Source organism: Populus trichocarpa, chromosome 2 (assembly GCF_000002775.5).
Source record: "Populus trichocarpa isolate Nisqually-1 chromosome 2, P.trichocarpa_v4.1, whole genome shotgun sequence".
Lineage (NCBI taxonomy): Eukaryota > Viridiplantae > Streptophyta > Magnoliopsida > Malpighiales > Salicaceae > Populus > Populus trichocarpa.
The window spans coordinates 21,825,516-21,897,604 of NC_037286.2; the positions used below are offsets into that span (position 1 = coordinate 21,825,516).

The 72,089-nt window shown below is 31.0% G+C and overlaps 4 protein-coding genes across 5 annotated transcripts in view; 1 reads left to right on the forward strand and 3 right to left on the reverse strand.

Moving 5' to 3' along the window:
* LOC7489898 (transcription factor MYB101) overlaps positions 1–1,947 on the forward strand; it is a 2,736-nt gene extending 789 nt beyond the window's left edge. The window contains exons 2-3 of the mRNA XM_002301584.4: positions 54–903; positions 1,339–1,947. Coding sequence (XP_002301620.2) covers positions 54–903; positions 1,339–1,637 — 1,149 coding nt within the window. The 3' untranslated portion in view covers positions 1,638–1,947. The remainder of the gene's footprint in view (positions 1–53; positions 904–1,338) is intronic.
* A 21,044-nt stretch (positions 1,948–22,991) lies between these two features.
* Positions 22,992–25,511, reverse strand: LOC112326565 (uncharacterized). The gene is made up of 3 exons (XM_024595035.1): positions 25,469–25,511; positions 23,971–24,858; positions 22,992–23,860 (listed from the first exon to the last, which is right to left on the reverse strand). The coding sequence occupies exons 1-3, from the start codon at positions 25,509–25,511 to the stop codon at positions 22,992–22,994; spliced, it is 1,800 nt and encodes a 599-aa protein (XP_024450803.1).
* Positions 25,512–35,352: 9,841 nt separating this feature from the next.
* Positions 35,353–37,098, reverse strand: LOC7489899 (autophagy-related protein 8C-like). Its single transcript, XM_002302839.4, has 6 exons — positions 36,935–37,098; positions 36,786–36,831; positions 36,570–36,625; positions 36,422–36,474; positions 35,726–35,844; positions 35,353–35,630 (listed from the first exon to the last, which is right to left on the reverse strand). Exons 2-6 carry the CDS (start codon positions 36,826–36,828, stop codon positions 35,536–35,538), a joined length of 366 nt encoding a protein of 121 aa, XP_002302875.1. The 5' UTR covers positions 36,829–36,831; positions 36,935–37,098; the 3' UTR covers positions 35,353–35,535.
* A 7,597-nt stretch (positions 37,099–44,695) lies between these two features.
* Positions 44,696–50,427, reverse strand: LOC7458303 (probable beta-1,3-galactosyltransferase 2). Of its 2 annotated transcripts, none has more exons than XM_002302840.4 (11): positions 49,867–50,427; positions 48,637–48,733; positions 48,411–48,475; positions 48,090–48,301; positions 47,921–47,984; positions 46,969–47,041; positions 46,712–46,832; positions 46,324–46,411; positions 46,111–46,236; positions 45,881–45,990; positions 44,696–45,210 (listed from the first exon to the last, which is right to left on the reverse strand). In XM_002302840.4, exons 1-11 carry the CDS (start codon positions 49,977–49,979, stop codon positions 45,062–45,064), a joined length of 1,218 nt encoding a protein of 405 aa, XP_002302876.1. In that variant the 5' UTR covers positions 49,980–50,427; the 3' UTR covers positions 44,696–45,061. The 2 variants fall into 2 exon arrangements, with proteins under 2 accessions (XP_002302876.1, XP_024451565.1); XM_024595797.2 differs by having other exon boundaries at positions 48,411–48,484.
* Positions 50,428–72,089: the final 21,662 nt, after the last annotated feature.

Below are 72,089 nucleotides of genomic sequence, written 5' to 3' on the forward strand. Positions count from 1 at the left end.
TACTTTGTACCTTTCTGCTTCTGATATATTATGTCTTTTCTCTATTATGGCAGTTACCCGGTAGAACTGATAATGAAATCAAGAACTATTGGAATACCAGAATGAAAAGACATCAAAGAGCTGGTCTGCCTATATACCCCCAAGATTTCCAAGCGAAAACAGCTGCGGTTCGCTTTCACCACCAGGAAGGCCGACGAACACAACCCAACTCTACCTCACTCTCCTCATCTCCTTACAATCTCTGTTTTCCACCCCTTGATCCCATCAATAGTTTCGCAACTCCCTTGAACCCTTTGCAGAATCATCTTAGTCCACTTGCATTCTACTCCAATCCGAGCCATCAGTTAAAACTGTTTGCTAATACCAACAGTAACGATGGCTGTTTACCTCTGTCTTTGCCTCCTGTTTCGTCGTATCAGCAATCACCTCTTTCTACAAATCTATTCAGTCAAAACCCCACTAGGCAAGCAGCCCCGATAAATACACCACCATCAGTACTGTTCTACAATGATGCCGATATGGAAAGCAATATGAGTTTTACTTCACTTATAATGGGGGGTCAAGTTCAGCCAATTGGCTTTATTCCTTCAGGCCAAACACCACCAGGGCCGACAACTTCTTGGGGTGGTGGTGCTTGTTTCGAGGAGGCATCCAACAAAAGCAACAACAATGGCTACAGTAACAGTGAAACTAGCCAACAAGGAATGGCAGGCAATATGAACAATAGCGGTTTGTTGGATGCTTTGCTGCAGGAGGCTAAGACTATATCTTTCAAAGGGAAATCAAATAGTGATGACTTGCTGCCGGCATCTAACGAAGGGAAACGTGCGATGGATAGTACTGTAAAGGAGGAAGGTGAAAAACTGTGGGATGATTTGAGCTCGTCTCAATCCTCAAATATATGTAAGTTTTTATTTTTATTTTTAATTTTTCACTATTAATCCAGGATTTCTTTTGTTTACTGTTAAATACTCTGTATCATAGCAGTAATTATGATGGTTATCTTTGGTTAGTTGGTGACTGAATTGTCTCGTGGTATTTCACCCAATTTGCATGAGTAGCTCTCTGTAGCATTAATTAGCTAGCTATTCTTTCACTTTTTAGAGAAGGTTATTAATTAGTAATTTATTTATTTTGATACTATATAAAGCCTTGAATAATTGAATCTATTCTTGAAATTTTTTATTATCAAGCACAAAATCTTCGGATGGGATATTTCTTTTATTTTTTTAATTTTTAAAACTATTTTAAGAGTTTATTTAAGTGTTAAGCCTTTATGTTCATTTTTACTATTAATGATTATACATACGAAAATGTAATTGCTTTTGCATTACTCAGGGACAAAACCAAGCGAGGAAGCAGCTGACCAGGAGTTGAATTCCATGGATGATGACTTCATCAGCCTGCTTAATAACTTCCCATCGTCGGAGCCACTCCCAGAGTGGTATCGTCAAAGCAGAAATGAACGCAATTCCAATAGAATGCCATACAGTGGGCTTAATATTGTTGATGACAACAGAGACCCCGACGTTAAGGAAGATGCTTCACTCACTCGTGCTTCCAACACAGAAGCAGTTCCAAACCGTGGAAGGGCCCTGGTTTCCTGCCATTGGAACAACATGCCTGGCATCTGTTAATTACAACTGTTTCTGCACCAAAAATCGCATGTTCTTACGAGAAAGAAAGCTTCAAATAGAGAGCATTCACGAGGAAAATGATAGATTGATTTTGTTGGAGCTTTTTATTGTAGTTAGAGCTTGTCTCTGGGGTACCTTACAAATCGATGGAGGCCTAGGTAGGAAGAACAAAAAAGAATAAAGTACTATATAATTAGGGTTGATGTGGTCTGCATATGGATCATGACTATATAAGATGGTTTATTTTGCGTATAATTAGTTAATTTTTCATATAATTAAATTAATTAGCTTCAATTGGTAATATAACCAAGTTGGCAGTGTCTTTCCTTTCTTTCTTCCAATTCTTTCTTTTTTTACGTACATTCCTTTTCTTAATTACAATATTCGAGGTTTTTTTTTTTTTTTTCTTATTGATTGATTGAATAATGCTGGGAGTAATTAAATCTTTCACAAAAGCTTCCTTATGGGCCGGGTAATTAGTTAATGTGGCATTTCTTTTAAATATTTTTTTTTAAATCATGAAATGTAAATAAATAATAAATTATTTAAACACAATCTATACTATTATTTAGTAAAAAAAAATTATCAAGTTGTAATTATTATTATTAAGCTTATTGTAAATGAAATAATCATCGTAGATATATATATAGAGAGAAATTAACTATTATCATAGGTATTAAATTTAGTTTGGTATAATAACTCGATGTAATAATATATTAATTTAAATTTTTGTTTAAATTAAGTTTTATTTCAAAGTATTTTAAAGATTAATTTGAAGTAACTTATCTAACTTAATTAATCTAATCAAACCTGAGTGAGATGAACTAATTAATTTCAAAATAAAATTTAATTTTTATTTAAAAAATAAAAAAAAATATTATTTTAAATTATCCCAATAAATCAGCGAATGACTATGAAAAATTGAAAATGCATCGCAAGCATTTCGTACAAGTTGTCTGTTTTTCATGCATTCTATCGAGCCAAATTCAGGATAAGCACAAGTGCATGACAGCCCACTGCCGCCTTACAAACCAAATCACAAAAGGTAGGAATGCAAACATGGCCAGATATGCAGCTAATGTTGTTAAAAGCGCTCCTCAGGCATGGCCCAGGCTTTAAGCAGGGTTTTAGATCAAAGCATTTTAATTTAGTAGCGCCTTGGAAATTTGACTTGCATGCCTGATTTTGAATTCCATACAACAAGATTTAAGCTTTAAAATGGGAGGGTTATTTTCAATTTTGTATATTATCGAGAGTTAATGGAAATAAAAGAGACATGTCTTTTTATTTTTTGTTTTTTTTTAAAGTATAAAAATTCTCTCTAAAATTCTCTCAAAGCAAATTTATTTTATTTTTTCAACTAAATATTTTTTTATCTCTTTTGTATGCGTTCCTTTTATCATGGAATATTAATGAAATATTTATTTATTAATATTTTAAATTGAAATAAATAACAAAAACTAAAAAAAAAGGGAGATTTCAATAGTGCCAAAATATTATAGCTCTAGACTTCTGAACAACAACAATGAAATTAATTTTTTTTTCTTTCTAACAAAACTTTTCCTTGAATGTAGGGATAATAGGGCCTTTTCATACTTTTTTGCATAGTTAAATGAACACGTTGCTCTTGGAAGCAAGCTCTAGACTCATAGACAGTGTTTTAAAACTCGGACCGGCCCGACAGGTCGACCCGGGCCTGGGACCGGTCTGGATGGAGGAAAAAACCCGCTCAAGAGTTGGCCCGGTGAAACCCGGTCGACCCAGCGGGTCGACCCGAGACCCGGGCCACCCGGTCAAACCCAACTGAGACCCGGTCTATTTTTTTTATATTGGTAGGTGTTAAACGACGAAGAACAATGAAGCAGAATTGGGCATATTGATCACAGAGCAAACCTAATTAATAAAAAGATCAATTTCAATCAATGAGGAGCTGTGGAGCAGAGGAGAGCAGAAGACGTCTTGATCATTGTTGTTTCACTGCGAAAAAGGTTAGACTCTTGTTTCTGTTCACGAATCTTCTTCTTTCACTCTCTTTTTTCTTTATTCTTGGCCGTGTTTTGAACTTGCAGTTATGGCATCATTTTGCTGTTCGTTGATTCAGTCGCATTGATTCATTCGCAACCCAGTCATCTCAACCTCAGGTATGTTTCTCTGTTCTTTTCTTTTCTGCAGCGTAATAAATCCTCTGCTATTAGGAAGTGTCGAAAATGGATGAGGAAACTAGTTTTGTTCGATGCATTTGCTTCTGGAACTGTTATAGCCAGAGATTGAAACTATTTTGTTCTAAGAACTATTATAGCCAGAGATTGAAACTGTTGTAAGAATTATTGATTATGGTTAAAATATTTCGGCTAGTAATGTTTGTTTGGTTTTACAGTTGACTGTAAATTTAAGCAAACATAAGTTGTAGAGATTTTGATATGCTGGCCTGCAAGTTGGTGTGTTTGTTCTGCTTTTGCTTCTGTAAATTTTTGCTGGAGTTACTGTGGCATTGATTCTTCCCTGGATTTTTATTTAAGCTGGTTGTGTTTAGTTAACTGTGTTTCATGGAGTTATTGTGACATTGATTAGTTAGTTGATATTATCAACTTTTGCTAGAGTTACTGTGGCATCAGACTTTCCTTTCTCAATGCTTTCTCATGTTGACTGCTGGCTGATTTTCCACATCTTGTTGCTTTTTATTAGTTCAGGATAAGAAAATAGCTTTGACAAAATTTACTGGAAAGCATAATCTTTTTCTGTTATGTGTGATTGATGGGGCTGTCATTGTTAATCTAATTAATGGATTGCAAAGTGATTTGGCTTGAAATTATATTCCCTCTTATAAATTATGTTAGGTCTTTAAAATGTCTTCACATGATGGTTGTACTCCAAGTAGTGATCCTTCAATGACCCAATCATCTCAACCTGCAATTTCCATGTCAAGTAGTAGTAGAGGAAGAACAGATTTGGCATGGGGTCATTGTAGAGAAGCTCCTAAACTTAGTGTTGGGTGTAAAAAAACTAAATTAGTTTGTATATATTGTGCTAAAGTATTTGCGGGTGGTGGTATTAATCGATTTAAGCAATATTTAGCTGGAGCTAAAGGAGAAGTTGAACAATGTCGCAAATGTCCTCCTAATGTTCGACATCAAATGGTTTTGAATCTTAAAGGAAATGCTGATACAAAAAAAAATAGAGTTAGAGAAATGCAAGCAAAATTCAATCCATTTAATGCATAACAAAGGGAGCATGAAGAGATGATGATTAGGCACTTAGAAGATGATGATGATGGTGATGATGAGGATGATGAGGATGTTAGTACTAAAAAACATATGTTACCACCGAAGGTTACAAAAAAGAAAAAGATTCAAAGCACCAGCACTGTAAAACAATCGACTACAAGTTGTGGAAAGTAGAAGAAATCTGCAACATTAGGGACATATTTCATGCAGAGAACAACTCCTGGTGCTCAAAAGTCTCTTCAGAATTGTTGGCAAAGGAAGGAAGCAGTTGAACGGTGTGATCTTGCTTTAGCGAAGTGGATGATTGATGCATGTGTGCCATTTAATGTTGTTAATTTTGTGTATTATCAGCATGCCATAGATGTTGTAACAGCCATGGGTCCTGGTTATAAAGGACCAAACTTGCATGTTATTCATGGTTATTACTTGGCAAAAACGGTTGATGAAGTCAAGATTTATGTTGAAACTTATTGAGAGATTTGGAAGAAGACTGGTTGTACATTAATGGCTGATGGATGGACAGATCAGAAGAGGAGGACTTTAATTAACTTCTTAGTATATTGTCCTAAAGGAACAGTTTTTTTGAAAATCGTGGATGTATCAGATATCTCAAAGACTGTTAGATTGTTGTATCAGTTGTTTAGAGAGGTTGTTTTGTATGTTGGGGTAGAAAAAATTGTGCATATGGTGACTGATAATGCTGTAAATTATGTTGTTGCTGGCAAGTTACTGATGGAAGAATTTCCTTCAATATTTTGCTCTCCTTGTGCTGCTCATTGCATCAACCTCATACTCTAGGACATTGGTAAATTGCAGTCGGTTTGTTGTGTTGTTGAGCATGCTTCTAGTATCACAACGTACATTTATAGTCATTGTTATCCATTGTATTTGATGAGGAAGTTCACTGGAGGAAAAGAAATACTTCGTCCATCTCCTACTCGTTTTGCTATCAATTTCATTGCATTGCAAAGCATTTTAGCTCATAAAGATGAGTTGAGAGCTATGGTGACATCTAGGGAATAGATCTCATCTGCTTATGCTGAAGATAGCAAAGGAAAATTTTTTGTTGAGAGTGTGCTAGACTCTCTGTTTTGGGAAGAATGTGCAATAATTGTGCGAATGAGTGAGCCTTTAATTCGAGTTCTACGAATGGTTGATGGTGATGATAGACCTTCGATGAGATATTTGTATGATGCTATTCATCATGCAAAAGAAGAAATGATGAGGAGATTTCAAAAGAGAAAGGCTAGAGTGAAACCTTTCATAAACATTATCAATAATCGGTGGGATGGACAATTTTATAGAAATCTTTATGCAGCGGCATTTTGGTTGAATCCTCGATTTCAATATGATGCAAATATAATGGATAAACATATGAGCATCATTTCTGGACTTTTAGATGTTCTTGAGAAGTATGCACATGGAAATCTACCATTGCAAAGTAAGATTACAAGTGAGATGAAGTTATTTAGGAATGCTGAACATGACTTTGATCGAGTGTCCGCAATAAATAATCACACCCTTATGCCTCCAGGTATATAATTTTTATATTTAAAAATATTATTTGACATAATCTCCTTTTACTTATTATTTTTTTGTATAGATGAATGGTGGATGACATATGGAACCAGCGCTCCAAATCTACAACAGTTGGCTATACGAGTGTTAAGTCAAACTTGTTGTTCTTCGGGATGTGAGAGAAATTGGAGTATGTTTGAACATATTCATTCCAAGAAGAGAAATAGATTGGAGCACCAAAGGCTTAATGACCTTGTTTACGTCCACTGCAATCTAAGATTGAAATAAAAGTATTTTTCTTTTCTCTAATTCCTTAAATATTATTTTATCTTGTTTAGTAACATTATTAATACTTATATTGTGTTTATCTTCACTTTTAATATATATGAATTATTGGAAAGGATGAAATTATGATCCAATTAATGTTGAGATAATTTGTGACATTGAAAATTGGGTAGTAGAGGATGACCCGTCAATTTTGACAACTGAAGAAGCAGAGTGTTTTCACCAAGCTCTATCAACTATGACCATACAAGATACTTTAGATGATGGTAATTAATGATTGATTAGTTAGTGATAAATATTATTTAAAATAAAGTTTTGTTGAACACATAATATTTATTTATTAATTGTGTTTGAAATGTAGATGTCATAAATGTTAATGATATGGAAGATGATTGTGACGATGAAGTTTCAAAGAAGCATGCTGATGATTTATTAGGTGTTGACGAGATTGGCTCAATTCCATCGACATTTGATCCAAATTTTGCTCCCATGGACACAGAAGAACTTAATGTGTTCATTCAACAAAAGTGAATGTGTTGTTGATTTAGAATTTATGTTGTTGGATGTTTTGTTTTAAATATTTTAGAATTTATATTTGGTTTGTGTTTTGGATATTAAATTAAATTTATGTTGTTGGTTTATAATTTAAATTTGGTTTATGTAAGTGTTGCATTGTAATTAGTTATGTGTTTTTTTTATAGGTTTTTTTTTGTTGACCCGGGTCAACGCATCTAACCAGTGACCCGCTCACTTGACCGGGTCGATGACCTGGTCGGGTTTCAAAACTATGCTCATAGACACTATGGACAACGACAATGAAATTATGATCTTCTAACAAAAAACAATTGTCTTGGCTGTAGTGGATAATAAGGTCTTTTCATACCTTTTTTGCACAGTTAAATGATTATGTTTCTCTTGGAAGCAAAAGAAATTGAACTGGCATCTAGGGTTGTTTAGACTTTTCATTTTTTTAAGTATAGTGTAATGACTAAATTACCTTTAGAAATAAAAATTCTATAAGTTTTGTGCAAGGGTTTTTTAGTCTTTTCACATTGATATTTTTATCAAGTAGAAAGAGGGGAAAATTGGTATTTTAATGGATACTAAATATTATAAAAAAAGTGTTGACGTGTGCGTCACGTCAGCATATAGGTTAGCCCGCGCTCTTTAAATGATGAGTGTGGCGTTGTCTAGCGGTCAAATGCTAGCTTCTAGGGTGACATTTAAATAGTCTCGGCAACGCCTTCATACCTAGATGTCGTGTATGGCCAACAGACCCCGGTTTGGCATCGACAACCTTTTCTTTTTGTTCTTTTTTTCTCTTTCCTCCTTGATTTTCACGCTTGTGCCTTCAAAATTTCAAATTAGCCCATTGATTTGTTTTTACTTCAGATTTGGTCCTTGTCATTTTGATTGTTATTTGTAGTTATATATGAAATTATTTATAAAATTTGAATTCTGTTTCAATTTCATCCTACTTTAATTTTTTTTTATATGCCAGATTTGGTCCCTATTCTTTTTATTAATATTTGTTTTGTTTTGAATCATTTTCTTAATTGAATTTAATTTTCAATTTCATCTCTTAACATTTAATTTCATTTTATTTTTATATCAAATTTGGTCTTTATTCTTTTGATTGCTATTTATATTACTTTGACAAATTTCTTAGATTTAAATATTTTTTTACTATTTCAACATTTTTATATTAAATTGGTTTGAAAATGAGTTTCTTGGTTGAACCCAAGTATAGTATTTCACGAGTTATGACTTTAGAAAGTTAACCCGAGTTTTGGATATTCCCTCGGGGTTGCTTGGTGTTTTTTTTCTTCCCCTTTTTAAAGCAAATGATTTTTAGTTCTATCTTTCAACATTTATTTAATTAGGTGTTAGGCTTTGTTATTTTTTTAGATGCTTTCTATATGATTTTGCACTGATTTTGAAAATGACTCGAGTTATCTTGATATTTTTAATTGTCTTTCTTTCTAAAATTTTGTTTGTTTAAAGAACTTCTTTATAATTAAATTTAATTAAATTATTAAATATAAGCATGAGACACTCACTTCATGATATTTTATATTGTTTGTTTTCCGGGTCATTGCTTTAACAACATGTGACACCTTTTCGATGTAGTCATATAGACTTTTACTTTGGTATTAGAACCGTCTCGGTGAGAGTTTTCTAGTGATGTGATAGTGTCCATGGTAAAGCGACAATGATTTTCCAACGGGATTTTTTCCTTCTCCTCCCGAGAATGATTTTTCCAGCTCTTTATTGTCGATGTTTTTTTTAATTATTTTCTACTTTTTTATATTCTATTTAAATATTATAACGTGCATATTTGTTTATAATAATGTGATAAAATTCGATAAAAGATAGAAATTTCGATAATTTTTTTGCTTACTATTCAAGTCAAGTATGGACAAAAAACCAAAAAATTAACAAAATTAAAATTCAAGGGACGTGAAAGAGAGATGTAAGAAGTTATAACTCTTAGGAAATAATTATCTAAATATGTGATTTATAAGTTGGAATGGAACTCTCTAATGCATAAGATAATAACAAATGCTTTTCCCTTTTTTATTTGAATGAGGAATGGAAATTGAGTAAAGAATCCTAATGTTTTCTTATTAAGTTACTCTAAGGATTTTAATAAATGGTTCTTATGAAGGGTTTTTGTTTTACAAAAGTTTTTGAAATGGATCAACCCATGAACACCAAAGACCCATTACATGTTCCAAGTGGGCCCATCATAAGGTTCAAAGCGCAGGCATTGAAAGAAGCATAGAATGGACTGGTTGTGCAAGTTTCAGCCAAGGCTGAACTTGAGGATCCTTTGGAGAATCAAGAGGAGGTCTTAGTGCATTTAATTCATGTGAAAGAAAGGCCCAATCCACCCTGATTTGAGCCATGAAGTTTCGATAACAAGGCTGCAATTTTGTATCAGTTTCGGCCAGCCTTGTTATGTGATATTTCCATATGTTTTGTGGAGTCCTAACTAATATTGGATTTTCTATTATGTGTGGAAACATTGATTATTTCATTTAAATATTAGGATTTATTATTTTATTTTATTTTATTTTATTTTATTTTCTTACAGATAAGGAGAAAAAACAACGAAGAAAACAAAGGAATCCAAGCTGACATAGGAAATACATGGCCAAAGTAGTCTCTTTGTTGTGCAAGGAGAATAATTCAATAACTTAATTGTATTTCTTAATATTGAAAGGATACCAAGAGGTGGAAAAATAATCATTAAAGGTGACATTCTTTTCCTTCCAAAAGAAGGATAAATATAAGGCTGAGATTAGAATCCTATTATAACTTGGAAACCAAAGAGGCAATAACTTCTCTTTTAGTTCCCAGGATTATTGGACAACATTATAAGCTATAAATAAGTCTTGTATCAGACCTACCATATTTTCTTTTCTTCTTCTCTTCTCACGGTGTATAAAGACTTAAGACTTATGAGTTTTATTTTTATTTTGTTAGTTATAGCCTAAGGCTTGCTTGGGCTTAATTCATACTTTGTTTTTAACTAGGATCCAAGACTTGTTTGGATTAGGGTTTGGGCTTAATAGTAAAGGTTTTGGGTTAGTTTTTGTATGTGGGTCAAAAACTGAAGCCCAAAAAGGTAGATCCATTAGGGTTAATTTTTCAGAACCATTTAAACACTTGTAAGCCTAAATTTTGACAGTCATTGATGAATAACACTTCTAATTTTTTTAGTTTTAACGTGTGAAAGAGATTCTTTTATTATTTGGTTCTTGAACGAACTGAATCTGACTTATCGAAGATTAATTGACTTCGGAGCGTCATTCAACTTCATTTCAATAATGTCGATGCCTTGGAATAAGTTTATATTGTGTCACACTCCTATTAGACCTCTTTCAGCTTTTCAGGATTAGGTCTCAATTCTGATTATGGGTTGCGTGATCATGTAATCATGAGGTTCACATCAACGTTTTTCTAGTGTTATCATGTTTATATAATTGTTTCTTACTAATCATCTCAACTAACTTTAACCTCTTTAATTAGAAATTTACTTTTATGTAATTAAGGATAAATAATAGAATATTCCTCATATAATACTAAAAAAAAAAGAAATAAAAGGATGGGATCAATAACTCATAATTCATAAGAAGAAGAAGGAAGACACATAACATTTGACGTTGTTTGTCAATTTTAGATTAAAAGATTGTTATACGTACTACCAACATGAGCATGGTAGCAATGATTATTGCTGCAATTGCGAGCATTATGGTATCGACTAATGGGGATTTTGTAGAAATGTTGAATTGGAGAATGAGCAAGGAATAAATACGATAAGAGAGGGACAAGTAGAGAGTTCCTCATTATAATAGTATAAATGAGATGGTTATGAGGTTGTGCATGGTTAGGGTAAAGTTGATCGATCTCAACACGAGCTCGAAGAGGATATGAAACCAAGGAAGATAATGTTGGAAGAAAAATAGTGTGGCAGGAGTTTATGGATTGCAAAGCAAAATAGCAAAACTAAAGAACAAGAAGAAAGTTTGAGAGCAAGGAATGTTTCATTAATTTTTTTTCTCAAAGATACACTATTATTTTCTTCTATATATTATCTCTCTCACATTCTGATTACAAGCTTATTTATAGGCATAAAGTTCTAAACAATCAAAAAATTAAATTAACAAAAGAAAAACTGAAACTGATAAGTAAAACTACTATGTCGACTCGACCAGTCGATCATTTTTTGAACCAGTCATCCAATTCATTTAATTCAACCGGTTGCTCTGCTCTACCAATTGACTTGTTCCTAACTAGTTAACTAGTTCAACTAATTCTTTAGAAATATAGTTTACTTTTAACATCCCCTTTAAACTTGATTTCTTTATAACTCTTAGTATATCTCTTATTTTGGCAAAAACATCATATTTGAATGGTTTTATAAAAATATTTGCAACTTGGTCTTAAGTCTTTACATACTTGACTTCAACTTTCTTGTTTGTAATGCAATCTCGTAGGCAATAAAATCTTGTGTCAATGTGCTTACTTCTATCATGAAACATATGATTCTTTGCTAAAGCGATTGTTGGAAAGTTGTCCACATATATTTCTATGAGTTTTTCTTATGGTGTTCGCAACTCTTTCAATAATATTATTAGCCATATGGAATAACAAACACATGTTGTAGTAGCTACATATTCAACTTCACAAATTGATAACGTGACTATAGATTGCTTCTTTGAACTCCATGTGAATGTTATTTCTCCAATATAGAAGACAAAATATATAATGCTCTTTCTATTATTCATATCTCCAGCCCAATCACTATCATTATAACCCACAAGTTCAAAGTTGTTAGAATATCCATAAAATAAGCCAAAATCAAAAGTACCTTCGATATACCGAAGAATTTGCTTCAATGCTTTGAAATGTGTTATAATTGGTATCTTCATGAATCTACTCATATGTACTACTCTTGAATGTTGTGTAGTTTATATTCTCTCATTCATCATTTTTTGACATTTTCACTCCACACTCAACTAGAGTACTCACTTTTTCACAATCCTTTATCTTGAACTTCTTAAGAATCTCTTTTGTAAACTTCTCTTGATTCATAAAAACTTCATGTTCTCCTTATTTGATCCCAATCCCTAAATAGTAGGTAATAAGATCAATATATTTCATCTTAAACTCCTAGATCATTGTTACTTGAAGTCTCTAAACATCTTTGGGTTATTGTTTATAAAGATTAAGTCATCCACATACAAGCATACAATAAGAGTATCGCCATTCTCTTTTATCTTTACATAGATAGCATATTCATGAGTGTCGCACGTGAGCGACGTCGCGGCGATCGTCCACCCACAAATGGGTATTGGGGGGGTATATATATCTGGTCAATGTGGGGAGACAAGGAATTCTTTGTCTCTTAGCGGTGAAAAAAGGTGTGGGAGTCGCCACCTACTATTTTGGTCACTAGGAACCCTAACTGGTCTCAGAGATCGGGCACGGGGACTGGTTGCGTAAAGGGAAGGTATTAGCACCCCAAATACGCCCTACCTAAGGTAAGCTGCATTGCTTGATTGTCTGATAAAAAAGCTTAAGGTGTTATTGTATTTCTAGTTGTGGGTCCGTCTATGGTTCAAGAAAAGTCCTCCTCAATAAGGAGGTCCTTATCTTATCGGGTAAAACCTAACCGTTCTAGCGTCTATGTAAAAAAACATATTTTTAATTTCAAGAATACGTTTTACGTATAAATTCGTAATCCCATATACTAAAAGAGGACAAAAAGATTTTTTTAGAATTTTTGAAATATTGGCCTAGTTCTCATGGCTTGAATAAACTGGTTATTAAAGCCAAAATGCATGCTAATACATATATTATTTTTTGAAATTTCCTTTGTTGTGTGAAAATATGATGTTATAATATTTATATATATATGTTGGAGAGACCAGGCCGTATGCACGAAAACAAAACATTTTTAACTTATTTTATTTTTTATGTCTTGACGAAAACCGGGTATTTTAATACCGGATTTGTATCGTTATAGTATAAAAATACGAACCGGTATTGATCAAAATACAGTAATAAAATTTCAACAAAATCACATATTTTTTGAAATAATTTTTGAAGAATTTTTATTTTTATTTTTATTTTTATTTTTATTTTTTTGGGTCGGACCTAGCTCGGCCCATGTGGCTGGGCTGAACCCAGCAGGCCTTACCAGGTCGCGAATTATATTTCACGTGAACAGTGAAATAGCATTTCACTGTTCACGTGAATTATATTTGACATGAACAGTGAAATAGCATTTCACTGTTCAAGAGAATTATATTTCACTTGAACAGTGAAATGCGAGAAAATGGTCTGCACAGCGACGAGGAAGGGGACAAACCTGGTGGCGGAAACAATGTTGAAGACGATGGCGAACACTCCTAGTGATGCAGAAACAAACCTGGTGGCGGAAACAATGTCTTCCGGTGGTTCTGACGGAGGTTCCAAGCGGCGGCTTCTCCTCCTTTCTCCTCTGTTTCTGCTTTTCCTCTGTCTGTCTCTGTTTTTTGCTTCTTCTGCTTCTTCTCACGGTACAGGGCTGTTATCCATTACGGGGAGGGAGGCAGCAGCTGGCAGTGGCTCTAGGGTGGCGCTGGCGGCGGCGGCCTGGGGAGCTGATTCTGAAGAAGGAAAAGTCTATGATGATGCTGGTCCCCTCGGCTGGTTCCTGGTTCTGAAGAAAGTTGAAGTTGATGATGGTGGTGGTGGTGGCTTCCTCGGTTATTTCCTTTGTTCTGGAAAAGAAAAAAAATACCGGTGGTGGCTCAACTACTCTGTTGGTGTCGTTCTTCAATCTCCTCCCTTTTCTCCCCCTCTGCTTCTCCTTTTTTTTCTCCTCTCTCCTCTCTGCCCGTTTCTTTCCCTCTGTTTTTTCTCTGTTTTTTTCGTTTCTTCCCCTCTCTTCTGTCCGTTTCCTCCTCCCTCTTCTCGGTGTCTTTCTCAGCGTTTTTGGGTTCTATTTATAGAGCCAAGGGCGTGGCTTTTTACTGTTCTCATGGGGAGCAGCCGGCTGGTCGACCATTGGGCGCGACTGCCAAGGTTCGGCTCCCACCGGTTTTCTAGCAGGTGCGTGGTCGGTGGTCGGCCAGTGTGTTCGGTCGGTGGGCTCCAGGCGAGAGAGGGCCCGGCAAAATTCAAACAAAAGCTACTTTTTCCTTCTTCCCCGCTGCATGTTCGGGGGAAGAAGAAAGAGGAACAGTATTTCGGTCTCCACCCCCATAGTTGGCCGTGTGTTTCACTTCGGTCCTTGGTCTCTGATTTATGCAATTTGACCCTCAATTGATCAACAAACTTTCAATTTCTTCAATTTAGCCCCTGATTTAACCAAATCAACTCTCAAAAATCATAATTCGACCCCAGAACTTTAATTTCTTCCAATTAAAGCCTAAATTGACTTAAAAATCAATTTTTCTTGCAATCAAATCCTCTATAAATTCAATTAAACCTTCAATAAAATCCAATTGAGTCCATAAACATCCAATTTTGGCCTTTTCTCTTGAAAATTAATTTTTCTTTTCTAACAGGGCTCTCATCATTCAAGTATATCCTGTAAAAAATTTCACTCCTTGTATTTCTGAACCTCTTTCATCAATTTTTCTGATTCTTTTCTGAGCGCTCCCACCTCTTATTATTTTTCTAATTTCTTCCGGCTATATATTTATATTTTTGTGGGGGGGACCCAAAAATGGGTTACAACAATGAGGGCATTTTAAAAATCCATTTTTCAAAAATATAAAAATCAATGCGACTATACCAAGCTCTTGGGGTTTGCTTCAATCCATACAAGGTCTTGTTTAACTTTAACACCTTATCTCTATGTCCCTTCACTTCTTAACCCATAGGTTTGCTTAATATAGACCTTCTTTGTAAGAAAGCCATTTAAAAAGGTTGTTAATTTGATATCCATTTGGTAGATCTTCCACTATGTTGGGTAGTTATGGTAATTATCAATCGAATAGTCTCCAATCCAGCAACTGGGGCAAAAACTTCATCATTGTCAATCCCTTACTTTTGACAATAGCTTTTTGCTACCAATCTCGCCTTGTAACTCTCTAATTCTCTTTTGACATTTTTTTTTTCTTTGTAGATCTACTTGAAATCTATTGGTTTTTTTTTCTTTTGATCTAGGATTTAATTTTTATGTGTCATTATTCTCAATTGATGCAATCTTCTTATCCATAACAATTCTCCACTTTTAATCCTTTATTTATTTTTCAAACGTTATTGATTCATATGTGTCAAGATGAAAATATAGTGTTAGATCATCATCAATTGGATTAATTACCTCATAGAAGTCATTAAGACTCCTTATCTTTCTTGGTGGACTAGGTGGGTTGTTACTACTTGAACTTACACTAGAAAAAGAAGATGAAAGAAAAGTTGAGTTCTTTGGTGATTATGGAATTGTAACAAGTTCTTAATGATCTTCCTTCTCTTCATTAAAAACAGGTAGAAAGTCATATTTCTCACCATCATCAATCTTCCAATCTCATGCTCTTTTTTCATAAATTTCAACATCTCTACTAATCACCATTTTTCATTCATTGAGGGTGTAAAACTTATATTCTTTGGACTTTTTATCACAGCCCACAAAGATCATCTTTTTTCTCGTGTCATTTAGCATAATCCTTTCTTGATCATCTACATCCACATAACTAATGCTTTCAAACATTGTCAAGTGAGTAACACTTGGATTTTTTCCATTCTATGTTTCTTATGGAGTCATGTCATTCAAGCCTTTCACAGGACACCTATTTGACAAGTAAACATCATAATCTATTGCTTCATCCTAAAACTCATTTGGCATCTTCTTGGTTTTGAGCATGCTTTTCGCCATGTTGAGGATGCTTCTATTCTTTATCTCTACCATGTCATTTTGGTGTGGTGATCTAAGCATTATTAGGAGTCTCTTTATATCATGATCTTCACGAAACTCATTAGAACAAACTTGACACCCTATATGTCCCAAGTGATTTTATAGAATAACCATTTTTTTAATTAATACCTTAAACTTTTTAAAACAGTTAAATACATTAGACTTTTTCTTTAATAAGTATACACATGTTCTTCTAGTATAATCATAAAAAAATTGAAAATACAGATTTTTACCAAATACGCATGGTTGAATAGGACCACATATGTCTGCATGTATCTATTATAGAGGTTGATTAGCTCTAGATATAGACTTTTTTGAAAAGTTCTTACGGAATTATTTGCCCACTAAACATCCTTCACACAACTAATTTGGATGCATAATGGATGGTAGACCCTTTAACATCTCCTCTTGTTCCATCATCTTCAAGTTAACAAAATTTACATGCATAAGTCTTATATGTTAAAGCCAAGCTCATATTTCACACATGTTTTTAAGCATTTAAGCACATTCATCTTTATGTTTAGCAAAAACATTATGTTCTTTGTCATGGTTACCTTTGCAATAGTAGCTCTATAAGTATCAACTAATGTCAAATTACGATCTTTCATCTTAATCTTATAATCCCGAACTCCATAAACTTGTCTTTATCTCCACACATGTTATTGTTGGCACTATTGTCTAGATACCACATGTTTTCTTTGTCTTTTATTTATTCATCATGAACAAGTAATAGGGTGGCTTATTTTTCATTTTCTACAACATGATTGACATTTTCTCCAACCCTTCTAGTTAAATTTCAGCAATCCCTGGCATAATGATTCATCTTTTTATAATCGTAACATTTAACTTTTGTTTTATCAAACTTGGGTTTTGGATTGCCATTGTTAGTTGAGTTGGTCGACTGGTTTGCTTCATCTAGTCGACTTGTTGAGGTTGCCTCAACCTCTTCTTCCAAATCTGCCTATTTATCTTCTTCCTCTATCTTGTCCACACCCTCTACCTCCTTGGGTATATCTAGAATCATCTTACTTCTCTTAATAGTGTTTTGAAAAAAGTGCTTGTGCACCCTTATTTTCTTGAATGTCATTGACTCTTTCTTCGTGGGCTTGTAATTTTCCCATGAGTTCTTGAATGTAGAATATTTTCTACCACATGTGTTTCCTCCATCTTCTCCTTATATTTGTTCATTTGATTATATATGACCATTATTTTAGTAAAGTAATCTAATTCAAGCATATGTACCTTTACAAAGTCACCTCGTAACTTTTATAGACGCACCTTTCTGACATTGCCAGCTCCTTGGTTTGATTGTTGCAAAACTTTCCATGCGTGTTTGGTAGTGGTTGCATTAGTCACTATCTCAAAAGTGGCATCATCCAAACATTCGTGGATGATTGTGAGTGTTTGTTGATCTTTCTTTAGCACCTATTGCACAACCTCCCTTTGAAGTGAAGTTAACGTTACTCCTTTTATAGGCTCCTTAATGCCTTTTTCAATCATTTCCCACACATCTTGGGAACCTAGCTAAACTTTCACATGAATACAATAAATTTCATAATTGTCACTTGTCAAATGAGGACACTGAAGTTGGAAGTTTGTATTGGCCAAGTCAAACAATAAAAAACAAGCTCTAATACCACTTGTTGAAAGAAAATTAGTGTGGTGGGAGTTTATGAATAGCAAAGTAAAATAGCAAAACTAAAAAACAAGAAAAAATTTTGAAAGGAAAAAATGTTTCATTAAGTGTTTTCTCAAAGATACACTCTTATTCTCTTCTATATATTGTCTCTCCCATGTTCTGACTGCAAGTCTATGTATAGGCATAAAGTCCTAAACAATCGAGGAATTAAATTAATAAAAGAAAAACCTAAACTAATAAGGAAAAGTATTCCACCAAATAGGCGTACCTTTTTTAATCATTTGACCGATTCATTTAATTCAACCGGATGCTCTATTCCAACCAGTCGACCGGTTTCTAATTGGTTAATCGGTTCAACTAATTCTTTAGAAATCTAGTTTACTTTCAACATAAAAGAAATCATAGTTTGGTAAGGATTATGCTAATAACAAGAAAGAGAATGGACGCTAATAACAGGAAAGAGAATGTAAAAAGGAACATGTGGGGAATATGATAAAGGACAATCTAGATATAAGAGTGGCAAAGTTAGTTCGACAATGATTGACTAATGATGGAGCTAAAAAGTGTGATGGAATGTCAAGTATTAAATCCCCTTTCATAGATAAAATTCTAGAAGCAGAGCCTTTTGTTCATAAGATACCACATCTGGAGTTGTTTAATGGATTATCTTATCCATCAAATCATTTGAATAGTTACAAGTCGGTCATGAGTTTATATAGATTTCATGATCCAATTTTATAAAAGGCTTTTCCTTCCACTCTTTAAGGAAAAGTACAGATATGGTTTGCTGATTTTTTTCTAGATCAATAGATTCTTTTTCTAAGTTGTCCGAACAATTTCTGGAAAACTTTACAATGAGCAGATGACCTAGAAGAACATCAGTGTTGTTGTTAACAATGATTTAGGGAAGGTATGAATTGTTTAGAGACTTTATACGGATGTTTATAAAAGAACACTTGAGATAGAAGATTTTACAATGGCAATAATTGTTTCAAGCTTGATGAAAGTAGTTTGTAGTGAGGAATTTAAAAGATCTCTAGCTTTAGAGGAGCCTAGATCCATGTAAGAGTTTAAGAGTAAAATCGAGAGGTGTATTCATTTTCAGGAAGTTATAGAAATGTTAAAGAGGCCATATGATGAAATATTTAGAAATCATTATAGCTCTAACTCGTTGCTTAAACAGGATAGAAAGGAAAAAAGTTGGAGAAGGGATTCTTAAAAAGGTCAGATTCTTGGTCTTCATGTTAAAAGTGTTTAATTAGAGGAAAAAGAAGGCACACACCATTTAATGTTTCTATAACAAAAATTTTGAGGTCATTACAAATAGGTTAGGTGTTGATTGGCTTGCTAGGTTAGCTAGAAAAGGGAAAGAAGGAGATTCTTATTTTTTTTTTCATAGAAGTTATGGTCACTTCATTAAGAATTGTAGAGCCTTGAGAGAGGAGATCAAACATATTTTAGACAGGCCCTTCCAAATCACTAGACTTTATAGTCGAAACTATCAGTGATATGTAAAAATTGACAGTATTGTGTCGATAAAATATGTTAATTTTTTTATTATACGATTGAATTATAGTCATATCACATGTTTTTTTCTTTATTTACATATTAATACATAATTAGAGTAAGGAAAAGTATGGATCAATCTCAAAACTTGTCTTGTCTTACAAAAAAAAAGGCATAGAAATTTTTTATTGTATATCATAATTCAAGCACCTTAGAACGATGGTGCAGTATCTATCTATAATATTGACACCTTGTTTAGATATTTCTTTCAAGTTCTTTTTAAGTTCACTATGTAAAGGTGTGAGCGTTCACTTGTCTATGCATTTCAAGCACTAGCTAAGGCATTTCTCACACCACCTCAATTCAAGCCATTGATTCCTCTACTCATCAACCTTGTGTTGTCGTCACTCAACTAGTCCTCAAATCATGTAAATGTTAATTTTTCCATCTCTTTTCCCTCATTTCTTGCTTCTCCGCTGATTTCTATGCAATGGAAACTCTGCTTCCTTCTTCATCCAGGACTCGTATATAATTAAGCATAACTAGAGTCTAGAGGGGCATGACACTCCTAAAGTTTGACAAAATTTTCATTTTAGTCCTAAATATTTCAAAGTTTTCTAAATCAACATTCCCAACTGATTGTGCATCAAAAGTATCACTAAGTCTCTTATTGTACATATGTATTTATTGTTTTTATTTGGGTTTTTTTATAACAATTGATGTGTTTTTCAGTAATGAAGTTTCTTTTAATGTTTCGATAGGTTTTTGGAGCTTAAATGAATTATTTCAGAAAATTCAACGTCGGAATTCAGAACAAAGAATTGAAGAGAAATTTAGTTAAAGATTGAAGCAAATCTTGGTTCAAATAAGTGCTCCAAATTTGCCCCAAAAATCAATTATATTCCAATTCTAGAAAAGAATATCATATGATCTATTTCAAGCCCAAACTTGCCTTATGTTGTGTGCAAACTTCAACCATCAAACACTCAAGGTTTCAATGTCAATCTTAGCCCAAATAATAGGTACATTTGTATCCTTATTTGATGATTAAATTCAGCCCCAAATCAGCCTCCAAATCAGCCCAAGCACAATCCATGATCTTACATGTCCACACAACAAATAACATTTGATTTATTTTGGGTAATTCATTGATCCAAGAGGGCAAGCACATGGATGGAAAGCTGAAAGGGACATTGTCACATTATTTTGGGTCAAAAAGAAGAAAGAGACAGCTCATAAAGGAGGAAGAAAAACGTGCACCAAAGTGTTCTCCAAGCTGGCCTGATTTGATTTTCCAGAATACCTTTCGGTGTTTTGCCCATAACTTTTGACTCAGATGTCCAAATCAGCTGTTCTTTAATGATCTGGAAAGCTAACATAATAGCCTATAAATATTTCTCTAATAGCCATCTTCAAAGGAGGCTTCTAAGAGGGTCGAATTTCTGTCCAAAGTTAGAGTCATATTTGTGCCCGAATATTTACTGAAATTGTGTTGTGTTCTTCTTTATAGATTTCGGTTCTTTAGCTTGTAAAACTCATTATTTCAGTTTGATTCAAGTTATTTCATGTTTATTAAAGTTTTATTATATATAATCATGGTTGGCTAATCTCCTTCTTGGATCCAAATCAAGGATGATTGTGATTGAGGTGAGTTCTTTAAGATATGAATGAATCTTAATGTTTATCTTCTTATTTTCTTCATGAATGTTTTATTATTGCAAAGAAATTTTAGAAATCATTTAGGTAATGTTATAATCTTGAATTTTTATGTACAAACCTTAGTTTTGGTATAGAGATTGCTTGATTCAATGTCTTACTTAATATGAAAGTACTTGTTCATTCTTAAGCAATAATCAATCTTTATCTTTTTAAACTTCATTGTAATATCTTTCGATCTAATATCACCATCGTTGATATTAGGTTGAGTTATCTTATATATGTTGAAGGAATCACCAATACATCACCATTAAAATTGATTTGGACCAAGACTTACTTTTTCTTGTCATTTAAAATCTATTTACACTTTTTCATCTTTGAAAACAAATCCATCAATTATTTTCAACCAAGTTATTGTTAATTTAATTTCTCTCGAGTTTTTTTTTGTTACCTAGCTCAATTTCCAGATCTAGCTCTCTGTGGATATGACCTCGATCTTACCGAGTTAATTGCTACATCGTACACTCGTGCACTTGCGAGTTAAAACAAGACGATCATAAAAAGCGGTCAAGCAATTTTGGCGCTGTTGCCAGGGAGCTAGCAAGCAAAGGTAACAAATTTATATTTGATTATTGGAAAAAAAAATACATATAAATAAAAAAATCAAATGGTTGGTTTTACCGCCTAAAAACAATTTTTGACCTCAACTTTTCGGATATTGGACTGTGGATTGGACTATTAATTGTTGGATTTTGGTTGGTTCAACCATTTTTCTTTTATTGTCTATTCTAATTAGTTTCTAATATTTATTGTTTATATTATAAGGCTGGTTTTACCGCCTCTTGTTTATTTTATTTTATTTCGTTGTTTTGTTGTGATTATTTTTCTTATATTTATTGTTTGAAGTGCTTGGCCGGTATTACCGCCTTTTTATTCATGCTTGTTATAATTATCTTTTAATGTTTATTGTTGTTAATATTGCTTATTAGTTGGAGAGTGAATTTCTTAATTTGTTGTATTTTTATTTTTGTGTTATTACTTTATCTTTTACGTTTCATTTACTTTTCTTTGCAATCTTCTTTTTCTTTTTCTTTTTTTTTCCCTTTCCCTTCATATTCATATAATTGTTATATTTATTTTTTTTTAATCATGGCTAATGTTGAAGATGTAGAGGGTGAAGGGAGTGTTCAAGGTAATGGACCTCCACAATTCAATGATCAACCTAATTTTCGAACTCTTAGAAAGTATCTTCACCCGGCTAGACAAAGTACACCTTCGTGTATTATCTTGCCTCTTAACCAACAAGCTTTCAATTTGAAACCGGGCATGATTCAACTTCTTCCCACATTTCACGGTATGGATTCTGAAAATCCATACATACATATAAGGACTTTGAAGAGGTATGTAATACTTTTATTGATAGAACATACACCGAGGAAACCATTCGGCTTAAATTGTTCCCATTCTCTCTAAAGGATAAAGTCAAGCTTTGGCTAAATTCCTTGCGTCCTAGGTCTATAGGTACATGGAGAGAAATGCAAGTTGAATTTTTGAAAAAATACTTCCCTACTCATAGGACGGCAGTCTTACAACGTCAAATGCTGAATTTTTCTTGTAGTCCAAATGAGTCATTTCACCAAGCTTGGAAAAGGTTCAAAGACTTGTTAAATGCATGTCGCCACCATGGTTTTGAGATGTGGAGGTTAGTGAGTTTCTTCTACGACTCTCTTACCGTAGATTTTAAAAAGCTAGTGTCAACCATGTGTAATGGTGAGTTTTATGACAGAACCAAGTGAAGCCTTTGATTTCTTTGATCAATTGGCTGAAAACACAAAGCAATGGGAGACTTCTCTCCCACTTCATATTGAGTCTAGAAACACCATTTCTCATTCAAGTGGAAAGTTCCAATTGAAAGAGATTGATGATCTCAATGCTAGATTAGCCTCATTGGCTAGGAAAGTAGAGTCTCTTGAGATTAAAAAAGTGCATGTCATGAGTGAACAACAAGAGAAAAGTTGTGTTGTTTGTGAGAGCAAAGGGCATAGGACAACTGAGTGTCCTTTGACTTATCCAATGCCTTTTATTTTTTGTGCTATTATATCAACTTTCACTTAGGGTGAAATCAAAGGCTCAAACGATGGGGTCCATTGACCTATTGATATAATAGGCATTGGATCTAGATAAGTCTCGAGTTCTCTTACTTCCTCATCAACACATTCCAAAGAACAAAATCTTTCATCATGAATTAAAGTTATCTCCAATGGATCCTTGATCCACTCTCTCTCAAAGTGTTCTTGACAAACTGTTTGGATCAAATCCACCTCTTTAATGTCCTCATGTTCACCAATTTGTTTGGAGACATTGAATATGTTCATCTCCACGGTCATGTTCCCAAAAGACAATTTCATCACCCCATTCCTACAGTTAATTAAAGCATTGGATGTAGCTAGAAAAGGTCTACCTAAGATGACTGGGATGGGAGCATTAGAACCTTGAATAGGTGCGGTGTCTAACACTACAAAATCAACAGGAAAGTAGAATTTATCTACTTGGACCAACACATCCTCAACAATACCCCTGGGAATCTTGATTGACCTATCAGCTAATTGAAGGGTGATTCGAGTAGGCTTGATTTCTCCTAAACCTAACTGTTCGTAAATAGTATAGGGTATTAAATTCACACTTGCTCCTAAATCCAACAAAGCTTGGTCTATCTTATGACTTCCAATAATGCATGAAATGGTAGGACAACCAGGATCTTTGTATTTGGGAGGGGTCTTAAACTGGATGATGGCACTAGCATGTTCAGTTAGAAAGGCTCTTTCTTTCACATTCAATCTCCTTTTGATTGTGCATAAGTCTTTGAGGAACTTTGCATAAGATGGGACTTGTTTAATTGCATCAAGGAGTGGAATGTTGACTTTCACTTGTTTGAACAATTCATAGATTTCCGAGTTCATAAGATCATGTTTAGGTTTCCCTAACCTTTGTGGAAATGGTCTCTAGGAACAAATTCTAAATCATTCACTTTGACTCCAATTTTTCTTGAATCATCTCCTTTCTCACTCACTTCTCTCTTACTTATCTCACCTTCTTTGTCACTCAAGCTCTCATTTGTCACTTGTGTTTTGATTTCCTCTTCACTTTCCCTAGATTCCTCCTCTTCAATACCTCTAGGAATCCCAAAACCTATAGCTTTGTCAACAATATTTCCACTTCTAAGGGTGGTGATGGCTTGGACTTGTTCATGGTTTAAAGGTTCACTAGGTGAGGATTCACTCATGTGTACCTGACCTCTAGGATTTGGCATTGGTTGAGATGGGATCTTTCCCTTCTCTTGAATGCTTAATGATTGAGTCAACTTGGTTAGTTGACTTCGAATGTCATCTAAGGTCCTATTGGTCTGGTCTTGAAATTTGTAAGCTTGGTTGTTGATTCCTCCTTGCGTTTGCATGAATTGTTGAAGAGTATCTAGGGATCTCTTATGAGGTGGTTGGTATGTATTATGTGTGGGAGCATGAAATGGTTGGGGTGGAGGTTGAAATGTTTGAGGTACTAAAGAGCCCTCATTTCTCCATCCAAAATTTGGATGGTTCCTCCATCCAGGATTATAGGTCTCGGAGTAGGGATTGCCTACTTGGTTTGAAAATGGCTTTCTAACATTACTTGAATCAGAAGTTTGGCCATATAGCACTTCCTTGAAGGCTGGAATGGTAGGACACTCAGTTGTCCTATGCCCTTTGCTCTCATAAACAACACAACTTTCCTCTTGTTGTTCACTCATGACATGCACTTTTTTAATCTCAAGAGACTCTACTTTCCTAGCCAATGAGGCTAATCTAGCATTGAGGTCATCAGTCTCTTTCAATTGGAACTTCCCACTTGAATGAGAAATGGTGTTTCTAGACTCAACATGAAGTGGGAGAGAAGTCTCCCATTGCTTTGTGTTTTCAACCAATTGATCAAAGAAATCAAAGGCTTCACTTGGTTCTTTGTCATAAAACTCACCATTACACATGGTTGACACTAGCTTTTTAAAATCTACGGTAAGAGAGTCGTAGAAGAAACTCACTAACCTCCACATCTCAAAACCATGGTGGGGGCATGCATTTAACAAGTCTTTGAACCTTTCCCAAGCTTAGTGAAATGACTCATTTGGACTACAAGAAAAATTCAGCATTTGACGTTGTAAGACTGCCATCCTATGAGTGGGGAAGTATTTTTTTCAAAAGTTCAGCTTGCATTTCTCTCCATGTACCTATAGACCTAGGACGCAAGGAATTTAGCCAAAGCTTGGCTTTATCCTTTAGAGAGAATGGGAACAATTTAAGCCGAATGATTTCCTCGGTGCATGTTCTATCAATAAAAGTATTACATACATCTTTAAAGTCCTTAATATGTATGTATGGATTTTCAGAATCCATACCGTGAAATGTGGGAAGAAGTTAAATCATGCCCGGTTTCAAATTGAAAGCTTGTTGGTTAAGAGGCAAGATAATACACGAAGGTGTACTTTGTCTAGCCGGGTGAAGATACTCTCTAAGAGTTCGAAAATTAGGTTGATCATTGAATTGTGGAGGTCCATTACCTTGAACACTCCCTTCACCCTCTACATCTTCAACATTAGCCATGATTAAAAAAAATATATATATAACAATTATATGAATATGAAAGGAAAGGGAAAAAAGAAAAAGAAAAAGAAGATTGCAAATAAAAGTAAATGAAACGTAAAAGATAAAGTAATAGCACAAAAATAAAAATACAACAAATTAAGAAATTCACTCTCCAACTAATAAGCAATATTAACAACAATAAACATTAAAAGATAATTATAACAAGCATGAATAAAAAGGCGGTAATACCGGCCAAGCACTTCAAACAATAAATATAAGAAAAATAATCACAACAAAACAACGAAATAAAATAAAATAAACAAGAGGCGGTAAAACCAGCCTTATAATATAAACAATAAATATTAGAAACTAATTAGAATAGACAATAAAAGAAAAATGGTTGAACCAACCAAAATCCAACAATTAATAGTCCAGTCCACAGTCCAATATCCGAAAAGTTGAGGTCAAAAATTTTTTTTAGGCGGTAAAACCAGCCATTTGATTTTTTTATTTATATGTATTTTTTTTGTCCAATAATCAAATATAAATTTGTTACCTTTGCTTGCTAGCTCCCTAGCAACAGCGCCAAAATTGCTTGACCGCTTTTTATGATCGGCTTGTTTTAACTCGCAAGTGCACGAGTGTACGATGTAGCAATTAACTCGGTAAGATCGAGGTCATATCCACAGAGAGCTAGATCTGGAAATTGAGCTAAGTAACAAAAAAAACTCGAGAGAAATTAAATTAACAATAACTTGGTTGGAAATAATTGATGGATTTGTTTTCAAAGATGAAAAAGTGTAAATAGATTTTAAATGACAAGAAAAAGTAAGTCTTCGTCCAAATCAATTTTAATGGTGATGTATTGGTGATTCCTTCAACATATATAAGATAACTCAACCTAATATCAACGATGGTGATATTAGATCGGAAGATATTACAATGAAGTTTAAAAAGATGAAGATTGATTATTGCTTAAGAATGAACAAGTACTTTCATATTAAGTAAGACATTGAATCAAGCAATCTCTATACCAAAACTAAGGTTTGTGCATAAAAATTCAAGATTATAACATTACCTAAATTATTTCTAAAATTTCTTTGCAATAATAAAACATTCATGAAGAAAATAAGAAGATCAACATTAAGATTCATTCATATCTTAAAGAACTCACCTCAATCACCATCATCCTTGATTTGGATCCAAGAAGGAGATTAGCCAACCATGATTATATATAATAACACCTTAATAAACATGAAATAACTTGAATCAAACTGAAATAATGAGTTTTACAAGCTAAAGAATCGAAATCTATAAAGAAGAACACAACACAATTTCAGTAAATATTCGGGCACAAATATGACTCTAACTTTGGACAGCAATTCGACCATCTTAGAAGCCTCCTTTGAAGATGGCTATTAGAGAAATATTTATAGGCTATTATATTAGCTTTCCAGATCATTAACAAACAGCTCATTTGGACATCTGAGTCAAAAGTTATGGGTAAAACACCAAAAGGTATTCTGGAAAATCAAATCAGGCCAGCTTGGAGAACACTTTGGTGCGCGTTTTTCTTCCTCCTTTATGAGCTGTCTCTTTCTTCTTTTTGACCCAAAATAATGTGACAATGTCCCCTTCAGCTTTCCATCCATGTGCTTGCCCTCTTGGATCAATGAATTACCCAAAATAAATCAAATGTTATTTGTTGTGTGGACATGTAAGATCATGGATTGTGCTTGGGCTGATTTGGAGGCTGATTTGGGGCTGAATTTAATCATCAAATAAGGATACAAATGTACCTATTATTTGGGCTAAGATTGACATTGAAACCTTGAGTGTTTGATGGTTGAAGTTTGCACACAACATAAGGCAAGTTTGAGCTTGAAATAGATCATATGATATTCTTTTCTAGAATTGGAATAGAATTGATTTTTGGGGCAAATTTGGAGCACTTATTTGAACCAAGATTTGCTTCAATCTTCAACTAAATTTCTCTTCAATTCTTTGTTCCGAATTCCGACGTTGAATTTTCTGAAATAATTCATTTAAGCTCCAAAAACCTATCGAAACATTAAAAGAAACTTCATTACTAAAAAGCACATCAATTATTATAAAAAAAACCCAAATAAAAACAATAAATACATATGTACAATAAGAGACTTAGTGATACTTTTGTTGCACAATCACACCCCCCAACTTAGATTTTGCTAGTCCTCAAGCAAAACAAAACATAAAACCTTTGAAATAAAAAGAATAATAATAACATAATTAGGCTCAACTCATCACACTTAAAGGACCTATCATGCAAACATTGGTATCTTTAACTTAGTGTACACAATAGCGAATAAAGAAAAATAAGCATACTCACATTCTCTAAATCAAACATCCATACAAAATTCCAAATTCAATCGTATTTATCATGCAACCAACATAATTGATTCACGCGAAAACTCAACTTGTAATCTTCCCTTCTCACTACTACAAACAAGGTAGCAAACTAGAGAAATATTTGTATATATTTTTTTTTCTTTTTTTTTCTCTTTTTTTTTTGAAGATATTATTTTTTTTCTTTAAGTGGTTACTTCCCTTATGACGCGAATACAAACATTTGTGATGAATGCACCCGGTTACTCACAAAGTCACAAACTTAAAGTGCTTTGCATACTCATATTTCAAGCTGCCATTTGACGTAAAGATAAACATTTGTGATGAATACCCCTAGTTACTGAGCAACTTAAAACATTGGAGTAGATAGAACTTTGTACACATTTGTATAATAATGATTACTTTATTTACTTAAACCTTGTTTAGGACTAGATCAAAAGGGATGATCACAAGTAAAGCATCACACTCATCTTTCATGCATAATCACACAACTCACACAACTTTTACAAGGAAAGATGTACTTCAATAATCTTAAAAAAAAAAGTATGATATATCTTGCTTTATAAGATATTATTTATCCCAAATTAAAGCATGCAATGTTCAACACAATAATGAATCCAAAAATATAATGTTGATCCTAAACAAGTCTCATTCACATATGAATGCAAGTTTTTTTTTTTTTTCAAACAAGCATGGTCATCTCAAGCATTCAACATAATCAAATATCTAAAATTAAGTTTTACATTATCCTCAATATAAAAAAGAAAGAGAAGAAAAGTATAAAGATTAGAAAACTGCTACTCCCCTTTTGTTTTCAAGGATGAATGTCTGATTGAATGGGACATGAGCTGACTTCTTGCTTGAATTTTTTTTTTTTTTTGTGAAAATAAAGAACCTCACACCCCCCAACTTAAAATAAAGCATGGTCCCTAATGCATGAACAAGTAAATATAAGAGTTGGAAGAACAAGAAAAACAAGTAAATATTTCAAAGTTTTCTAAATCAACATTCCCAACCTCGCCCCCTCCCTCAGCCAAAAAGGAAAAGAAAAAATTTCTCAATTACCATGAATCATTTATTTTATTTTTGAATGTAATCCAATGTATTTCATATTATAGTTTAGCATACTCATATCTAAAACCTTAACTCAAAACTTATATACAAAATTAAATCTAATTTGATGAAAAACTGAATATTGAATAAAATAATTTTAAAAACAATGTCCATGTAGGTCAAGAGGTACCAACTAGCAACCTCACTCCTTAATGTAGAATAATATATAAAAAAAACAGCAGCCCAGGTCCAGGCTTCAATCTTTGTAGCTCGGTCTGGCCTGTAACCTTGACAGCCCAATTAAGTTGCCTCACTCATTCTATCCTCCCTCTCCTCTTTCTCTCGCTCATCTTTTCCATTATTACTTTCTCCTTTCTCTCTCATTTCTCCCTCTTCCCTCTCTTTTCTTTTATTTATTATTTTATTTTTCTCACAACTATCCCCCTGCTTTTTAGCATACTTGTTAGGCATACATTTCCAAATATTTTTAACCCAAGCATGTAACACACCACACACCACCTTCTCTCGTCAATAAACAATTTCTTACTAAACTTCTTAGACCAACCTTTCCTCCCTAAGCCTGACTCTGTACTAACCTTTCTCGATTGCCACCCTTATTATTATTTGAAATACTCTTTAGCATTAATCTATCCATCAATGGTAAGTATGGCATTTTAACCAAGTACTCAACTTTCTAGGGAAACAGGTATTCCCCATCAATTTTCCCTCTCAACCAAATAAGTTATCCATAAGGTAAGCTTATGTCACCTCTGGTATTTATAAATGCCATGGGATACTATGTAAGAATGGAGGTCTTAAAGATAAGCCACTCAGGCCTAAACATGATAACTTAAGCTCACTCAAGCATACTTATATTATTCACTACAAAACTTTTTCTACACACACATTCCTCTTATATTTGCTAGCTTAAGAATCAAAGGGCTTTTTGTCCTAATAAGGGACTTGTTTTACAGGGCAGTCACCAACTAAGTACTATGCCGAAGAAAGCTTAGTCTGTCTAAAGTTTTTCACTACTTTATCAGTTGTGTTGTTTGTGGTAAACATAACAAAAAAACTAGTTCATTCTCTTTCACTCTTCATCAAAAATATTGTTCATGGTTGACGAAACCCTAAAACAAGGGAAAGTAATTAATCTCCCTACCATATGGACTCCAGTTCCCTTAGGTCTCTTGCAACTCCCCTAACAAATGCAAATGCACAATAACATTTGCATATCCATACAAGAATAGCTTCGTACCTTTTTCATTTCATCAATAGAAAAGTCAATATACAACTCCATTACAAGCACGAGGTGCATAGAGACAATTTCAATTCCATGAAAAATAGGACAAAACAACATATCAAGTAGACATAATACTTCAACTCTCAAATGGAGCCCACACTCCTCAACATACCCCAGACACTAGTGTAGCTATCTCCATCAATCTTCTTCTGAGTCTCAATCTTATTCACATGCCCCTCCTTATAAAAAAAATCTAGACATGATATCCACGAGACTGCACTAGCTCCTAAACACCATTCTCATCGTGTGGAAGAAACTTTAATGTGATAGAGTGGTGCACATTCCCCTTATCACTCCATAATGTCGACCGGGACTCTCTAAAATAAAATGGGAAAATATAAGTGGGAAACTGGAATTGCCACCTGGTTATTAAAGGAAACTATGAGTTTTAAAAATTAGCATTGGTTTTAGAGATTCAGATAAAGGGTTAGTTATGCTTAAGGGAAGATTAATGTCACCTTTACCTCATACTTTCAAATGAAAGGTTACATTTACTATGTGTTTTTCTTATAAATTTATATTTTAATTGCTATTAGATTTCCTAACTATTTTTAGCTTATTTATGATTTATATTTTATTTCTGATTATTTACAACAAAAAAATTGGCATCAATCTCTAAAAATAAGAGACTATTAATTAAGCCATTTGCGAAAATTTTGACATCAATCCCTTATAAAGGAGACTTGTTAATTTAGCCTTTTCGCTAAAAAATTTAACATTGATCCCTAAAAAAAGACTTGTCTTTCATAAAAACTTTGACATTGATCCCTTTAAATAAACAAGACTTGTTATATATCCTTTTTTAAATTATAAAAAACGACATTTGACCTTTAAGAATGGTGAAAAGTTGAATTGGGCTTTCATCCATTTTACTTAGCTTTCAAAAGCAAGCCCAGATGCCATCATTTTTACTCAATAGAGCTTGATAGGATCATGCTAACCCAACCCAAAATATTACATAACATTCACCAACAAATTTGTATAAAGAAATCATCATTTTTTATGTATCCTTTGTTATTATTATTCTTATTATCATTTTATGAGAATATTGTTATTAATAATATTTGGACTCACACATACATGAATCAAACCCGTGCATAAAAAAAATATTAGCATAAACACATAAATAACAACATATCCATCTTGGATTCAAAATCAACCTTTGGGGAGGAAGAACATCAAGAAGAATTGTTCGAAAATCCAATTAGGCCCAAGTGACATGTGTGCCTTTCACACATTGTCTTGTTGATTTATGAAGTTATTGCAAGCGTGTATCTCATGTTTCTAATTATAAAACCTGCAAGATTAAAAAAATAAAATAATAAAACTCAATTGAAATCAAATTGATTTGGGATTTTTCTTTGTTGGTGACTTGAGACCTTTTATTTTAGGAAACTGCTGAAAGGGGGGGAGATGTGTATGAGGTGTTGTTATGTGAAAGATTTGGTAGTTGTTAGTCTATTTTAGGAGGAAGTTGTTGATAGGTCAAAGATGATGGGTTTTTTTTTAATGCAAAGAAAGGTTGTTATAGGTACTTTTGGTGAGGGATTGGTTTTAGAAAACAACAGGTATGTGGTGGTTGATAGTTGGGTAGTGGTTTGGTGATTATGATTTCTTTAGCGAAGAGATAATTGGTTTTAGTGAATCGACAATAGTGGTTATGGAGAGAAAAACAACAGGTATGTGGTGGTTGATAGTTGGGTAGTATTTTGGCGATTATGATTTCTTTAGCGAAGAGATGATTGGATGATTGTATGGCTATGGTTATGAAATGTGTGGCAAGGTCTAATATGGTTAATGGTCTATTTTAGGTTGATTTGGTTGCGATTTTAGATGAGGTTTGGTAATTTTATGGTTGTTCTTTTTTTGGGTTAATGGGGAATTCGTTTAGGTGGAGGTAGTGGTAGTTTAAAACTAGGGAAATTTTATATGTTGTTGATGGAGGCTTGAGAGGTTGCGTGTGAAAATTGAATATGTTTCGTAGGAGAAACCATAAGGGGGTAGAAAGATGATGTTTTTCAATGTTGTTCTTTGTATGAGTTTGGTTGGAGAAAAACAAGTTTGGTTAGGCGGTTTTGAGAGAAGATGGAAGGTAGTGGGGTGGATGATGAATTGAAGGCTATAACAATGTGGTTTTTCTAGTGTTCTCCTCTTGTCTTTTTATGTTGTTCTTATGACTTTTATTATGGAAAGGAAGATAGGAGTTATAAGCTTAGAATCTGGAAATTCAAATGCTGGTTGCAACTGAAAATTTTAGGTTTTTAATGGCTTAATGTAAAGAAGAATTTGAGTTTTAATTGTTGAATGAATTTGAATGAACTTGGCTGGGTTTTTAGGATTGTGGGGTTTATCCTGGAGAATTGAAAACAAATCAATTTGGAAACTAGAATTCTTGAATTGAAAGGCTAGATTTTGAATTTGAATTTTTAGGCTTAATGTTTGATTTAATTGCACTACTTAATTTAATTCAATTGAAGAATTGGACTGAATTAAATAAAATTAAGATTTAATTGGATTAGATTGAAAAATTGGACTGGCTTAATTGGACTGAAACAAAGTTGGGTAACAATTCAATTAGTCCCTAAAATATATTTTTATTTTAATTACAATCCCTGGCTTTTAGGTTTTTTCAATTTTATTCAATTACGGTTTTAAATCTTGTGTCTTCTTTCAATTCAATCTCTAAATTGAATTGATTGATTTTTCTAGTTTGGCAACTTTTCATTTTAGTAGTTAGTTTCTAAAATTATGTAATTTTGATCAATTTTTTCCTATATCACATTTTTTTTTCATTTAAACCTCTAATTTACTTTTCTAATTTGGCCATTTGTTTCAAATTCATCCCTAGATCTTTAATTTATTTTAATCTTAATCAAATTAAGCCCTTTATTTCTTCTACGTTTCTCCAATTAAGTCTTCAATTGTAACCTAAGCCATTTTATGGTTTTTTCTAAACTTCCCAAACTCAAACCTTGACTTGTTAAACTCAATTATTTGTTCAATTTTTCTCCCAACTATGTTATTTTGTTTTTATCTTTTAAGCTTCTTTATTTTTCATATTATTATTTTTTATTATTTTTTAAAAATTAAATAAATTTGAAAAAAATAAAAAAATAATTAAAATTAACTGAATTTATTAAAAAGACCATTTTTGGATTTCTTTTTTCTATTTTTTTAAATATAAAAAAATAGGAGGTCAAAAATTAGGCTATGACACACCTATTTAAGGATTAAGTCGCTGCTAAAGCAAATCTAGACAACTATAATGGCCTTACAGATCCTAGAGAGTATATATAAAATATAAGAAGTATCTACGAGCAAGTTACAACAAAGAGCGATTTCATGTTCAAGATTTTATCCTATAATGCTTGTAGATCTGCTAGAGTATGTTATCACAACCTTTGCTCTTGGCTCTATCCTAAACCTTTATAATCTCTACATTAAACTCATCTCTTGTTTAAGTATCAGCATTCCAGTTCAAAAAAGCATATTCAAGCTCTTTACTATTATATAATGAGGAGAGGAAATTACTAGGGCATATCTCTGAAGTTTCAACAAGAAAATGCTAAGCATGGAAAATCTACTCAAATTCATCACCACTAAAACCCTGATCAATAGAGTGTATAACTACTTATTATAGGAACGCATGTACACTCTCCATGAAAAAATGCTTATCAACATAAAACTAGTAATGGAGAATTATATTAAAATAGAGAAAGTCAGTGTGACTAGGCAAAGTCACCATATCTCTAGAGGGTAGAATCTCCACAACGCCACTGGTCTCTCGTTAGAACATCAAAAAGGACCACCAAAAGGCACATTTATGATCGCCAAACATTCCTCGAGCTCTTGACAACACCTCTCACCATCACATGTGTTGAGGTATTGACCACCATTAAGGAAAAGGATTTCATGCAATACTCATCACCGATGAAAAGTGGTTCAAACACAAGAAACCTCCACAAGTTATGTATCTTTCACCATGATCATAGGCACAACACAGAGGAGTGTCATACATTAAAAAAAAAATTAATCTCTAAAGGATACCTTTAAGAGTTTGTGAAGAAAAAGAAGTAACTTGAACAAACAAGAAAAAATCCATATGAAGCATTGTTGGAGATAAGATAATTTTTCAAAAATTATATCTCTATTGTCTTTTGAATTTTTCAAATAGAAAATAGTATTGTTTCTTCGTATCTTTATGAAAATATCCGTATACCTTTCTTGCCTTTTTTCTTCCCTCTCTCTCTCTCTCTCTTTTCTTTCCTTTTTTTCCCTCCTTTCACTATCTCGTACTGAAATTCTATTGGCACCTAAATTCATGTGTACTAAATTGAATTTTTTTTTAAAAGAATTATTATATAATTAAGGTTCTTGGATATATTAAGAGATAGGTTTATAGTTGTGTTTGTAGAGAGAATTAGGCTTTATCCAAATAGGTTTAATTGAGTTGTTTTTGGTTAGTGTCCTAAAACAGAAAGGATATATAAAAAATAAAAAAATAAAAATATGTGGTTAAAATGGCAAAAAATAAATCTATCTTGGAGATATTTTTGGAATGAATTTATATATTTTTAAAATAATAATTGCACAGAGATATGCCCTCTGTCTCTTGTTCTCATCTTTTTTATTCTTTTTTATTCTGAACCTTGCCGATAACATCCTTTTTCTTTTTACATTGATGAAAATTTCTCATTTTTTTTTTCTTTCTGGTCACTAAGCAAAAATGCCCTTCGAACTCTTTAAAACTCAAATAAGCTTTATCTCTAGTTATTCGGTCAAATGTCATCCTTGTAACTTAATTTCTGACAAACCAACCAAACTTCCATATATTGAGCCCAGATGACGTCTTGGTGACAGTTTGCAATAGAATCAGCTCAAAGCAAAGTCGTTTTGGGTTGATTTGACAGAGCAAAGAATGCAGATGGATATCATTCGAACCACAATTCCCAGGGCATCATTCATTCATTCATTCATCCATCCATCCATCTTCTAACGACCATGTTCCATGCATCAATGCAAAATAACCAGTCAGGCACATGCATAACGAACTCAACCAGCCATTAATCACCCACAGCATGACATCCACTCAGCACAGATTGAAATAACGAACACAGATTGGAGAATAGTTCACTTAATATAGACAGCCAATTATCCGAAGATAAAAAGAAAAGTCAGAGACCAGTGTTTACTTGGAGACAGCAGCAAACAAGGGAGTAGTAAAGAATTTACAACTAATCTAGCTTCTTCCTTCTTTATTTCTTCTGCGTGGCTTGATCACACACGTGTCATTGCGACATTTCAATAGACCCCAAATGTGTTTTCACCGCTGTATGTCATGTAAAGAAATCCATCTTCATCCTTGTTTTCCTCGTATATTGCTGACATCATGGCAGCTGCGACAAAGCAACCAATTTTCACATCACAAAGTCTGTTAAACAGGCAATGTTCATACACTCTGAATCAAAATATACATTAAATGTTATCTCACCAGTAGGTGGTAGAATATTCTTCACGAAGATGAAAATAGCCTTCTCTGGACTGAGCTTGATCCTTTTCCGAACCACGTACACAAATTGGCCAACAGTGAGATCAGCAGGAACCAAGTACCTACTCATCCCAAAGTTCCAAATTAATTTCCATTTAAAAAACAACAAGACAATGGAAAATGTGAAATATATTAGTTAGCACACCTCACAAAGTCCCACTAAGCACCTTCCAACCAACAATTCATAGAATTTAAAGAGAGTTATGTTTCTCTTATCATTCAGCTAGGAAGCTAATACACAAGAACATATAAGAGTCCAGCCTCAAGGAAATCCTGTCTCACATCTCTATCCCTTGAAGCAGTTACGAAACACACATTACATTTTGCCCTTGTAAATTGAGAATCGTAACAGTGGTTACTGGTGTTTTACCGGTCTACCGATCCCCAATAATTAATTCTCGCTGACCATGCCTGTAGGGATCATTAAGTCAATAGCAACAAGTCCTATTTGAAGAGGCTCATTTACGGAAGCCCTCAAAATAATATGAAGTGGGCGATTCAATTAACCAAGATTCAGAAAATGAAATTGCACCTCGATCATCAAAGAGTTTAACCAGGGAATTTATAACATGACCCAGGAAAAAAAAAAAAAAACCCTAATACAAGCAGTCCATGGTAACAAAGAGGTGGGGGACTAACTTTTTCTTGTCAATGTCAGGGACATCACTCTTCTCAGCCCTTTCCACAATCACCTACACAAGATAATTAGTTAAAACGTCAAACTAAAAGGAAGACCGTCCGAGCAGCAACGAACAAACACGCAAAAATAAAACGGTTAAGAACATACAGGAATTCTATCAGGATATTTGTCTCTGATGCGACCAGCTTCTGCCTGCCTCCTTTCTATCATCCAAAACACCACAATCATTAAATAATATAATTCCACACCGTTCTACTAATTCATCTTTAAAAAAACAAAAAACAAAAAAACCCTAGGTTAACCAATTGATCAGAATTAAGACAGATGTCATAATAAAAGTTAAGAGTTTCTTAGAGAAATAACCGAGAGGGTGTTCCATCTTAAAGGAGCTTTTAGCCATCGCCATGATCTGCAATTTTATTTTATTTTTGTCAACGAGAGAAACTTGTTTCTGTGACGGATCAAATTAAATTTAAGTGAGAGAGAGAGAGAGAGATTGTTAGTTAACGTACCGATATTGAGAGGAGGAAGTGTTCGGAGATCAGAATTCAGATCCGGAACGAAGGAAGACGGAGAAAAAAGGGGGAACAGGGGGAAATAATAGCCTGCACGCAAGGACAAGAGAAAGGAAACTCCTCCCACACTCGCTCACCCTTTTTATTATTTTGGCTGTTTATCCTCTACCCGCCTCCCTACACTAGTTTGTGTAGACACCACGTAAATTATCCACGTTTCTTTTAGATCCGTTTATTTGCTCAAAACTAATTTATTTTAACTAAATTTTTTTTTAAAAGTAAATTTTTAAAAAATGAATTATTTTCTAATATTTAGTAGTATTATAAAAAATAAATTATAAAATATTTTCTAGTATTTAGTTATGTTATAGAAAATAAGCTGGAAAATAATTTATTAATATTTTATTTTTTTTCAAGTTTATTAAAATAATGAAGAACAAATCTTACAAATTAAAAAGCTCAATGAGAATGAAATTGAAAAAAATCTAATTTCATAAATTATATCAAATAAAATAAATAATAATCAAAATAATGGAGATCAAATCTAACAAATTAAAAAAATTGAAAGATGATGAAATTAAAAAAATAATAATTACAATTTCATAAATTATTTCAAATAAAATAAGTAACAATCAAAATAATAAGGACCAAATTTAATAAATAAAAAAATTCAATTAAAAAAATGATAAGAAAAAAACAAATAACAATCATAAAAATGAGGATCAAAGTTAATATAAAAATCAAATTAAATCAAATTTTAAGAGATAAAATTAAAAAAAAATCAAATAAAATATATATCAATCAAAAGTTTGAGGACTAAATTTGAAATAATCAGCAAATAATATGATATTTCTAAATTTTTCACAACTTCTGGAAAGTGTTTTCCGCCCAAAATAAAAGGAAAACACTTTCCTGAAAATCAAGCCAAATTTTCCACCTCCTTTCATGAAATTAAAAATATGTTTAATTTTTATTCTCACACTCACTCTTCATATATATTTATATTTATTTTTCTTTAATTAAACACTAACAAAGTGGGAATAAAATTTCCATTCTCATTCTCACTATTCCATTTCTTTACCAAACATCACTTAATTAGTATTTGAGAACCATAAAATACTTAGCATGGAAAAAGAAAACCAAGATCAATGGTTAAGTGTTCAAATTAAATCAAATGAATAGTTATTTTGATTTTAAAAAATGATAAGGTGTGTTATTGGATCCTTATCTTGTTCAAAATATGCATTGAACACATCGCAATTTGTTATATCCTATTACCTTTTGTCCTATCCAACATACCAATTACAACATAATTAGTTGGGTAGTTTCTAAGCTTAAAAAAAGTATAAAGTTTTTGTTGTTTTCGTTAACCATATGACGTATGAGGGTTTGAAGCATCTAATAATTCTGAATAGTCAATGATGGATCTACCATAAATAAAACATATAGAAAGCCTATCAGACTCATTTATGAACCAGTAACAAAGAGCTAAGCCTAAAAAGAAGCTTAATCACATAAAACAACTTGTTAGATAGAAAAACTTATAACTTTTGATTCAATCATTGAATCAAATCAAGCTTAAATTTAGTCAGGAGGTTTTATTGTCTCAGTTCTTTAAGGGGTTGGCTTGTTGTAACCATCCTAGTTTGATAAAACCTTCAAATTTGGCTCATAAGATGCTTTTTTATTCAGTTTTGTTATTTTCCTTTTATTTATAAAAATCCTAGTTTAATTTCAAATTTTATGTTGTTTTCTTGTTTGATCTAAGATTATGATTTTTATTTTTTAAACCTTTTAAAGGTTAGTTATTGACATATTTAAAGAGTTGTAAACCTTTTAAAATATATTAGAGATGAATATTTAGTAATCAATATAAATCATAACTCTAGTTATTGAGATCATATTTAAGCAATTGTATGTTGTATATTGTTATATAACCATGGCTAGAAGAGGTCGTAGAACAATATGTGCTCATGTAGAAAGGGATGAGGAGGTTCCACCTTAAGAAAAAAAAACACTCAAGAACTCAAATAGAAAATATGCAAAGATAGATTATAAAATTAACCTATCAATAGGTGAAGAAACCTAAAAGATCATGTTGAGGATGATGATCCCATATTTGTAGCGAGTTTTGAGAACTTGTTTCAAAGGTAAGGGTAAAGAAATAAACATCTTGATTGAGATGGGTATTGTGAAGACTTAGGATTTCGGATAAAGCTTCTTAAGTTTATAGACACTTTACAAGAATAGGAGTTTATTGATTGAATTTACAAAGTTGAGAGGATTTTTTAATGTAAAGAAATTTTGGAGTAGATGAGGGTGAAACTAATCACTATTAGAATTAAGGACGAGCTTCTTTCTGGTGGAAACAATTGGAAAGACTAAAAATACACAAGAAAAACAAAGGATCAGTGACTAAGAGAAGATGAAATATCACTTTCTCCTTTTTAGATGCATTCAGATTTTATACCAGTTGCTCCATACATTGTGGTAATAGAGGAGGTTTATGAATGAATACATTGATAATTTTTATCAACTAGTAATGAGAAATGATCTGTAAAAAAACAAAACAACAAACAATATATGGCTAAATGCTTAAGTGGATTATGACATACCATCTAGGATATACTATGCATGCAGTCATTGTGGATTGTTTTAAAAGCCTATTAGAGAGCCCTAAATATAGAGAAATAACATGTTATTAGGGTACCTAAAAAAAGCTTTTAAGCTTACCAGAACACTAAAGAAGTGTGCATTAATGATCAAAGAATGACTACTCAACCTAAACCAACTCCTCCACAAACCATAGGTCAGGGTATTAGTTATAGTTCTAGTTTTAGATTATAGTGTTATAAGTTTGATGAGTAAGGGTATTGCTCTGCCAAAATGTTGTAAGCTAGAAAGTCATTCGAGAAAGAAACTATCAATAGAAAAGCTTAAAGAGGAACTTATTTATAATGGTTTGAATGGTAGTATAGAGGCTTTGTATGGAGATGGTAGTGTTACTTTAGTAATTTGAAAGAGTCTACTAACTTTTAAGGATAATTTGAATAAGAGTTGGTTATATACCAGCATATTTCATTTGACATGCACCATCAAAGGCAAAGTGTGTAAACTGATCAAAGATAGTAGAAGCTGTAAGAAAGTAGTATCAACAATAATAGTAAAGAAGTTGTTGTTTAGAATTAACAAGCACCCCAAACCCTACAAGTTGAACTAGCTAAAGCAAAACAGTGAGGTAGTAATAGATAAATGATTTCTTGTCTTGTTTTATATAAGAAAAAAATATTATGATATTTTTAGTATAATGTTATCTTTATGGATGCGTATCATATACTATTAGGTAGATCTTTGTAGTATGAGAAGAAGGTTGTGCATGACAGGCGACACTACATGTACACCCTCTACATAATGTTTTTTTTTTGTCATATTGGCACCTAAGAAAAAGAAGGAAGTGATTGAAGTTGAACCAAGTAAGAGTAAAAACTAATTGTTCATATTACAGATCATAAAGAAAGTATAGAATGACGTAGTTTTTGCATTGATACCTACGAGTAGGTTCGTAGAGAAAACTAATGGTATCAAAGGTTTATGAGGTTCTGGCAAATTTTATAAACTTGATGATAGAAGAGTTACCTTAAGGCTTACCTCTTATATAACATTATATCAACTTAATTCAAGGTTCTAGCTTTCCAAATAGGCTAGTGCATATATTCAGCCTCAATGAGTCTAAAAGGTCTCACTAACAAGTGGTAGAGTTGTTGAAAAATAGGTATTTTCAAGAGACCATGAATCAATGTGTAGTTTTAACCCCTCTTAGTTTTGAAGAAAAATAGTTTATAGAGCATATGTATAGATAAATATTAACCCGATAATAAAGTAAAAGTACCACATACTACGAGTAGATGATATGTTGGATCAGCTACTTGGCTCTAAGATGTTCTCAAATATTAATCTTAAGTGTGAGTACCACTAGATTAGGATCAAGTTGAGGGATGAGTGAAAGACAGCCTTCAAGATACCAAATAGGTTGTTTAAGTAGATGTTGATGTTGTTTGGGTTATCCAATACCCCAAATACTTTTATTAGATTTGTAAAACCTCAATCTTTTATTATAAGAAGAATAATATGATATAAATAGTGTTTTCTTTGTAGAGTAAAAAGGATTAGGGTTGAATATGAGAGATATAAATTAAAATAAAGAGTGAGACGAATTTAAGAAAAGTAAGAGACAAAAAAAATGGCCTCTCTTAAAAAAAAAATGGAATCGTCACTTAAATGAAAGGGAGAAGGGGAAAAGAGAACTCTTTATAACTTTTTCATTCCAATAGAGAACACGTCAAAACAAGAAATTGAGAAAGCACGGAGAGAGATTAACAGTAAAAACATTAATTAAGTAAGAATTCAAGAAAAAAAATAAGGAATTCAAGGAAATTAAAGAGAAGCAAGAAGAATTAGAGAAGAAGGGAAATTAATCAAGACATCATTCAAGAAAGTGATCTTTATATTCAAGATTCATTGGTAAGGTTTATTAACATCCTTATTCCTTTAATCTTCTTAATCTTAAATAGAAAGGAAAAAGGCCCAATTTATTCTGAAAAAATTAGGGTTTATATAGATTAGGAAAAAAAATTGTTAATTTAGTAAATATTTCATGAAATAATGTTGTAATAAGAATAACTAGAAGAAATAAACAACAAATTAAAGAAAACTTCAAGGTAATATAATTAAAGGTTTATATAGGGTTTTGAATAATATTGGGGAAAATCATGTTTTCTTAAAAAACAATGAAATTTTATGATTAGGGAATATAATTAAAGGTAATATTGTGGAAGATTTGAAAAGAGACTTTTAGGGAGGAAGATGAGGATTTTAGACACCATGGGTTTTGCAGGGGAAAGAGGGATTTGTTGTATTTGAGTGTGTGTCCTTTAAGAATTTATCATTTGGTATGTTAAGTATGTAACTTGAATGAGTATAAATTGATCTAGAAAAGAAAACTCAAGAATTTCAAAGATGAAGACTTTGGCTAGAGAAAGAATTAAAAAAAAAAATATTTTCCAGAGTCAAACTAACCATTTTGAGAAATGGCGTAGACTAATTTGGACCATTTCTCAAAATGATCAAACCATTTTAGCTACTATCTAATTTTAGCTAATTTTGTGTTCTGGTTTTTTTTTTGGTTTTCTTTGGTTCTTTTGGGTTTGTTTAAGGGAGATTGAGATTGTTTGATTTAATTAACAAAATAAGTGTGTTTAATAATAGTGACTGAAACACTTAATCTTAAAAAAATAAAGTAATGTATAAACATATGATCTAATAAAGGTTATTATAATAGATTAAATTTGGTCAATTAGGGGCTGTTTTGGCATCCTAAGATAGTAAAAACAAAGGCTAATGTAGCAATCTTGATTGGGAAAGAGTTTAGGAACTTTTTGATGATCAATAAATGTTTAACATGGGCTGTCATGATAGCACTATTACAAAAGGTAAGGGTGTTGTTTTGGGCAACCTTAAACCTTAATTATCTTGAAAAAGATGGGTGATTATTATGTGAAAAATAAAACATAATATGTATATATGCATGAAATTAGCTTACATGATAGTACTGCTTATAATGAAACGTTAAGTGTTGGAAACCTAAAGTTTAATGTGTGATAATGTAAGAGTACATGTATTCATGAGTAACAAGTACCTAAATTTTTAAAAGAATAGTGAAAAGTACATTGTTAGTATCTAAAGAGTGAAGTTAATGTAAGACTTTGTGTAATGCAGGAGAGGCATCAGCCGCATGACCCAATGCAAACAGGAAATGACTAGTGAGAGGAACAGGTAGGTACTTGTCACCTTATCCTTATTAATTTACAATAATTTATATAAGTCTTTATTTTCAGTATTAAGATAAGGATTTGTACATAGGTGTTGTGATGTGATGATTATTTTAAGACAAGTGTTGTGTGCACGAAGCTGACCACATGAATGGGGCTTGGATTGATTTGTCTTTTTATATGATGTTTAAGTTGTTGTATAAAAAGCCAACCATATGAGTGAGGCTTAGCTTAAGAAACTTGAATTGAGAAAATAAGTACATAAGATTTGCATGCATATTTCTTCGCAATTAACTACTCAGACAACAGATCCTTCAAACCCGCTTATATTAATCTCCCTATGTAACATCTCTAACTTTTAAAACATATTTTTCACAATAGCATCTTTCATATGATGTAGGAAATCAAGGGTGAAAATTGGACCATGTAGAAAGCCTAGTAGACTTGTTTATGGACTAATATGGCATAGATAAGCCCAAGATATAGTCTAATCACACCAAACTACCAACAAATGAAAAAGCCCATAACTTTCTATATGATCATTGGATCAGTCTCATATTCAGCTAGGAGATTCTACAAGTCCAATTCTATAAATGATCGACTCATTGTAACTAGCTGAGTTCGGGAAGACCTTTAAATTAATTCTAGAAGATGCTATTACATTTAGTTTTGTTATTTTATTTTTATTTTTTAAATTTCAAGTTTAATTTTGGATTATATATTGTTTTTCTTATTAGATTTAAGATTTATCCTATAAATGTCAGTTATTGGCTTATTTAAAAAGCTTCAAACCCCATCAAGAGAGAGAGTACATTATAAAGAAATATTTAATAACAAAATATGAATCGAAGCTCTAATAAATAACTCTTTTCAATAAAATTTGATCTTTTTTGTATTATTTTTTTTTTTTTGTCATGTTTAGCTACCCCATCAAATCAAACCAACTTTCAATCATTGAAACATTGGCGGCATTGTTCAGTGCAAAAGTTCATACTCATCACTGATAACGAGGCATTAAAATACATTAATTGGCAGCCGAAGTTATCATTGACATGCCAAGTACATGTCTTTTATATAAGAGTTCAATTTTTCTCTAAGGCACAAATATATGGTTGTTAATGCGCTGAAAATAATATAATGTTCTTCACAACATTATGCGTACCTGCAAGTCTGGATTAACCAAATATTCTGACTTCCAAAACTCAATATACTACGTTGAAGGATTAATGTGGATTGTGCAACAGTAATGGGATGAAAAGTGTCTATAGTAATTGAATGCAAGCCTGCAATATTTAAAAACTCTAACTTTAATTCTCAATAGGTTCTTATGGTAACTAAAGAGGTATAATTCCTTACTAAATTCAAACTTCAAAATAAAAAAAAACTTTTTTGATGTACTAGATCAATGTGGAAGCATGTTTTTTTTAGTTCCGACACAAATGTCATTACTAGTTATTCTCTGAACACCGTAAAATTTCTCATTCTCTTTCCTTTTTGTTTCATTTTAGCAATCTTTCTTTCCACACAAATGAACTCTAACACCATTACCATGTACTACTAACCCTTGACATCTAACCATCACTAAAGCTAAACAAACACCAAGTTCTTGACCCCCGTTAGTTTTTAACCCTTTCCCGCCTGATAGAAACACCATCTTTTGCTAATGAATTCGAAGTGTAGCAGATTTCCATTGGTCACACCCTATGGCTGAGTTTTAGCGTTGACTGATAATGTGTTCCAGTTTCAGGAGCTCCATCTCTCTTTACTTTTTCCCTCTCTCTCTCGGAGTTGCATCAAAATTATAGAACAAGAATCATTATTGCTGCATTGCTTATAAGTTCATAATCAAATCAACCAACTTTAAGCATTTCCTAATTGATGCACTGCAGAGTTTCTACAATGGATATTGGGTTAACAGAATATAGAACACTTCAAAATCGAATGAGGGCTGGAAAAGCCACCGCCAGAACTTGTATTATTGTTAGCTTGATTGCCCGTGGGATTGTAACCTACAATTTGGCAAAGAATTGTTGGGGTGGTGACAGGTCCACAGCCTCTTGCCTTCTCTGGCCGCTATTGCAGACTCTCTCCTTAACTAAAATGGAGAAGTCCGCAAAGCAGGGCCTCTTTCTCTCACACACATGTGGGCAAGGGCGTGAATGTACATCCATTTTCTCCCCCTCTCTCTATTGGCGTATAATGGCATGGTTTCTATACTCACAAAAAATACAGAAAGGACTCAAAACACCTGATTCTTTAGTGTATCATCTTCCCGAGGTTGGAAGAGCACTATCTCCTAAAAAGTTGCACTCCACAAAGCATTCTCACCTTCCCCACACCGCCGATGGACCTCCTTAATCCTATCAGCAGATCTGCAAATCCCGCTGCAGCTCCAATCAAATGATGCAACACAGATGTTGCCAGCCTGGGCCTTCCACTCGCAATCTGAGGTAACAAGTTGTGAAAAAATAATCAGAATTTGCAACATACTCTCCCGGTACAATTCAGAGACTAAGGTTTAGAAGCCATGTGCTCAAGGATGGGTCAACAACCAATGTGGCAATTATATTTGTTATATATTTGCAAATAGCAACTAACAGAAGGAAACAGAAATAAATGTGATCAAGAAAGGCCATATGAGGTTATTGCACTTTCATATGAATAATGATTTCACCAGTGAGATTATTATCATTATCATGATAAGAGTTCTAAATTTTAGGTCAGAAGTATCAATCGGCTGCACAAGGTGATCCATGACAAAATTGTTGATTTGTGCGGGAAAATCTTATTAGTTTCGTGTCAACTTTTACGAATACTATGCTGTAAATGATAACTTCTTCAAACCTTATAATAAATAATAACAAATAATCACATCAATCCAATATTTAGTCAATTCATTCTGGTGTGCAATGTACTCCTTCAAGGTGCAAAAATTGATGTGATAGAGGCTCACCCCCCACTGATGTATGACATGGGAACACTCAGTATCTTCAGCAAGACAGTAATTGCTGGATCTATAAATTATATTAGTTTAATACAGTCCAAGAAAATCTCTTTTTCTTTGTACTTCAATTAAATAAAGCTTTTCAATATTTCAAGTTAAATATAGCTTTACCAGGTGGAGTGCCACAGCATAGTCTCCGATCATCAATGTGCTCTGCATCAAGTCCAATAAACCATGACCCCAGCGAAACATCCTCGTTGGCAAACTTGTGCAGAACATGCCTGAAATAATTATTTGCACAAGAACCATCATTGATGTAAGGAAACTACAGGAAAAGGTTGGGCATTTAGATCCAGGCACAAACTTCCATCATTCTTATGTTACAAATAAAGAGAACTTACTGGTTTATTGATATATACTTGGCCAAATCTTTCGAAATAGCATACAGCTGTCCAGTAGCATGTCGGAAGTACTTATTTCCTGCCTCACCAAATTTCCAATACTCGGGTTCATGGTATCTCACACCCCTGTTCAAAAAAGTGACAAGTTAAAAATCCAGATGATGATTTCTTTTTAAAAACTCCTGACAGAAAATTCAAGACAATTTCACTTACTTTTGATTAAGGACAGGACCAGATTTCATGCATCCAATATATACACGTGGTTTCTTTCGGTGTCTAACTAGAGTTTCTCCAAGTGTTGCTGCACCAAGTAGCAAGAAATGGACTTTAAACAAATTTTTAGAAAGTAGGAACAGCAATTTACTTGTATGGATAAAACCACTAAGATAAACTTGTGTTAATTGTCACATTGATCCTAGAGGCTATGAAAGAACCTAAATTCTTCAGATGGTGACATATAAATACATAAAAATTTATAATAATCTAAAAACGTTTCCCGTCAATTTTTTTCCTGAAATAGGAAAAGAATAACTCATTAAACATCTTCAGATGATTATAAATCACTAAGAATGGAATCATTGCACATTATATATTGATCTACCTATATTTACATGGACATCATCATCAACTTTGACATAGAAATCTGCATCCCACAAAGTAACAGCAGTAGCAAAATATATCTTTGTCTTGGCTGACAACTCAAGATACCCTTCAACATGGTCCTGCTCGGATCATAGCAGCACAAATATGTGAGCTCATAGTCTTAGATTTTTCTTTTCCTGAGTATACTAAGTAGTTTTTCTTTAGAAATGAGCAAGTAGGGCAGCGCAATAGAAGATTAGGAAACAAAAGCCTTACCAGTCTCAAGAAATCTCCATGCTTTTTGTCCTCTGCTTCAATGGCTCTGTCCAAAATGCCTCCTGATGTTGCACTAGATAGCATAAAAATATTTTAAGTGATCTAGCACCGTCAAAGCTATTAGTTGTCATGAATAGAAATTGTTAACAGATCATGCATTCAGAAAGCACAGGTTTAATTCATAAGATTTGATTGTTTTCACCAACATATATATAATATTTCAGAACTAAAAAAAACATATTTCTATAGTAGATTGCCTCTTGGGAAATAAATTCTGCTATATGATATGATAGATTGAACATTTCTGCTTTCGCCAAAACAAGCGTGTACAAATTACAATTGAAGAAGACACAGAAATGAGCTGCAAGTGTTTAATTTTAGACAAATGCATCATGTATAAAAAAGTTTCTAAAGAAATTACATCAGTCAAAAAAATTTGAAAATCATTTCATGGAAATGCAAAGATCATCTCATGCATGCAACTATTCAGGCAACAATGTTAGGTTAATAAGCTCATTTCAAACCCAGCAAACAACAGAAATGATTCGTGAAGAAATGCTATTGAAAATGCAATAGAAATTTAATTTCTATGGAATACAAATGCACCAAAAAAGCCTTAGTAATCACTGCAATGCAGCAGCTTACTCTTCCAGATTCTCAGTTCCTTTCACTGACATCAGGATACTTATGGATTCTCAAGAGAGATTGCATTAATTATGTTGTAGAAAGCAAATGGAAAGTTCGTGCAGCCTTAATAACCAAAATTTGAATTGTTTCATGGGTAGTGGTAATCATTAAGCACGTGATGGATGAGCAAATATTCAAAATGAATTTATGCTCGCATTACGGCCAGAAACATCCACTCAACAACTCAAAACTAAGATCCACATACTCCATCACGAAATACATGCACCCTTATCCAGATCATTTAAGAGAATAGAAGCCAGCCCACCTATGACCAATGACAAAGCGAACAATGATACCCTTCTCTTCTTCCAGTTTCTTCCTTTTTTCACCTATTTTGCATTAAGGAAAAAAAAACCTGTCGCAATGAGATTTCACACAGAAATTAAAATAGCATAAGAGTAATGAAGGAAAGAACAGGGGACAATTCAATGAACCTTGTGGCATCCACGTAGCACGAACTGAATCTCTTCTTTTCCGGCTGCTAAAAGCTGTATTAATACCAATAACCATCAAATATCTTCTTTTCCCAGATGACCCAGTCCTCTTTAAGTCATCTGACAAAGGAGAGCCACTGAGTATAGACTCCTGTGCTGCCCTAGCAGCCGCTAATTCCATCTCCAAATTTGAAATGGTTTTGTCTAATGTCCTACATTCAATTTTTTATAGAGAGTTTGCTTTTGAGGATACCTTCTCACAAATCAACTATGATATGTCAGCAGAAGGTAGAACAATTGTTGGGCATAAGCTATACTTACTGAATGGCATTATGAGTTTTATAAACTTCCCCAATAATATCCTTAGAGTCACGCTTCACTTCTTTCTGGTGCAACTAAAGGAATTTAAATCAGATTACAAATAACAAAGGTGATGAGTAACATATAAGAATGAAGTAAAGAGCTTGAAACACTCTGAGCATAGCATTAATTAAAAAAACATAAAAAGGGAATGGAAATTTATCATGTCATAAATAAAGATACCCACAATTTCATCACCGCAACCCTCTGAAACTAACTTTAGTTTTTCAGCTTCCACCGTAGTTGTTCGGTTGATGCCTTTAGGCTCAGGAACATTCCACGTCCTGCCACCATTTTTCCTTATTAATATGCCATTGCATCTTAAGTGCCAACAAGAAGTTACCTTGTTGATGATTATTTGCAATCTCTTTAATCATTCAGAAACAAATAAAAGCAATGATGCAAACAAACTAATCCAAAATAAGATAAAGATTGAAGCTACTTGCAGAACCACAAATGCACATACAACCATTGAACAGATACCAGGAACTCTGATGATTTCATTGCCATGAAATTATTCCTGGAGGCACATCCAGACTGAAGAAAATACTTGTATGTTAAGATATGAAAAGGGAAGAGAAAATTCAATGGGGGATCATTGAAATGATTGCTAAATCTCATCACGAATTTCTAGCTAACCATCTCCAACAAAAAAGAGCAGTCCCAGCTACCAGATATTAAAGAATAATTTATGGCAAAGTACAGCAGATGTCGGTGACCTTCCTTCCCCTAGTACACAACCAAGTGGAAGCAGGTAGAAATAAAAAGCGGGGATAGTTCTTAAAGGTAGCACATGGATTTCCAACAAATAAACCACATTTAAAACTACTACCTTAAATAAAATCATATGAACAACAGTAACGAAGACAAAGATTAATTATTTATTAGATGATGGAGGAATTGGGAGCAGAAGGGTATGAGAAATTCTTGAATAAGGAGGGACCTGTTATCAAAACAAGAATTCACAAAGGTTTGAGAAAACAAAATACCGACACTCACTAATAGTATTAAAGTAAAATAGAAAGTCAATGCATCAAAATCCTAAATTGGATAATTAGATCTATCTCACTTGAGCAAGAAAATAAAGCCAGAAATTGCATGGAAAATTCAAACTCGAAAAATGGTGAAATATTAAGATTCAGATAATTTAAAGAAGTCAATCCATTTTTTTAGATGAAAAATAAAACATATTTTTCCACAAAACCAACCAAAAACAAGCCTTTGATCCACACAATTAACAATCATCAAAACTGAGATCTTAGAATTTGAAAAGAAAAAACAGCTTGTGCCCATTTCATAGAAGGCAGAAACTTAGTCAAATTCAATCAAAATAACCTCTCCAAAGATTGCCCCAACAGGGAATTCAGATGAAAAAAATAATTAGAAGAAAAAAAAGGACAAGAAGAATTAAACATACCAATTGGCGAGGAGCATTCCCGAACAGAAGCAAGCCAAGCATAAGAAAAGAGTCCATTTTTGGGAGATAGCATTTTTATAAGACTGCTGATCTCCCCTGCTCTTGAAATTCATTTCTTTTCCTTGTTATTTCTATCTGGGGTTTCCAATTCTTATCTTGTATTCACAAACCAATAGCTATCTCAACAAAAACAAACCCCATATGCAAGAAAATAAATCGAATCACGGAGACAAAGATAAAAGCTCCCTCAGGAAGCACTTAGAATTTCTTTTAGGAGTACCAGAGCTATGAATGAGAGCTCTGTCCAAGATTGGAAGCAGAAAAACGTGTGTTAGAGAGATAGACCCAGAGGGGGTGGTCTGGTCTGTTTTTCCTTTTTTTAACTTGGTTGTTCTTGTTTTTGTTCCTTTCTTTATCCTCTTACCTAAGCTCTGTAGTAGGAGTAGTTGTAGGAGAGTTAGATGGTGTTGTTTCTCTCTCCAGGTTTTTTCTCTCTCTAGAAAGTATGGAAATACTCTTCTCTGCTTTGCTAGCAAGGGACGTTGAACACAAGTGAGGAGACTTCCTAACCGCCTCTCTTCTTATAGTTAGAGTTGTCTGGGAGTCTAGTAATAGTAATGATTTATTTTTTAAAATATTTTTTATTTAAAAATATATTAAAATAATATTTTTTATTTAAAAAAGATATTAGTATATCAAAAGAAAAACATAAATTATTTAATTTAAAAAAAATTCACTAAATACTGTTTGGAATGTAATTACAAACAGTTTATAATAAATTTTGTTTTCTAAAGTTTTTTTTTTGAAAATATATTAAAATAATATTTTTTTTATTTTTAAAAAATTATTTTTACATCAACGTATTAAAATAATCCAAAAATATAAAAAAATTAATTTAAAATAAAAAAATTAAATTTTAAAAAAACATTTTTTGAAATACAGTCTCATACCACCATTACCAACCAATCTCATCTTACTGTAATTAGGTTTTTTTATTTTATAAAGTATTTAATTTGCTTGAAATAGGACTAACAATCTACCACATGTATATTAATGCCTTTTAAAGCATACTTATTAAACATGTCAAGATGGTAGATTTAATATTTTATAAATTTAAAATTTAGTTTAAATTAAATTTTATTTTAAACTGATTTAAAAATTAACTTAATTAAATATGGATTAATTCAGTTAAATTTAGATAGCTTAGTTGATTCAATTTGATTAAGTATAATATTTTTAAAAAAAATATGATCCAAAACTATCTAATAAAATATGAAAATAGACATGATATTATATTTTAATCATCTCTTTTTCTCCCTCCTGCATTGATTAAGAATAGAGAAGCCATGAAAAGACGAAGCTGAATATCTACCGCATAAATGTCGGCAAGAGGCTTCTGTTCTTCTTCTTCACTACTTTTTGGTAGAAATCATTATAAAACAGTAAAAAAAAAAAAAAAACGGGATACGAAGAGTTGTCCCGCACTCACATGGTAAACTATGGTAATGTTTGTTAGTTGAAAATTAGTTTTTTTTAAGTAGTTTCATGTAAAGTGATTTTTTAAAAAATAAATTATTTTTAATTTTGATAATATTATAAAAAAATAAATTAGAAAATACTTTGTTACTGTTTTAATTTTTTTTCAAGTTTATTAACAAATTAAGGATTAAATTTTACATATAAAAAAGTTGAGGTGGTGAAATTGAAAAAAAAAGATTTCATAAATTATTTTAAATAAAATAAATAAAAATTAAAATAATGGATATCAAATTTGATAGATAAAAAAGTTGAAAGATGAAGAAATTAAAAAAAATAAAATTTTTTAAATTATTTCAAATAAAATAAATAGCAATCAAAAGAATAGAGACTAAATTTGATAAATAAAAAAATTTAAATTAAGAAAATAATAAAAGAAAAGCAAATAACAATAAAAAAAATAAGGATCCAAATTCAAAATCAAATCAAATTAAATTCTAATGGTCAAAATAAAAAAACAAAATATATAGCAATCAAAAGATTGATGACCAAATTTGATATAATCAACAAATAACAAGACATTTCTAAAAAAATTTATAATTTCTTGAAAGTGTTTTCCGTCCAAAATAAAAAGAAAATATTTTTCTAAAAATCAAGGTAAATTTTTCTTTAATTGGAAAATATTTTCAATTGACTAACTTTTCTAATGGTAAATAAATATAAGAAAGTTTGGAAAATAATTTTCATGAAATCAATTTACATGAAATAAATAGGCCTACATCTTTTATATCTACTCATTTGGTAAAATTCCTTCAATTAAGACTTGTGCTAATTTGATATTATGGTAATTTTTGTTTTTTCAAGATATATTTTTAATTATTTTTTATTTAAAAACTATTAAATTGATGTTGTTAAGTGTATTAAACTAACAAACATACTTATATAAAGATAAAAATATACGATGAAATTAATAGTAACTATAAATGAGTTTCTTAAAGCCATTTCTAAGGACTCTTAGAATAAAGTTGTTTGTGGTTTACATCAGTTATACAAGTACCCTTATAAAATATATATACATGCGTCTATGAATATAGTTAATAAGTGGATTTATTTTATATATTTAAAAAAAAAACCTAAAAGGAGAGGGTTTTAGTGTACCCTTCCTCGTATAACGCTGTTATTTTAAATAATAGTTTTTTTTAATTTAATTTTATTTTTTAACATTATGTTTATTAAAAATCCTTATATAATACTATTCACTTGAATAGTGTTTTTTTTCTTTATTTTTTCTTTTTTTTTCTAATTTTTTTTTTCAATTTTAATTTTATAATTTAATATTATGTTTATTGAGAATCCTCGCATAACATTATTCACTTAAAAAATAGTGTTTTTTTTACATTCTTTGTTTTTTTTCTAGTTTATGTTTTTTTTTTAATTTCAATTTCATTCTTTAACATTATGTTTAATGATGATTGGACTTCATAACTCTTTTCAATTTATTTTTTATGAGATTATCTTATATTCATGATCCAAATTGTGGGTTTAACATGTTAACTCGGTTGACTCGAGTATTTTTTTTCTTTTTTTAATTGATTTTTTTTAATTTGTATCTTTCCTCACATAATATTATTCACTTGAATAGTATTTTTTTTCATTCCTTTTTTTTCTAATCTATGTTTTTATTTTTTTTTCAATTTTATCCATTAATATTATGATTATTAAAGATCATCACATAACATTATTCACTTGAATAGTGTTTTTTCTTTTTCTTTTTCTAATTTATGTTTTTTTTAATTTTATTATTTAACATTATGTTTATTGAGGATTGAGTTTCATAATTTTTCAATTTACTTTTTATGAAATTATCCTAGATTCATGACTCGGACTGTGAGTTTAACATGTTAACTCTGTTGATTCAAGTATTTTTTTTTTCGGATTGATCTTTTTTCTCAGTTTCATCCTTCAATATTAGATTGATTGAGAATTAGACTTCATGATTTATTTCGATCTGTTTTCTATGAGGTTATCCTCATCCCATGATCAAATCACAGGTTTGGCAGGTTAATATTGGTTGACTCAAGTTGTTTTTTTGTGTCTTTTTTTAATTGATTTTTTTCACTTTCATCTTTCAAAACTGATTTGATTGAGAATTGAGTCTCATAAATTGTTTCAATTTTGTTTCTATTGGGTCATCCTGGTCTCATGACCTGGATCGCGGGTTTGGCAAGTTAATTTCAGTTATTTTTTTTCTCTTTTTTTAATTAATTTTTTTTTAGTTTCATCATTCGACATTAAGTTTATTATAAATTGAGTTTCATAATTTGTTTTGATTTACGTTTTATAAAGTTATCATGATCTCATGGCTTGATATACGCATTGACAGGTTAACCTGAGTTTACCCGAATCAATTCAATTTATTGTGGTTTCAGTGTTTATTAAAAAAATATTATTTTAAATATTTATTTTGACTCAAACTATGTTTTTACCGGTTATTTAGATTGTCTTTAGATCTGTCAAGGTTATCATATCATATCAGGTTAATTTTTAAATGGTTTAATTTTTTTCTACTAAAAAAAATACTAGCAACACCTAAATTTTTTTTTATATTAATTTTTTTTTATTTAACCTGTGGCATAATGCAAGCTAATAATCTAGTATTTCAAACAATGATGATGGGAAGATATATGCCATATGAATCCATGGGGATATGAAATGAAAAGCCAATCATATTGCCAATGCCATAATAAATGTTTCATTTATGCCGAAGCTTTATTGTGAAAATGACATTTCCCTATCTCATCACCGAAAAAGGAGGAGGAGAAAAGGATAGTAATCAAATAAATAACCTCTTCTTTTTTTTTTTACCAATTGTTGTTTAAGGAATGTTAATTTGTGACGGTGATTACATATTTGTGTCGGTGAAAAAGGCAAATTTTGCCATATTTAAACTATTTTAAAATATAATTATCAAAATCAGTTTGATTAGCTAGTGTTGCTTTCGAGTCAAGTTAAAATTAACCTGATTAAACTCGAGTAATGTAGCAAGTCAATTCATGATCCAAGTAACTTAATCAATCAACTAAAATAATTTTTTTTATTCAAAATATTGTTTTAGTTTTTAAATTTATTTATTCAAATAACACCGTTTCATTTAAAATAAATAAAAAACTGAAAAATATTAATTTTGAATATATTCAAATTCACCCGTTAACCTACGGAATAACCAAGAGTTGTTTCTAATAACTATGCTTCAAAGGAGGTTATTGTCATGATGCCCATGATTCTCCTATTTTTTTTCCTTTTTTTTTTTAGTAACCCGGGTGTCCGGGCCAGCTTACGCGCACCACAACTAATCCCCGGATCCACTGAACACCCTGCAAGCCCAGTAAGCAGGTAAGACACCGCAGGGGTGACAGGCGTGCACGCTGAGGCTCGAACTTAGATGACAGAGGCAAAGAAACCTTGCCTCTGCTGCTGGGGCACACGCCTTGGTGCCCCCTTTTCTTTTCTTAATTACCATGGAAGTTGGTCCTTCGGATAGAAGAGCAGCACATAAACTCAATATGACAAAGCAACCACGCCTTTATCATCTTTCATCATCGCATGCTCGAGATAAGGTGGATATGCACTAGAAATAGACGCTAGGAGTTGGAGAATTTAATGGACGGTTAATATATATAAATTAGCTATCGTGTTCTTGTGCGGGTTATAAAAATGTTTTTTTTAAAAAAAACAAAAAAGTATAAAACAAAAAAAAAACTCATGACCTAAAAAATATATACGAATATATTCACTAAATTTGTTTATTTAAATCAATAAAAAATAAGTCCCCACAAAAAAAAACTCGTGACCTAAAAATTAAATACAAATCAAACTGACTGAATAAATTCACGTCCTAAAAAAAATATTACGCAAGACCGAACATATCATAAATATTATTTAAAAAGAATATTTTTTATTTTGAAAAATAAAGTTCATTTGTATAAAACAAAAACAAAACATAAATGAATTAGAATAATATCTTGAAAAATAAAACACAAACAAAACATTTTTTAAAAAAAAAAACTAATGTTCTAAAAAGACATGTAAAACTCGTGACTTAAGTCATAAGACTAGGATAATCCAGTAAAAAAGAAATGAAAGAAAATCACGAAACTATTATTTAAAAAAAAACTAATACAATACAATAAGATCGTATGAAGCTAAGCCCCTAATAAATCAAATATTGAAAGATGAAACCAGGGGGAAAAAAAACAATCACACAAAATGATCTAAAAAAATGAGGGTGAAAGTAAATAAATAAAATTAATCAGAGGGTAAACAAAAAAAACTCAATTGGAGGGTTCAATTGAATAGAAAAATAACTTTAACAAAAGAAAAAAAATAAAAAGTTGGAGGTTAAATTAAAAAATATAAAATAACAAAAAATTTGATTAAAGGATGACATTGAAAGTCAAAAAAACTTTAACGAAAGGGTAAAGAAAAAAAAAATCAAAAATAAAAAGAATAAGGACCGAAATGAAAAACAAAACATATAAGAAATTATAATTGAATGACTAAATTGAAAAAAAATTATATAAAATGAATAATAACGAAATAATACATTAAAATAATGAGGACTAAAATTAAAAAATAAAAAAAAAGATAATTGTGCACTTTACCTGGCAAGAGAGAGAAAACAAGAGAGAAAAAAATGACTGTCGATGACAATTTGGCCATCATACACCGTTATGCACCACACCATGTAGAAGAGAACATAGTGCCACGTCCAAAAAGACAGCAAAAGATCAGGTTTAGCCACTAGATGACGTAACATGTGCCGCCTGAATAGCACGGACATCACCTATTTTCTCAACATGCGCCAATAGCTTTCTGATTAAAAAAATAATAAGTCAACATGAAAATATTAAGACTTCACCCATGACCTTGATAATTATAAAAAGAATCCGTGTGAAAATAAAAAATACCCCTAAATGTACTTTTATTGCACATGAATAATGGAAAAACAAAAAAAAATACCCTTGTCTAACAATTTCTTGATCTCGGAGTTAAAAATGTATTTTTATTATTTAAAAGCTTATGAAAAGTAAAAAAGCCTTAGTCAACAACTCTAAGTTTTGTTAATTTTAAAAGTAAAAGAGTATTTTTATTGTATAAAAAATTAGAAAAGACCTAGATACTCCTTAACAATCTTTTAACAACTAGTGAGCCAGTGGAAAAGACAAAAGCATCCCCAATCTCAAGGCTTCTTTTTTTTTTTCTCACTTAAGAGCAAAAAAATAATTTCACTATAGTAATCTATAGTAAATTGAGTCTATAGCTACAATGAAGAACCCACGCCTTATAATGTTTTAGTTAATTATTATTTCGAGTTCAAGTATTCTAACTTGACTTTGATATAAATGTACTAGGAAGCGTTTATAAAAACTTTGCATGTGAAAATCTAGGATCTCAACTGTAGAGCTAACACTATTCACTCACAAAAAACACTATAGATCTATTATGTATTTTTTAATAATTCATTTTGATCTTCAAAGTTTAGTTTTAGGCGATTTAATCTTAATTGAAGGCCAATCATTTTTGATTTCTTAGTCAATGGTAGAATTGAAAGAACAGGGTCTAGTTGTTTTACACCAAACATGGGTGGAGTGCTAGAAATTTCAGGAAAGATACACTTTGGTTCTCGTGCTTTCAAAATAATACAAATTATATAATTTCAGCACCTTAATATTTTTTCAGCTCAATTTTGGTACAAAATTTCATTTTTGTTATATTATAGTCTCTGGTTGAGAGAGGAGAGAGAGGTCACTGGATTCTGATAGAGAGAGAGAGAGAGAGAAAGATGTCGTTGACATCGATTTAGACCACCAAAATGATCGATATTTATTTCAAATAGCTTCATTTGATGAGGGGAGTTCATATTAGGTTTTTTTTTTTACCTTTGAAATTTGTGACGAAACATATCTGAGCCCAAGTTGGTTTTGGGTTCATTTTGGTTTCGGGGATGATTTTTTGGTTTTTTATGCCGTAAATGGGTTTATCATGGTTCCTAAGCTTTTTTCTAGATGTTTTGAGTCAAAAAAGGTTGAAAACAGATTTTTGAGTAAAAAAACCTTAAGCCCTGATTCTCCAGCCACCACAATGGCTGGAATTTGGGCAAAACCAGACGTCGTGTCGTCTGATTTGTTTTTCAAAAATATTTAGGGTGAACAACATTTCATCCATTTTAAGATGAAAAAAATAAGGGCTCAGTGATGTGGACTTGCCAAGCAGACCCGCATGTGAGCCCTAACAAATAGGCTAGGCAGACTGGCCTAACTTGTCAGACCTAATAGCATTTGGCCTGTACTTTACTTTTTTTTCTTTTTTAATTAATGCTTCTTTTATATGATTCTTTCAAAAAAAATTATTTATATTTAGAGTAATATCACTTTTCTCTTTTATTTTGTTTAGAGAGCCTCTTTTAATTGGCGATTATTTTTTTGTAATGCATTTAATTTTTATGAAGTTTTTCTGATTCATCTATAATTGTTTTTAAAAATTTTTTGTATAGATGAATTTTATTTTCTAAAATAAAAAAATATTTTCAGATAATATTTTTAATATGTACAACCTTGCATAATATCTTTTTCCATTTTATTTTATTCAATCAATTTAATATGTGTGTCTATTTCTATTATCTTTTGATTGAATAAAAAAACTATTTAAATAAATAAATTTAGTAAACACAATTAGGTAAATATCCTATTTTGTGAGATTAAATATATTGATCTATATCTCTCAATTTTTCTAATTTTTTTTAGTTATCATTTATGAGTTTTTTTATTAATACATATAGTTTTTAATTTATTTGAATACATGTATGTATAAACTTTTTTATTTTCACTTAGAATTTTTTTATCTATAAAAAAACATAAAAAAACCTATATAAAATATTTTATTGAAAAAAAATATATCTAACCTGTTGTGAAGTGCGGGTTAAGTATCTAGTGTGTGAGTGTGTCTATGTGTGTATAAAATGAATATTATATATATAAATCCATGTATCTTATTAGAAACTACATTTGCATCATTACCGACCACACACATATACACACACACATACTCATTTTATACGTCAATAAACAAATTATATTTGTTGATATTTAACGGTATATTTGGTATGATTTAATGTAATATAATGTAATTAAATATATAACAGAATGAAAATAATAATAATTTAATGTAATGGGATGATTTATTACCTTCATTTATTTGGTTACAAAACTTTTAATAATGTAATGGAGGCTTTGACGAAGTTTCATTTTAATTCCTGTAATTTTCAAGAAATTATTTTAGTCCCTATGTTTTATTTTTATTTAAAAATTAGTAATTATTTGAAAAAAATGGTCCTTGTATTTTATAAAAATCACAGCTTATTTTTTATGATAATTTTTTTAATAATTATGTCTCTACATGATTACTCTTAATAATGTAATTGCTTATTAAATATAGCTTATTTTATACAATACTTGTAATGTAAATGTCATTATGCCTATATTAATGACCATTACATGTAATCATCAATCGTTGCCACAGCAACTAATAAATTGAACACAGTTAAGTAATTTCTACAAGTGAATGATCAGACGGTGTTCAGATTTGAAGAACACATGTCCTCTTATGATTTGAAAACCTAAAAGGATTACTCGATTAAACTGAGAAATTATTAAAAATTAATTAAAAAATTCAATCAAATAAAAAATTAAATTAACTAATTAAAAACTAAAAAAAACAACTCAATTTAATTCTATTTTTATTTTAAAAATATAAAATTAATTGAATTGAATCAATCTAGAACAACTCAATTAGCCTAAAAATTCAATTGAAAAATAAAAACAGATTGCCCCAAGCTCTCTCTGTCAAAAGTTGCCCGTGCCTCTCTCTTTATTTCTTGTCTATCTCTCGTTCTTTCTAGCCTCCATCGTCTTTTGTTATTTTTGTTAAAGAATCATTTTAATTCAATAACTTAAGTTATTAGTTAAAGTTATTTATATTATTTTTAACATATTCTTTCAAGTGAAATCTATTTGAGTTTGAAACTTACATAGACTTATATTATTTTGTATTTAATTTTTATCAAATAAATGAAGATAGTGAGATTCGAACTCGTGACCGCTTGATCACCAAGGCTCCGCTACCATATCAAATAATCATCTCAACCCAAAAACTTAAATTATTAATTAAATAAGGTACCAAAATATGACTTATATTATCTCTAACACTTTCTATATCCTTTCTATATCCTTTATAGGCTATTCTTACAAATTTCGTGACTATTTGATTCTAGCAATCAGAATCGGTCTTATAAGTTATACGTGTTGGAAAAAATCTGGTTTTTTTCATGTGGACATTAATTAATTTAGAGGCCTCCAAAATTGTTTTAATGAGCAATAACCCATTATGATTTGGTTGGTAACATTACTATCAGTAAGTTGTTATAATTCACCGTCGAATTTCATTTGCTTTGCCTCAAGGTTCTGCACTTAAAAGTGACTGAATTTGTGTATAATTATGCATATTTTAGGTTTATTATGATTAAATCTGATTTTATTTTATTTTATTTTTATCATTACAAATAATGATTGTTGTTGCTATTTTTTTATTATTATTAACATGGATATCCGGATCAGTTTATACATACTTTAACTAATTTCACGAGTCATGTTGGTACTGCTATTGTTTCTTCTTCTTCTTTTTGAACTTTTATTTTATTATTTGTAAGATCACATATTTCTTTACCTCATTAGCTAACTCCTCCTTTTTGTTTCTAGTAGTGACATACCATCCCTTAATCTCCTTGTCTCGGTTTCTGACATACAATGAAACCGAGCTGGCTTGATGCATCAGTTTGTTTGTTCAAGACTATAAGTTTCTTTGTTGTTGTTGTTATTGTTTATATTAGTGTGATTGTTCATGTCACAAAACTATTAAAAACTTGATAGATTGATAATGTATTATCACATTAATGTGAATAGCCTCTCCAACAAATTAAAAAGCCCAATTAAAAGACCTAAAAAATTGGGCATTTGAAATAGTTTTTTTTACATCAATTAAAATGCTATTAAAAACCCATTAAAAGCTACAAAAAAAAAAGCCCTAAAAGTCCCTATAAAAAAGAAATAGGCATTATTTTTTTTACAAAACAAATTGAAACAAAATTGATCGATTTGAAATCATTTTTCAGTTCGATTCAAATAAAAACCAAAATTGTTTACCCCCTACTGAAGCCATGGCCCCTCCTGGCTCTGCCATTGTGTTTTTTTTTAAAAAAAAAAACTAAAGATTGTGAGGAAAACATTATTCCTCCACACTCATAAACACTTTAGATTCATAGTGTTTTGTAATTTTTATTTTTTTATTTATTTGTCTTTTTTTTCTTTTTTAGTTATTGATTTATTTTAATTTAATCCCTATAGTATGTATGTGTTTATTAGAATTTAAAGTTAATAATTTAATTTAATTTTTATTTTATATTGTTATTGTGGTATCAAAAAAATATAGTATGTTTTTTATTTTTTTTGTCTTTTTATTTTTTTGTCTGTTTTTAGTTCTTCATTTAAAAAAATTCATTTTTTTCAATTTTATCATTCGATGTTGGGCTGATTGAGAATTGAGTTTCATAATTTGTTTCGTTTTGCTTTTTATGAGGTTCATAGTCTTAAAAAAATTTCAATATTGGTTTGACGCTCGATTTTATGATCTTATATTTTTATTATCATATAGTTAAATAAACAATAGTTTAGAAATAAAAACAAGCTTTTAATGCTAATGAAATCCATTTAGGGGTGAGCAAAAAAAATCGAAAAACCGATTAAACCGAAAAAACCAAAAAAAAATAACCGAAAAAACCAAACCGTGATAAAAACAAATTAGAATATTTTAAAAAATATTTGGTTCGGTTCGGTTTCATAAGCCTGAAACCAAAAAACCAAATCGAACTAAAATTAATAAAAAAAAACTGAACCTGAAAAATCAAGCCAAACTGAAACCAAACCCATTAGAAATTACAAAATAAACCCCAAAAAATACAATAGTTTTTTGTTTTTAATATAAAATAACCAAACCAAACCAAAACCGGTCGGTTGAGTTTTGGTTTTTGTTCTAAAATAACCAAACCGAAACCGATCTATTTGAATCGGTTTCAGTTCATTTTGGTTTTTTTTTTGTATTTTTTAAAATTTCGGTGCGGTTATTTTTATAGGTAAAAACCGAACTGAACCAAAAATGATCACCCTTAAGTCCATTACCCGGTTTGTGGGTTTGACATGTGGACTGGTTGGAAAATGAAATTCATGGTTTATTTTTTTTTTCTTTCTATATAGTTATCACGTTTTCAAATAAATATTTTTTTAGGGTTGATACTTGATTTTGCAAGCATGTAATTTTATCATAAAATTAAATAAAAATAATTTAGAAAAACAATAAAGTTATTAAATCCATTAAAATCTATGACCCATGTTACAAGGTGATTGAGGTCGATCCATTTTGATACCATCTCAATATTAAAAAAAATTATCGTTTTAATTTTTATTTTAAGTTATGTAATGTTTTTACTAGCTATCCAAGTTATTTTTTAATCCATTAAATGAAATGATTTATTTTGGATAAGTTCTCATACGATTAATTCAAAACACGAGTTAGACAAGAAGTCGAGTTAATAAATTTTAAAATCAAACTATTTAAAGTTGATTTAGTGATACTATAAAATAAATTATATACTCTTAATATTTTATTTAAATTTTAAAAAATAATAATCTAAACCGCATTAGAGCGCGGCCGAATGTAATAATGTCACCTATAAAAGCGAGAGGTCCTCTTCTTCGAAGTCTCTAAGTTAATAATTGAGCAGTCAAGGAGCCTCGAAAGCATTGTGAGGGCGGCAGGCAGGCTTTTGAAATTTTAATCCTTCGATCACTTTTTGACATATTGCTAATCAAAACTCCCTCTCAAACTCATACTCTCTCACGCATCTGGTTTTTTATATATTTGACTTTTATTATTCACCTAGAGACGATTTATTTTTACATCTTAAAAATATTTTTAAAAAAATTATTTTTTATTTTAAATAAATTATTTTTCTGTTTTTAAATTATTTTGATATACTAATATTAAAAATAAATTTTAAAAAATAAAAAAAATATTAATTCAATATATTTTTAAATAAAAAAATTTAAAAAATTAATTTATATCACATTACCAAATAGTCTATTTGACGTGTCAATCGTTACTTTTATAAATTATAACATTAGTTTTTCATATCCTACCTAAGTCGGCTAACCAGTCGTTTGACATGTTCTTTGAAATCCTTACACACAAAAAATACTTCCATTAATTTAAGAGAATTTCATGCTAAACGAGAGAGAGAGAGAGAGAGATCATTTGTTTTGATGAAATAGATCCCTCCACAAATGTTTGTGGTGGGTTGCTGAGTAGTTTTTTTTAGCAGTTTGAAATTGTGTTCTAAATTTTTTTTAATTTTTAATTTTTTTTTATTAAAATTAATTTTTTTTATTTTTGAATTATTTTAATATGCTAATATTAAAAATAAATTTTTAAAAATAAAAAATTTATTATTTTAATATATTTTTAAATTATATATATATATATATATATATATATATATATATATATATATATATATATATATATATATATATATAACACAATCTAGGATTATAGAAAACTTATTACCAGAGACTCGTAAAGATTGTTTATCACCAAAGATAGAGCCCAATTCAACCATGAAACTTGATGGTTTTTTTTTGATATGTTATATTATATATTAACTAATATTTTAAAATAGGTGGGAAAAGTATTGTAATTTTTTTCACATATTTTTTTTATCTATTTTTGTTTTTTTATGTTTTGTCTTTTTTTTTCTTTTTTTTTCTCCTCATATTTTTTTTCGTTTTTTTTCTTCTTCTTTTTTTGGGTTTTGCATGTTTTTTTTTCTTTTTTTCCCAAGCTTTCTTCTTCTTCTTCTTCTTCTTTTTTGTTTTTTATTCTTTTTTGTTTTTGTGTTTTTTTTTAAATTATCTTTATCGATTTTTTTAATATTAAACTAGTTGAGATTTTAGTTCTATAGTTTTTTTCTTTAAAACATCATGAATTAATACAATATTTCCCTACATGGTTTTTTTTTTAATGAATTTTTTTTTTCAAAAATAGTCTTTGTCGATTTTTTTTTTCATATTGAGCTGGTTGAGAATTTTGCTTTGTAGTTTTTTTCTTTAAAATATTGTGGATTGTTACAATGTTTCCCCACATGGTTTTTGTTTTGCTACAGTGTTTCCCCACATGTTTTTTTTCAAAATTATCTTTGTGGATTTTTTTTAATATTGAGCTGGTTGGAAATTTAGCTTTAATTTTCCCCACAAGTTTTTTTTTCCATTTTTTTTGTTTTTTTTTCCAAAATTGTCTTTTTTTTTCATTTTTTTATTTTTTTTCAGAATTGTTTTTGTTGATTTTATTTTTTTAATATGGAGTTGATTGAGAATTTAGCTTTGTAGTTTTTTTCTCTTTAAAACACTGTGAATTGCTACAGTGTTTCTCCACATGGTTTTTTTTCCTTTTTTATGGTTTTTTTTTTGTTTTTTTTCCAGAATTGTCTTTGTCGATTTTTTTTTTCATATTGAGCTGGTTGAGAATTTAGCTTCGTAGTTTTTTTCTTTAAAACACTATGGATTGCTACAGTGTTCCCACACTTGATTTTTTTCAAAATTATCTTTATTGATTTTATTATTTTTAATATTGAGCTGGTTGAGAATTAAAACTGTAGATTTCCTCATGAAACACTATATATTGCTACAGTGTTTTCCTGCATGGTTTTTTTTTATTTTTTTTATTATGATTTTTTTCAAAATTTTCTTTGTTAATTTTATTTTTTTAATATTAAGCTGGTTAAGAATTTAGCTTTGTAGTTTTTTTCTTGAAAACATTGTGAATTGCAACCTTTTTTTTCATTTATTTTTTTATTTTTTTTATAAACCCATGATAATGTATAAATATACCATAAACTCGTAGTATGGCGCGGGCATTACTATCTAGGAGCCGGGGACTAGGACAGCTTGAATTTCTTAGCAAAAGACTTTTTGGTCGCATGACTGAGAATATTGCTCTATTCAGCCATAAAATTAGCAGCAAGTTTACTTCTTTATAATGTGACAATTGTCAAATTCGTGAATTAATCAACTTGCAATCGTAATATTCTGGGTTGAACGCTTATTTTCAAAAAAAAATTTGGAAAAAGGGAGTGATCTGGATCATCCTGAAAAATGGTTTATTTAAGATACCAAAGCACATGTATAATTTTTACCATTGAATCAATTATTGGCATACTTGATTTTACTGTATTTTAAAAAAAATTTATTTATTTAATATTTTTAGATTGTTTTGATATATTAATCTTAAAAAAAAATTATTTTCAAGTAAAAAATATTTTAATAAATAATTTCTATTGTATTTTCAAATAGCCACTTTAAATCATCCCAAACTTCAATTCGGGGAGGAAAAAAAAGAGATGAAGTACAAAAAGTCTTAACATTTATGAAAGTTGTTTAATTTTAGTTACTAACGAGTCAACCCAGAATTAACTGGGTTCACCCGTGAAACCAGGTTAACCCGTGAAACTCGAGATATGTGTCATGAAAGTCTAATAACTAAATAGAAAGAAATTTAACATTAACAAACTAAACTAAATGAAAAAAATTAATTAAAAAGAAAAAAAGCAAAAAAAATATATTTCTGGGTTAACTTGTCAAATCTGGTTAATCCGTTAAATCCGGAAAACGTGTCATGAAAGTCTGATAACTAAATAAAAAAAATTGAACATTAATAAACCAAACTAAACAAAAAACTTTTGTTAGAAGAAAAAAAATAAAGAAAGAAGCAAAAAAAAAATCCCGAAAGGCATAAAAAACAGCTAAAAAAATAAGACAACTTAAAAAAAAAAAACCAAAAACGGATCAGTGTTTTACTATGGACTGCACTGTGCAGTCCACAGTAAAACACTGATCCGTTTTAGTATATGTTACAATTAATTAAAAAGAAAAGAAAAAAAATTCGGGTTAACTCGTCAAATCAGGTTAACTTGTCAAACCCGGGATCCGTGTTATGAAAATTTGATAACTAAATAAAAAAATTAACATTAACAAACTAAATTAAACAAAAAAATTCATTAAAAGAAAAATACACAAAGAAAAAAGCAAAAAAAAAACCCATAAAGGCAATAGAAAACAAAAAAAAATAAAAACAAAAAAAAATAAAAAATAAAAACAAAAAAAACAAAAAAAAACAAAAAGAAAAAAAGAAAAAGAAAAAGACAAAAAAAATAGGAAAAAAATAAAAACAGAAAAAAAAGAAAAAAAATTAAAAAAAAAAAAAGAGAGAACTGCTCAGCGTTTCACTGTGGACTTGCACAGTGAAACACTGAGCAGTTTTAGTTATATCTTAAATTCAATTGAAATATCAACCATGACAGCAAATTAAAGCATATATTATGAAGGGACATTATGTTCAGTCCAACATTCCATCTACTATGAATAATAATATTGACAATATTTTTTTAATGCAAACAAAAGAAAACCACGTCCAGATTATTGCCACCATAATTTTCAAGAATCTAAGCAGGAGCAAAGTTATTAAATCTTTCTTCTCAAGTGATTTCGCCTAATTGTTTGTTAGTGTGATTGTGATTGTTTTTTAAAATATATTATACTTAGAAATATATTAAAATAATATTTTTTTATTATTTAAAAATTATTTTTAATATTAGTGTATCAAAATGAACTGAAAACACTAAAAATATATTAAATTGAAGTAAAAAAAAAATAATAAAGTTTTTTAAAAGCGGTTTGGAAAGTAAAAATAAAATTATTTTTTAAATAAATAAATATTATTTTAAATAAAAAATTAAAAAATAAAACAAGATTTTAATCCGAGAGCAGAGCTGCAGAAGTGACTTCAGAAAGTGCAAAAAGCAAAAGAAAATTAGCAAAAAGCATAATCAAGTACACGTGATTGGATCTAGCAGCTTGACAGGTGGTGAGTTCTTGTTGGGAAGGCAACCTTACCCTGTCCATTAATCATGTGACATACTGCACTTTGGCTCACGTGAAGCCTGTAAGAATCTACATGGAAAAGGGCCCACTTCACAAGCTAAGCCTGACACGTGCCATGATTTGGTTAGCATGCAATAAAACGATGTTACTTCTTCAACTAAAAAAGTGGCATCCATCCTCCTGGCACCCATTATGTATCTGTGGACTGGACACCCCTTTTGTTTGCAAGGCGGCAATTTCTTCATCTCCTTAATTAAGAGATATATATATATATATATATATATATATATCATAAGGTCTTGTTTGGATGATAAGAGAGTCATGTGTTTTCCTTCTTTCTTTTTGTACAGAGATTCAAACCTCGAGTAGATTCGGATATCTTGTTGGCATTCACGTGAAATTTTGGGTTTGTTTTATTTTTAATTTATTGGAAACATGTATTATTGGATTTTACCTTAATTAAGATTTGTCTCTCCCGCATTGGTTGGCTTAAATGGAACGAATAACGAGAGAAGATATTTTTAAAGTTATTAAAAAACATTAAAGAAAGGAAGAGTGAAATACTAAACAAACTTTTGATGATACTCAGCGTTTAGATGTTGTCTTATGGTCGTATTTATAAAATCTAGCTTTTTCATGATTCTCGGTTAGGTGAATCAATTTAACTTTTGAATAATCTAAAATAACATCGATTCAGGATTTAAAAAAATTAAAATAAATTATTTTAATTTTTTTTTAGAAAAGTCAAATTAGGTTTTGATAAGTCTCGTTTGTTTGCTGAAAAGTAATTTTTTTTAAAAAATAGTTTCTTTGAAAAATAAATTATTTTTAATGTTTCGTAGTGTCATGGAAAATAAGCTGAAAAATACTTTTAAGTGTTTGGCTATGTCATGAAAAATAAGCTGGAAAATAATTTATTAATATTTTTTTTGAGTTTATTAAAATAATAAGGAACAAATCTTACTAATTAAAAAGTTGAATGAGAATGAAATTGAAAAAAAAAATTAATTTCATAAATTATCTCAAATAAAATAAATAACAATCAAAATAATGGAGATCAAATCTAACAGATAAAAAAATTAAAAGATGATGAAATTAAAATAATTATAATTATAATTTCATAAATTATTTCAAATAAAATAAGTAACAATAAAAGAATGAGGACAAAATTTGATAGATAAAAAAATTTCAATTAAAAAAATACTAAGAGAAAAGCAAATAACAATCATAACAATGTGAACCAAAGTTAATATAAAAATTAAATTAAATTAAATTCTAAAAAGTGAAATAAAATATATATAGCAATCAAAAGTTTGAGGATCAAATTTGTTATAATCAGTAAATAATATAATATTTCTAAAATTTTTATAATTTCAGGAAAGTGTTTTCGGCCAAAAATAAAAGAAAAATACTTTCCTGAAAACCAAGTCAAATTTTCTTTTGACCGGAAAGTATTTTCTGTTGACCAATTTTTCTAATGACAAACAAACACATGAAAGTTTGGAAAATGATTTCCAGCTAAACAAACGAGACTTAAATCAATCGAGTTATTGATGAAACGACTAAGTCAACAAGATTTAATTAAATCAACTCTTACATGGTTTCAACATGAAACTCTACTTGAACTAAGTCTTTAGATCAATAAGTTAACCAGTTTAATTTAACCAGTGTAATTTTTATAAAGTTTAATATGAAACTTGACTTGATGAATTATTGGGTTGACCATTCTAGTCAAGGTGAGTCAATGAGTGGGGTGGGGGGCCCTCACTAATGGAGTTCCTAGGCTTCACTATGGACCCACAAGTTCCTACAAAACAAGTGTCATGTTGAGAAAAGGGACACTCTCTGATTTTTAGGTTAGGAAATATAGGAGGAATGTGTGGGTAGCTTGTATATGGAGTTTAAGATTTGTGTTTTGTAACTTGTACGGTCGGTTACGAAATCACTTTATTCTTTCTAGGTGGCTGGGAGTGTTTTTAATATTGCGACACTAACAATGGTTTAAAATATTTTTTTATTTAAAAATATATTAAAATAATTTTTTTTATTTTTTAAAATTATTTTTGACATTAACATATTATAATAATCTAAAAATATAAAAAAATTTAAAATTTAAAATAACACAATTAATATCATGTTTCTAAACATATCTATGTATTTGAGAGTGTGATTATAATTGCTTTATAAAGTGTTTTTCATTCGGAAATGCATTAAAATAATATTTTTTTTATTTTTAAAAATTATTTTTAATATCAGCACATCAAAATTTCTAAAATATAAAAAAAAATTAATTTGAAGTAAATAAAAAAAATATTTTTAAAAAAAATATTTTTTTAACACAAAAATAAACCAGTGATAAGTGTTATTGTGCCATCATGAATAGAGATATTGGTGATGATATTTGCAATGGTGTTTTGCTATTCTATTGGTGGAGATGTTGGGCAGTCATTGTTGGATTAAGCGTAGGAGATAGGCTAGTATGCTAGCCAGGATACTGGTGTTGTGCAATTGGCTTAGAAAAGAGATGTTGCTCTACGTAGAACAATTTGTAAATGGGCGCAGAGAATTTGTATGTGTGTGTATAGAGGTGTGTGTCGTAACATTTATTCAGAAAACATAATCTCTTAAATTTAAAGATATATAGAGAAAAAGGATCCTAACTGCAAATCGGGTTTGAAAAGATCATATAATAATTGTTAAAAAAAAAAAAAATCTCTTTCATTCATTCATTCATTCATTCATACACACACATATCAATAAAGTATTAGTCTAGCAATTAACGTATTTTTATATCCCTACAAGGATGAGAACACAAATTCAATCTCTAAAAAGTACACTTATTAAGAGAGGCAACCACAAATCCCGAACGAGACTAGTCTCACCCTTTAAAATGATGTGAAGATACCTGGATAAGAACTATATATATATATATATATAAAGAAAACAATTACAAATAAAATAAAAGAGAGGTTAGCGACAACTTCTTTCGACCTGCATTAGCAACCTAAACCAAGGTTTGAGAGGTAGTGTTTTGTAAATAAAATAACGAGAAAGAGAGGGAGATTAATCTTTCACCACCGTTCATTAAATCTATTATTACTCAGTATGTTTCATTTATGATCCTTTTGTATGAATAATAGATAGGTAAAATAAAAAAATATGGAAATAAGAAGCAAGGGTTTTGACCCATCTACCTACTTGTTTGGTTAACAAGAAATGAAAATGATGGAAGTTAACTCATTTAAATTAAGAAATTTGAAAGTTACAAAGGAGAAACAATATGAGGGTTCCTTTCTCATCCTTTATTGTATCCTCATATTTGACCTTCCTTATCACCTCTATCAAACACTATTGAAAATTTTCTATGGATAATCTTAGCTTGAGAATTTTTCATAATTATCAAATCTAAACTACTTACTAGGATAATCGGGTGAAATATTGATTCGGGACTTGATCTAAGTTGGGTTTACTTTTAAATTATTTAGGGAGTCGACTTGGTTAATCCAAGATAATCCACCATATTACTCGTAATTCAAGAAAGACTCAATTAATAATTTCATAATTTTTATTCAAATCAGTGTCATTTCATTAAAGAAATCAATAAATATAGTTTAATTTGTTAATTAATGATTTAACATGCCCAATCCATAACTTATAATCTGTCAAAAAATCATCTCAACTCAAAAGCGTAAACTTTAGGTGAGGCTCCAAGATATGATTTACATTATTCTCTAACACACCCCATCAAGTGAGAGGATGGTGAGATTCAAATTTGTGACCGCTTGGTCATCAAGGCTCTGATACCATGTCAAAGAACCAATTCAACCCAATAGCTTAAGCTTTAGGTGAGGTTCTAGAATATGATTTATATTATTCTCCAACACACCCCCTTAAGTGAAAAGCCCTTTGAGTTTGAAACTTGCACAAACTCAGATTACCTTGTGCTTAATTTTTATCAAATAAATGGGGATGGTGAGATTCGAACTTGTGATCGCTTGGTTATTAAGGCTCTGATACCATGTCAAAGAATCATCTCAACCCAAAAGCTTAAGCTTCAAGTGAGGCTCCAAGATATGATTTATATTATTTTCTAACATAATCCCGATCTTAAACCAAGTCTTGTAACGATGGGATTTTAATTAATTAAGAGTGAAAATCGAAATGTTATTAAACACTACATTATGACTATAGTTTATACTGCTAACAATTACCCAGAAAGGCTGAACTGCACAAACAATGAACCTACCGTAGAGGTAGAAATATGCTTGAAAAAAGCAGGTGTCCCTTGTTAATTTCCTTTTTCCCTAGCTAGCTATATAAAGTCGGTCAAATGTGGGTGTCGTTTTAGGAGTTCATTTGTTAAAAACGTTTGACAAGGACAAATAAAAAAACATTTCTGGTTGTTGTCTTGGAGTTTTCATAATCGTGCATGATATCATTGCAGTTAATAATTTAAATTTTATTTTTTTAAAAAAAAATATTAAAGATATTTTATTTTTCATTTATAATATGGATGGGCCAGATCCATTATTATATCTTGGATCCCTTTCAAATAACAAGAAAGCAAACTCATTTTCACACAAATAAGACCCAAAAGAAAAATAGAAAAAAAAGACTATAGTTAATGTGAAAGCCTCATATATTCCGGGATGCTTGGTAGTGTGGTATTAATTATTTTTTAAATTATTATTTATTTAAAAAGATATTTTTATTATTGTTTAAAAATTATTTTTTACATCAACATATTAAAATAATACAAAAATATAAAAAAATAATTTTTTCATATAAAAAACACTTACGGGGAAAACACTCAGATGAAGGGAAAGCGATAAAAGCTATTCTTCGGATGGTTTGGAGATTCTAAAATTTAAACTAGGTAAGGCACAGTTTGGACGAAAACCATGTTTTATAAAATTTTAATTTTTTTTAAAATTTAAATATATATTTTTTATATTTTTAGATCGTTTTGATGTACTAATGCTAAAAATAAATTTTATTATATTTTTAAATAAAAATATTTTAAAAAATAATTACTACTACTAGAAAATAGTAGAAAAGAGAATGCCAGCAAACGCACTCTCGTTCCTTTCAAATTTCCATTATCCAGCAGACCCATCAAAGTCATTATTATGTCTCAGGGTCCATCTTACTGGGCCTTCATAAATGCCAACTTTGGTGACCAACTCAGGCAGCCCTTAGCAGTTCGCACCCCACACTGGCCATGACCACATGTAGCATGTGGTGTTTGCCATTCTGCGAACCCAGGCACCAGCTTTAAGGTGTGGTGTGAACGCTCATTGGGACACAATGCCTCCGAGCACTCTGCGGAGGCACTCTGCTTTTTGTGCTCCCCGGGTTAATGGAGATTGGAATTGTGACAATTCGGGCTTGAGAACGACTTGACTCCCATTTCACGTGGCCCTTTCCTTGAAATTTGATTGTTCAAATGGTGAATTTTGTTTATGCTACTTTTCAATAGACAATTCTTGATCCGCAAAATCAATAATGAATAATCTATGCTAATTATTTTAGTTATAAAACTCGGTTTAAACGGACAAGTTATTAATATGTTTGAGGTTCCGCTTGGATCTAATTAATAAAACAATATATTTTTTTAAAATTAATTAAAAACTAAATTGATCATAT

Excerpts from the sequence above, each read along its gene's own strand:
- LOC7489899 (XM_002302839.4), bottom strand. The coding sequence starts at position 36,828 with ATGGCGATGGCTAAAAGCTCCTTTAAGATGGAACACCCTCTCG. Across the intron at positions 36,626-36,785 it reads TAAGATGGAACACCCTCTCG|AAAGGAGGCAGGCAGAAGCT; the intron begins GTTATTTCTCTA and ends TTTGGATGATAG. Across the intron at positions 36,475-36,569 it reads AATATCCTGATAGAATTCCT|GTGATTGTGGAAAGGGCTGA; the intron begins GTATGTTCTTAA and ends TATCTTGTGTAG.
- LOC7458303 (XM_024595797.2), bottom strand. The coding sequence starts at position 49,979 with ATGAATTTCAAGAGCAGGGGAGATCAGCAGTCTTATAAAAATGCTATC. Across the intron at positions 47,042-47,920 it reads CGCTTTGTCATTGGTCATAG|TGCAACATCAGGAGGCATTT; the intron begins GTGGGCTGGCTT and ends TATGCTATCTAG. Across the intron at positions 46,833-46,968 it reads ATGGAGATTTCTTGAGACTG|GACCATGTTGAAGGGTATCT; the intron begins GTAAGGCTTTTG and ends TGATCCGAGCAG.
- LOC112326565 (XM_024595035.1), bottom strand. The coding sequence starts at position 25,511 with ATGGCTAATGTTGAAGATGTAGAGGGTGAAGGGAGTGTTCAAG. Across the intron at positions 24,859-25,468 it reads GGGTGAAGGGAGTGTTCAAG|CCTTTGATTTCTTTGATCAA; the intron begins GTAATGGACCTC and ends AACCAAGTGAAG. Across the intron at positions 23,861-23,970 it reads GAGCTTGAGTGACAAAGAAG|GGAAACCTAAACATGATCTT; the intron begins GTGAGATAAGTA and ends CACAAAGGTTAG.